At 45.4% G+C, this 70,318-nt stretch overlaps 2 protein-coding genes across 3 annotated transcripts in view; one reads left to right on the forward strand and one right to left on the reverse strand.

Moving 5' to 3' along the window:
* Positions 1 to 945: 945 nt before the first annotated feature.
* On the forward strand, positions 946 to 60,399 carry CMTR1 (cap methyltransferase 1). Of its 2 annotated transcripts, none has more exons than XM_008568435.1 (24): positions 946 to 1,213; positions 3,231 to 3,368; positions 14,282 to 14,433; positions 15,963 to 16,121; positions 18,913 to 19,005; positions 20,626 to 20,697; positions 21,882 to 21,976; positions 22,093 to 22,165; positions 33,996 to 34,194; positions 35,178 to 35,296; positions 37,337 to 37,433; positions 37,756 to 37,888; positions 38,639 to 38,818; positions 49,991 to 50,047; positions 50,786 to 50,843; positions 51,329 to 51,397; positions 52,349 to 52,480; positions 53,387 to 53,509; positions 54,147 to 54,238; positions 54,978 to 55,046; positions 56,368 to 56,415; positions 57,310 to 57,422; positions 58,026 to 58,134; positions 58,919 to 60,399. In XM_008568435.1, exons 2-24 carry the CDS (start codon positions 3,236 to 3,238, stop codon positions 59,049 to 59,051), a joined length of 2,508 nt encoding a protein of 835 aa, XP_008566657.1. In that variant the 5' UTR covers positions 946 to 1,213; positions 3,231 to 3,235; the 3' UTR covers positions 59,052 to 60,399. The 2 variants fall into 2 exon arrangements, with proteins under 2 accessions (XP_008566657.1, XP_008566656.1); XM_008568434.1 differs by having other exon boundaries at positions 1,139 to 1,213; positions 57,934 to 58,134.
* Positions 60,400 to 61,788: 1,389 nt separating this feature from the next.
* Positions 61,789 to 70,318, reverse strand: part of CCDC167 (coiled-coil domain containing 167) — a 15,733-nt gene continuing 7,203 nt past the window's right edge. The window contains exons 2-4 of the mRNA XM_008568437.1: positions 63,934 to 64,028; positions 63,642 to 63,694; positions 61,789 to 62,162 (exon numbers count right to left, since the gene is read on the reverse strand). Coding sequence (XP_008566659.1) covers positions 62,059 to 62,162; positions 63,642 to 63,694; positions 63,934 to 64,028 — 252 coding nt within the window. The 3' untranslated portion in view covers positions 61,789 to 62,058. The remainder of the gene's footprint in view (positions 62,163 to 63,641; positions 63,695 to 63,933; positions 64,029 to 70,318) is intronic.

The raw sequence follows: 70,318 nt of genomic DNA on the forward strand, positions 1-70,318 counted from the left end.
CTGAGAGAAGAGCAGGATGGGGAGAAATAAGGGAGCAGTAGTACAAGGCACAACTGCAGGAGTCAGACTGAAGGGTTTTGTAGGCCATCTTAAGGATATTGGCTTTATCCTAAGAGCAGTGGGAAGTCATTGATGGGTTTTAATCATTGATGCATTGGGACAGGATCAGATTTAATTTTTCGAAAAAAATAATTTTGGTTTTCTGAAGAATGTATTAGAAGGATCATGACTGGACACAGGTACGATGATTTGGAGATTACTGGAGAAATCCTGCTAAGAGAGGGTGAGTGCAAGAGCTGTGGCAATGGGAATGGAGATAAATGGACAGATTTGAGACGGGAGGTAAACTCAACTAAGTGTATTGGAGGCTCTGGGAACTGAGGAAGAGGGAGACTCCTCAGATTTCTGGTTGGAACAACAGGATGGATGGTAATGCCATTCACTGGGAAAAATGCAGGTTATGGGAGAATATAAAATGAGATTTGAATTTATGGGATTGAGGTGACTAGCGAGGATATCCAACAGGTTCTTGGCCATATTGGTCTGAAAATTGGAAGAGGGGTTTGGGATGGAGAGCCATCTGTGTCCATATGGTAAAACGCTACACGCTACATTCCTTTTTTCCTCTCGCCCTTCGTTCAACATCTGTCGAAGGTGTCCGATATGCTGGATGTTGTAGATAACAGCTGTGAACAAAAATACTGGGTTCTTGCCCTCAACCAGTCGGTAGTCTAGCTCTGAGTTCGTTCTTAATCTGTAAAACCAAGATGATAAAGAGACTGAGAGGCGGTAACGCGAAGGAAACTTGGACTAGTTTGTCTTTCCCCCGAGCTGGAAGAGAAACTCCTTGTTACTTCTGCTTTTGCGTGTTTTCCCAGTCGGCTCTTCCGCGCAGGCGCCCTGGGCCTCTCGGGGTGGGGGTGAGGGTGCAATAGGGAGGGCCAGAACCTGAGGGGCCTTTCCCGGGGCGAGGACTCGGCCGGGTGGGGGAGGGGGCGGGCGGCTGCCCCGTGACGTCATTAAGCTGCGCGGCCCGCAGGGCGGGACCTGAGCGCGACGGCGCGGCCGGCGGACCGAGGCGGGCTTGTGGGGAAACGAAAGTGAGGGAGGAGGCGGTGGCTCTGGCAGCGGCGGGGCCCGGCCCGGCAGCGGCAGAGACAGCGTCCTGACCCCCCTCTCTTTGCTCTCTGGCAGCTCGCCCTTTCCCCTCAGCGTGAGTGCCGACGCGCGGCCCGGGGGGAGCGAGCGGGCGGGCGGGCGGGCTCAGCATCCTTGTCCCCTCCACCGCTGCCTCGGCCCCACACCCGCTATCGTGACTCTCCCCGCCTCTTTTCCCTCCTATCCACCACCCCTGCCCCCCGCCGGCTTCCTGGATCCGGAGCTGTAGCTGACATACGTCTTTGCGCACACGTTCACACATTCACGTTGTCTTCAAATGAAGACTGGCCCGGGGAGATGGGAGGTCATCTCTTCCCTCTGTGAATAGGGGTGGCAGTGCGAAACTGAGGCGCAGGAAAAGAAGACTGTAGAAGGGTTTGAACCCCTTCCGTGGGGAAGCAGCAGGTAGAACCAGGCCCCCTGCCTTCCACTTAGAAGTTCCCCGCCACGGCACATTCTCTGGCATGTGTAGGTCATTTGAGCTGGGCACTGGTTAGCCGTGCGGCCATTCCCTTTTCGGGCCTCAGTCTTTTCCAGTGGAAGATGAGAGGGTTGAATTAGAAGATTTGGAAGACCCAAATCTAAGGTGATGTGCTCTGAGGAGGGCGTCAGCATCTCTTTCACAGTATTTCCTCTCCTTTTCTTGGACCCATCCCAATACAGGCTACATTGAGTTTCCAGTGCTTCCAATCTCTCCCAGAGTCGCTTAAGAATCAGAGGAGCCTTTTTCCGTTTGCTATGGCTAGAAACAGGCCCCGTGGTGGGCTTTCGTATAGGCCTTTTGGGGGTGGGGTGGGGGTGGATTTAAGACTGTTTTAAAGTGAAATGTGGCTCAGCCTGGTCTTGCTTTGTTTGCTCAATGTCTCCTGTTCTTCCTACTTCCCCAGGATAGCCCCTGCTTGTGCCTAGTAAGAGGCTGCTTCCTTAGGAAGGATGTGATTGTCCATTGGGTTGACTGGCTCATCTTTGAGCTGGCTAGAAGTGAAACTTGTGATCCAGAATTTTGTGAGGTTGGGGGGGATCAGTGGCACCTTTGTATTTCATTGCTTTCTTACTGTGGCTGCTGTGACCCATGCCGTAAGCCTGCTTTTGTGCTCCTGCACCTCCCCTTCCCCAAGGATTGCAGCCCAGCTGGTCACCCACCCTGTTTGCACTTCTTTTGAATTCTCTCTCTTTTCTGAGTTCTCTGCGGCCAATCAGTTGTGTGTAAACCACACTGTATTTATTATTTCTCTTCCTTGCTCATTAGTGTAATCATTCGTTAAGATTTCAAGATCTCGTAATCACTTCATTCCATCCCATGTTTTTCTCATGCTTACCTCTCATGTACCTACCCCTGGGCATGGATGATGGTGACATGGTGCCTGCCTGTTGCCATTCTTTTTTGTGGAGGTGGGTTCCTGTTCTTAAAATTATTATGTGCCTTAGTCCTATGATATAGCTGCCTCCAGTCCCAATAACTTTCCCACTTTTCTGTTTCCTCAGTCCTATGCCAGCCACTGCTTCCATTTCTTGCTCTGGTTAAAAACTTGCCTAATTCTTTTATATTTTCAAACATCATGAAGTAAACCAAAAACCAGTGTTTGAATTGTATTATGTAACCTCTTAATTGTTCTGGTAAAATAATAATAGTGAATGAACAATCATTCTGGGATGGTCCCTTCATCTTGGAAATATTGCTTGATATTTACTTATTTATTACATTTTATAATTCTTTTCCAGTGTACATTGTCATGCATGGCCAGTGTTGCATCAAAAGTATAGAATGACAAATACCCAAGGCTTTTTGTTTCCCCCTGTGGCTTGCAGAGTTGATCCATGACTTTTTTGTATCTGACACCAACAGGTCTAGCACCAAATTTTCCAGTAAAACTAACAGCTATTATTGAAAACCAGAGCTTGGGTAGCATCCTTTCTCAGATTCTGAGGAAGAGGCTATTCAAGTGCTGGCTCTGGAAAACGTTTGGAGTTACCAAATCCCATCCCACTGATGATTTATACTTCGGAATCCCTGGTCTGATACCAGTGGCTCTGACCCAAGGGCAGCTGACTGTCTGGATTTATGGTTGCAGTAACAATGAGGAGGAGAACTGACCCAGAATTTACTGCCCCCATCAAGAAACAGAAAAAAAGAGTTGCAGAGCTTGGCCTGAACCTCAGCTCCACGTCCGACGATGAACCTCCCTCCTCTGTCAATCATACAGCAAAAGGTATGCTTGCCTGTGTGGTCTAAGGCCACTGGCCATCTGGTTATTTGAATCCCTGGTGCTTGAATTGAACAAGTTTTACATAGAGATGTTGGCCATAGACTCTCTTCCCTCTGCTGTTTTAAGAGTGGGGAAACTTATTTTAAATAAAAAATTGGAATTTTTCCAGAAGTGCCTTAGTTCTCTTCCTAGTTTTTCAGTAGGTGGCACTCTTTTGCTGCCTTAAACCAGTTAGAAGTAGTGAGCATTAAGTGCTGTGTGTTCTTAATAGCTATTAATGTTCCTGGGGCTCTTTCCTAGGGGAAGGGCTCTTTGCTGCAGCAATTGGGCCTAATCTCTTCAGGTTTTTGCATGCTGTTTTCTCAATTCCTTCAGCAATTGTGGTCAGAAACACCACATTGTGGTGTATCATTATGTTCATTGTTTACATTAAGCTCAAAGGATTTCACTGATCTGATTGAAACTGGCATTTTGTTTTTGCCTGTTTTTTTAGGATTATGGACATTCACAGTTTCTTCAGATGCTTTCTTAGTGTCTAGGATCTTGCCTTAAATACCAAGCAATTAGAAGTAGCTCCATTTGCATTTACCATGACTTGCCAGCTGTATTATTTTCCTAGGGCTTCTGTAACAAATTACCACAAACCATGTGGTGTAAAACAGCAGAAATTTATTTTCTCACAGTTCTGGAGGCTAGATGTTCAAAATCAAAGTGTCAGCAGGGCCATGCTCCCTCTAAAGGCTCTTGGGAAGACCTTTTTTACCTCTTTTAGTTTCTGGTGGTTGCCAGCAGTCCTTGGTTTTCCTTGGTTTGTGGGAGCATAACTCCAGTCTCTGCTTCCACCTTCCCTTTGTGTATCTGTGTCCAGATTTCCCTCTTCTTATAAGGACATCAGTCATTGGACTAGGGTCCACAGTAATCTAGTATTACCTCATCTTAATTTGATTACATCTGCAAATACCTTGTTTCCAGATAAGGTCATATTCACAGGCTCTGGGTGGACATGATTTTTTGGAGGGACGTTATATTCAACCTAGTATACCAGCAGTCTTGCATTTGGGATCCTCTGTTGGATCACTGGTAACTGGAATGAAATTTGGTAACAAACTGGTGACTGAAAGGGTGTGAAGCATCCTTTGAAGGTGGTAGGAAATACAGTTTACTCACAAGTGGTAGGCTAATTGAAGGGCAGTTACTCATCAGATGTTACCGAGAAGCTAGTCCAGGGAGAAGCTTGACAGGTGGTACAGCTAATGGAGCATTTGGTGCGGCTGTGGTCTGGGCGGGATAAGATACTCTCTTATGACCTTGTGTGTGGAGGTATGTGTGCCTTTAAAGTCAAGGAGGCTTCCAGTGTAGGTGAGAAAGGCTGTTATGTAATTGGGGTTTCTAAGTGGGAAGGCAAAAACATATTGGGGCATTTGTTCTAGGGACTGTTAAGGAAAGGGAATTTTGCTTCTCACCTGGGATTTGAGCAGTTTGGTGAAGGTACAAGTCTCCTTGGGTAGGGCTCTAGGATATTGGCAGAGATGGCCTACAAGGGAAAAAGGTGGGGGGAGTGTCTAGGGAATAAGTGATGCTCAGGTGATGGAGGTATCTGCTTCTGAGTGGATCTTCGAGGACATTGTTCTCAAGTAACATCTCTTTGAAGTAAGGAGAGGACAACTCCCAGGTAAAAGAAGGTAAGTCTGGCGGGCCAGTGGTGCAATGGATAACACGTTTGACTACGGATCAGAAGATTCTAAAAGAAGGTAAGTGTATAAAGTTGAGGATCCTTTAAGGAAACCAGTCTGATTTAAATTTCAAGCTTTTAAAAATGTGACTATGAATTGATATTACTTCCTTGCTCCCACCCCCAAAACATATAAACACAATCCCTTTAATTTTACCAAATAGCTTTAACCTTTTCTGGAAGTAGCACTATATGACTCAGTTGGGATTGACTGTTGCTGTTGTGTGCACAGAATGGAAATTCAGAGGTAAGCTGGTCCCTTGTAAGTGTCTGGCAATAGGCCAGTTGGTCCCTTTCATTTGCAGAAAATGAGGCGGGAGGCAGAGGCAACTCAACATTGTGAGATTTCCCCAGGTTAACTTATTTTAGGAAGGGGCAGCTGCACACTGACACAAAAACTGAGGGCTAGAGTCTGCATCAACAAAACTTTTCTCTGTGCACCGACCCCCCACTCCCCCAGCCCCCATGCCTGGAATAGAGTAAACGCTCAGTAAATGTTTACTGGATAGAACTGATAAAAGGCAACAATAATATCTTTTCCAAGAAGCTTAAGATGCTTTACATCTTTCATTTTGCCAATCCCTCCTCCAGTCTGCAGAAGATCATTTCATTGAGTACTTAGCATTTATATCATCTGTGTTCTGTATCTGCTCCTCTTAGGTGTCCCCTGGACAGTGTGTTCTGGTAGTTTGCAGTCTCAACAGAAACTACACATCCCCTGATGTATATGCAGCTTTCCTATTAAAGTCATTACATTACAGGAGGGGTGTTTCCATTTGTTCCAACCACTTCTACCTGAATAGACTGTTCAAAGAGATGATTGAAAAATGCTCTTTGGGGAGAACAATTAGAAAAAGTATTAACTGTTTCTGTCTGTTAGGGCCTTGTGTTTTCTTCCTCTGGTAGAGCAATGCAGTGACTGATTAATAGATCTCTTTAGTTTAATCAGTTTGTTTATTTTACATTATTCACAAGGTAGCTACACTGCCAGGTCAGAGACTGACATGTGGCCAGAGTAAAGAAGAAAAGGGATGTTGTCATGGCCACTGTTGTATCATGTGTTCTTCTGAGGAGTTTGAAGGCAGTTTCTTTCTTTCTTTTTTTTTTTTTTTAAAGATGACCGGTAAGGGGATCTTAACCCTTGACTTGGTGTTGTCAGCACCACGCTCACCCAGTGAGTAAACCGGCCATCCCTATATGGGATCCGAACCCGTGGCCTTGGTGTTATCAGCACCACACTTCCCGAGTGAGCCACAGGCCGGCCCTGAAGGAGTTTCAAGTGTAAATAAACTCTTGGAAATTTGCTGTCAAATAACAGTCTTTTGAAGGAGAGGCAGATGAGGCAATTTTGTTCTTTTTGGTTGTTTCTAACAGGGAAACTGATCTAGAGCCCAAGAAAATTTCCTTTTCTCAGCCGTGCATCTAGTGTAGGCTCCTGGTCCTCCTGCATCTCGTTGCTTTGGAAGTTGCCAGGCTCCTTTACCAGCACCACATTAAAAGCACCTTCCCCTCCACCAGGTTTAATTCTTTCCTAAATAGGCTATTTGCCCTGAAACACCATTGCTTTCCTGTCAGCCCAGATTCATGACCTTAATCAAAAACTTCCTTTATTGGTATCTGTTTAAATTGCTCTAATGAGTTACCATTTGTCTGGCATGAAGGAGAAATTGAGTCTTTAAATAGGAATGAGTGTATTTCACAGCAGTTGTTAGGATGTGATGTTTATTAAAATTTGTAATTCTTCTGTATTTGTGTGCTGTTCATCTTGGCTATTCATGGAACCACTCCTCCTTGTGTGTTGCCACTGTCATTTTTAATCTTGGTATGTTTGCCTTACTGCTCTGTTGCCATGTGAAAAAATTTGCCAACAGTTGGGAAACCTCTGGTTCCTCTGTAAAATTAACTTTTCTTCTTTAAAATGGCTTAATAATGATTTCTATCAGGTAGCAAGGGAATCTTAAATAAAAACCCTAAATAATGTTTTGTGCTCTCTGGTAGGTTTTACAAGGGAGGCTCCCGAGGAGGTAAATGGAAGTGCCACACAACTTTGACAAGTTCTTAATACAACTAATGATTTTAATAGACTGACCTTATTACTTCTGTTAATTTATATCCTCATTACAAAATTGTCTGCTCAATGTTTGTTAAATTCTTATCAGTCTTGGGAAGCTAAATCTCCTCCTTAGTTCCTGCTGTAGCCACGATGATTGTCTCCTTTTCATCTGAAAATAATGGCTCCAAAGGCCCAGGGGTAAGAGTAAGTAGTGGCTATGGCAGTCTGTGGACATCAGAACTAATCTGGGGAACTGTGTCTTAAATCATGTCAAGCTGAGAATTGGCTTCATATACCACATGAGTAAAAGAGTGAAAGGAGACTTATTTGCCTATCCAGCACACTTCTTGATCTCCTCACAAGGAATTGCTTAGTAGGGTGATATTTTAGCTCCCATTAACCTCTCTCAGAACCCAGAAAGGATACCTTGGGAGGAGGAATGAGTGGAAAGACCTTTGTGCCAGAGTAACCACTGATTTGCTTAGTGAGCCTTCCACCTAAATTTGGTTCTCCCTGTCATTTTTGCCCAAAGTTGTTATGAAGAAAAAAGGAAACAAAAGATCTCTCTCTCAGATCCAAGGGTGGAGGAAACTCTGTATGCCCAGAATGTATGAATACCATTCCACTGCTTGTTGTTGGGTCCTTAAGCGAATCTAATGGCCTGGCAACTCATTAGAGCCGGAGCAAGGGCATACCCTTCTTTGAGAGGGATACCAGGTTTTTTAACCTTTTCATAGGTAGACCTATGAATGTCCAGATAGATAGCTGGAATACTGATTTAACATTGTAGTTTCTGATTAGTCAGGACCCTTCCCAGAAGGACCATTAGGGCTGTGCTCAGGGAGCTGCCCACATTCCTGGTACCACCTCTTTCTGTATTAAGCAGTACAGGTTGAAGGTGGGGAAGCAACTGAGTAAAGAGAATCTGTACTTTTGGAAGTGCAGTTCTTTAGCATGTGGGCACTGTGTTGCAGAGCACATCTCTCTCTTCTGCGTGGGAGATCATAGATGAGAGGCCCAGGGATAGTCTTGAGCCACTCAGGAGGCCTTTCCCCTCAGATCTACTGCTCTCTGAAGATTTCTCTGGAAAGGAACCAACCTCTTCCCACAGCTTAGGAAGGTAATTTATTTCTTTATAGCTTTATTTTTTAATCCTGATTTTCAAACTAATATATTCTTATTTCTCACAAGTGCAGAAAATGCAGAAAAGTGCACAACAGAAAATAAATATCACCTCATCTCTGTTTCCATGGTTACTCATTGTTAGTGTTCTGGGTCTTTCCTTCTGAATGGCACACTCTGGCACTCTGACGTGTGCTGCATTGGTCCATGTAAGCAGGTCAGCTCCTTATTAAGAGAATTGGATAGCCACCTTAAGGGAAAGGGGCAAATTTTGTGTTTTTCATACAGGGGCTTTCTCAACCAAAATTCCCCTTGCTTTCTGGTTAGGAACCAGAATTTTGGTTTTTAGTTTATTCTAATTTTTTCATGAGTTCACCTGCCTTGTCTTTCATTTACAAAATGTTATATTCTTAAAAAGACGCACATTTATCTGTTAGATTTTTAAGCTCTCTGAGGGTTGTTACTTTTGCATAGTACCCTGTCGTATATGGCATGGTCCTTTTATATAGAATAGGTCCTAAACCAAATAGTTGTCTGATCTGTTAGACAATATCAGCGTTCTGAATTCTGACACATGTCCTATTTCACCCTACTGAGGGTAGGGTGGTGGGGAGCTAAATCATAGCCCAAGGAGAGTTCAGTTCTCTGTTAGGATAAAGGTATTCCATCCTTATCTTTAAACTTTTCAAGTCTGAACACCTTGCACGAGTTGTACGAAGTGTTCTAAGAAAAAATACTGTATCTTAAGGAGTCATATACTCATTGGGTCCTCAGGAAAGGTGACACCTGGCTGACATATCTTTAAATTCACTACAGTAAGCAATTAACTAATTTCTATTAAATGGAAAGCCTCAGTCCAGGTGTTGGGGATACAAAGTTGACTGTGACATAACTTGTTCTCTAGGAGTGACCTTGTCCAGTGGGGACAACATGTGACAAATGATAACTCGCTGTAAGCAGTGTGATCAGTGCTGTGCAGAGAGCATGAATACTGGTGCTCCTGGAGGACAGTAGAAAGGACAGTTAGGCCTGGGGTGCTGGGGAATACTATGTTCTTTTCGAATGTCAACCCATAGCACGTTTGTGTTGTACTAGGGAAATGGATGGATCAGTGCAGATAGGCTTTAGAATTGTGATGTAGTCTTCAAGTTATGAATACCTGAGCAGTGACCACCTCGGGTCTATAAAAAATTGTTTTACAAGGCTGTTCTCTGTGTCTTTCCTCAACACCTCCCAGAAGCAGCCACTCTTTGCAACATCTTTTCTCAGCAACTTCTCTTCTTCCTCAAAGAAGTTGTGTCATATTGCTAAGTAAGTTTTTTCATATTTATTTTATTTCACATTTATTTATTTTAAATTGTAATAGATAATATAGTCACATGGTTTTAAGTCAAAAAATATAAAAAGATAGCCAGTGAAAGCTCTCATGATATAAAAATGTAAATCAAGTTAATTTCCACTTTTTCTGAGTAATCATTTTGGTATTCTGTCTCAACCTGCATGTGTGGGATAATCAGTTTTATTGGTTGTCTTATATATTTTTCCTTCCAAAAGCTCTTTATGCAATTATAAGAAATAAAAATTTGTAACCATTTTTTTACTCTTTAGTACACAAGAGTTTGGATGCCATGCTCATTCTTTTGACTGTGTGTCTTGGTGATCTATTTCAATATATAGAGGACAGGTTCTCAGGCTTTCTTGGTTTTTGGCACCCTTGGTGTTCCCATGACTTTTTTTTTTTACCGTGTCCCTGGGCCAAAAGAAATACCTAACAGTTTCGTTTATTAAGTATTTATTTAGGACTAAATAACAAGCATTTGTATCCTGACTAATAAACATTTGGAAAAAATATATACATTGAAAAAAAGTTTTCATTTTATCCTTAAATAACCATATTTACTTATTAATGAGATTTGTTCACTGTTGACACTGTACAACTTCTCAAGTCTTGGAATCAGATTGGACACCAACACCTCCGTTTCCTGTTGTGCATTCCTCCTGGTTCATGATTTATACTATTTTCAGCAGGAATATACAGAAATTAACCAAATTTTTGAGATACAGCATATTTCCAAATTTGGGTGGGTTTGCCTGAGAAACTCCCTGAATAAAATTACAGTGGTTTGAAGTAGTTTTCAAGTTAATGGATTTATATATTTACATAAGAAAGGAAAGAGCCAATGACAGTAAATATCCAGACCGAGGATCATCCCACTTTGAATAGGGGACAGGTAGCCTACCACTTCTGGCAGCTGCTCAGGTGAATCTTATTCGGAGTTCTTTGACAACATGATTGTTGACAATGAAGATGATGGCTTAGGTCCTGAAGATTGCCAGCTCCCTCCTAGAGTGTTTAGCTCCTCTTCCCTCTTGTTTTTTCCCCAGTTTTCTCCCTGCGAGCCAGCTGTTCTCTTGGGCTACACTGTGGACCCACTCTGTCATAGGCTTGAAGGACTGTGAAAGCAAAGAACAAGGAGATTGTATTAGTCCATTTCTGTTGCTTATAAAAAAATACCTGGAACTGGGTGATTTTTAAAAATTTTATTTTTTTCAGTTTCAGAGGCTAGGAAGTCAAAGTCCAGGGAACACATCTGGTGAGAGTCTTCTTGGTGGTGGTTTTACAGCAATGCAGAGGTCTCACATGACAGAAAATGGCAGAGCAGGGAGAGAGAGGGACTATCACGTGTTCTCCTTTTTAAAACCCTCATAACCACACCCACGATCACCATTAAGTCATAACTTAATCACTTCTTCAATGCCCCACCTTTCAATTCCCATAATAGGATTTCCTACCCTCAACAGTTACAGTGAGAAGTAAGCTCTGATATATGGTCTTCGGGGGACATAATTCAGTTAGTCCACAACATTCTGCCCCTGGCCTCTAAAGTTCATGTCCTTCTCACAGGTAAATACATTCATTCCATCCTTAAAGTCTTAACCTGTTTCAACTCAAAGTCCAAAGTTCAAGGTCCCATCTGTGAAATCAAAACAAGTTATCTACTTTTAAGATACAATGACGGGATAAACATAGGGTGCATATTCCCATTCAAAAAGATAGAAATAGGCCAAAAGAAAGGGGTAACAGGTCCTAAGCAGGTCTGAAACCTAGCAGGGCAGGTGTTAAATCTTAGAGCTGGCAGATCACACACCTTGACTCCGTATTCGATGTCCTCTGCATGCTGGTGCAGGGGTTGGGTCCCCAGGTCCTCAGGCAGCTCTGCTTCTATGGCTTTTCTGATCTCAGATGATGCTTTAGCTATTGCAGGCTGGCATTACATGCTGGTAGCTCTACAATTCTGGGTTTCCATGGCAGTCTTGCTCTCATGGCTCCACTAGGCATGGCACTGATGGGGTTTCTCTACTGCAACTCCAACCCCGTGTTTCCATTCAGCATTGCTCTAGCGAAGGCTCTGTGTAGTGACTCCACCCTGTGACAGATCTCTTCCTGGGTCCCCAGGCTTTTCCATACATCCTTTGAAATCAGGGTGAAGGCTTCACAGCTCTGGCATTCTGTGTGCCTGCAAACTTAACGCCATGTAGATGCCACCAAGACTTCCAGCTTGTATTTTCCAAAGCTGCAAGTCCAGCCACACCTGGGACCAATTTAGCCACAGCTGGAGCAGCCAAAGCAGCTGGAAGCAGTTTCTTGAGGTGGCTCTGGGCAACAAGCCTGAGGGGAGGGCACCTCGTGCCTGTTCTCTGAGACCATTCTGTCTCCCTAGGCCTCTGGGCCTGTAATGAAAGATGCAGCCTTGAAGATCTTTGAAATGCCTTCAAGGCCTTTCTCTCATTCTCTACCACATGGCCAGGCTGCTGCAAATTTTCCAAATCTTTATGCTCTACTTCTGTTTCTTCTGTACTAATTTCTTTAGCAAATGGTGGCTGGGCTACACCCTTGCTTTCATGGCCAGGATGAAAGTTTTCAAACTTTTTGCTCTCTGCTTTCTTTTGAATTATAAATTCTGGCTTTACGTCATGCCTTTTTTGCCATAACTCAGCATAGACTGTTGCAAGTAGCCATGCAACTTCCTGAATGCTTTGCTGCTTAGAAATTTCTTCCACCAAATACCCTGGGTCAGCACCTCGAAGTTCCACATTCCATAAAACTTTTGGGCATGAACAGAATACAGCCAAGTTCCTTGCAAGTTCAAAGCAAGGGTGATCTTTGCTCTAGTTTTCATTAAATATCTTCTTGTTTACATCTGAGATCTTCTCAGAAAGGCCTTTACTGTCCATATTTCTATCAGCATTCTGCTCACCACCATTGTGATTTTCGTGTCTTCTAAATTCCCACCAGAAGGCTGGCCTGTGGCTCACTTGGGAGAGTGCGGTGCTGATAACACCAAGGCCAAGGGTTTGGATCCCTATATAGGGATGGCCGGTTAGCTCACTTGGGAGAGTGTGGTGCTGACAACACCAAGGCAAGAGTTAAGATCTGGGGCTGGCCCGTGGCTCACTCGGGAGAGTGCGGTGCTGATCACACCAAGGCCAAGGGTTTGGATCCCTATATAGGGATGGCCGGTTAGCTCACTTGGGAGAGTGTGGTGCTGACAACACCAAGGCAAGAGTTAAGATCTGGGGCTGGCCCGTGGCTCACTCGGGAGAGTGCGGTGCTGATAGCACCAAGGCCACGGGTTCGGATCCTATATAGGGATGGCCGGTTTGCTCACTGGCTGAGCGTGGTGCTGACAACATCAAGTCAAGGGTTAAGATCCCCTTACCGGTCATCTTTTAAAAAAAAAAATAAAAAATCCACCAGCAGCTAAGCTTTTTCTAGCCTGCTGCTTCAGATTCTCCCAGCCTCTCAACACCCAGTTCCAAAACCACTTCTATATTTTCAAGTATGTGTTATAAGCAACACCCCACTTCTCTAGTACCAATTTTCTTTATTAATCCATTTCTGTTGCTTATATCAAAATACCTGAAACTGGGTGATTTAAGAAAACAAAATTTGTTGTTTACAGTTTTGGAGGCTGGGAAGTCCAAAAGCCAGGGAACATATCTGGTAAGGATCTTCTTGGTGGTGGCTTTACAGCAATGCAGAGGCCTCACATGGCAGAAAATGGCAGAGCAGAGAAAGAGAGACTGTCATGTGTTCTCCCCTTTTTTTAATTAAAAAATTTTTTTATTAGCATATTCATTGTTACAAATCATACTTATTCTTTATGCCCCTTATTCACCTCTCCCCTTCCCCCTCCCTCCTTCCCCTTTCTCTTCCCATGTGCTCTCCTTTTTAAGGCCCTCAGAACCATGTCCATGACCACCATTAAACCATCAACTTAATCACCTCTTCAAGGCCCCACCTTTCAATTACCATAATAGGATTTCCTACCCTCAACAGTTACAGTGGGAATTAAGCTTCTAATATATGAACTTTGGGGTACATAATTCGATCAGTCCACAGCAGAGATTAAGCAATCAGAAACTGTTGGTCTAATGATGGAATTATTGAAAATGTAACCAGGCATCAGTGCTTAGAAATTGATGTTCAATTGTTCAATTAATAAACAGCAGCAACAAATAACAATCATATCTTCAGTAAATACACTTTATATTTGGCAATTTACTTTCAAACAAATTATTTCACTTAATCTTTGAACAACCCTGTGAGGTAGGTATTATCTCCCAGTTTTGTAGTGGAGGAAATTGAAAGGTTGGGGAAGGAAAACTGTTACTTTTGAGCTCCCATTGTGTCAAGTTCATTAGAAACTTTTTATGAATTGCCCAAGATTACGTAGCTAGTGAGTGGTAAAGAATAGATTTGAGGTTGGCCAGTTGGCTCAGGTATACAGTTAGCACAGCCTTATAACACCAAGCTCATGAGTTTGGATCCTCATACTGGCCAACCTCCAGAACAAACAAAAAAGAATAGATTTGACCCTGGATCATTTAATGAACTTTACGTGTACAATGCATAAACTGAACACTAGTTGAATAAATGAAACTTGGACTTCTAGAAGCTATTTTGTGCCAGTGTTTCATCTAAACATTTTCCTTTTTCTTTTCCAGCATCTGCCACAAGCCTCAGTGGGTCAGACAGTGAGAATGAAGGGAAGCAACGCAGCTCTGACTCATTTGATGATGTGTTCAAAGCAGACTCCCTTGTGGAGGGAACTTCTTCTCGCTACTCCATGTATAATAGCTTCTCCCAGAAGCTTATGGTATGTCAGCACTTGGGTTGGGTTTCTAAAGCTCCACCGGCAGAGTGAGAGAAGGACAATTTGTATGGTATGAAAAGGAGAAAAGTTAGGGCATGGGTTTTTACTCTGCTTTTCAGTTACTGAAGTTTAGTAGAGAAAGTGTGGCCCCCTTCTTGATGGAAATATCTATCATATTTGAATCATCTATGGGAAATGACTGCTTAGGCCTGTTTTTCCTGTTCTGTCTAGAACTGGATCACCTTTTAGTATCCTTAGTAATGAGTTCTTATTATTAGCACATGTGAATATACTTCCCTAAACATGGATGTGTGTCAGTGGCTAAAGAGGCTTCATGCTGTGTTTTTCTGCTCTAGTGAGTGATCTCAAAAGAAATGACTAAAATCCTCTTCATTCCCAGGTGCCTAAAATAAATAGAAGAAGTGTGGTCTTTTCTTTCTAACAGAAGGCCAAATTCTCTTTCCCAGCTTTCAGATCCCATTGATACATCACAAGAAGGAAGGTGAATAGGAAGACCCGCTCACTTTCCTCATCAGACTTTAGTGTGTGTGTGCAAAGGTTAGGGAAAGCCAAGTTTGCCTTTCATCTAGTTTCAGGAGTGTCATAGTTGATGCCTCCATTTTCTTTTGGGTTTATTTAAGAATGAGAACTGCCACTGCTGAAGTCATAGGTCAGGATTCTAGTTTGGAGGCCACAAGCTTTGGGGAAGTGGAAGATGGGGAGGCTTGTGACTCAGTTAGCTTCTTTGACTTGGGGGAAGGATATGTGGCTACTGTAGGAATTCCATCCAGCTCTTGAGCTGGTAATGCCCCTTTCAAAGGGAATATAAAGCCTCCAGGAGGAATTAGACCTTCTTAGAATTGGAATTCTTTTATTAGGCAAGGGTCTGTGGGATTTGGGTCGCTGATCTGTAGGGTATGCACCTAGGCCCACTAACTCTAGATTTTAGTGTGAGCTTATAGATGGTTGACATTTTAAAAAGTGTTTCTGTCCCAGGATCTAATAGTACCTTCTGCACCACAGTTTTACATGAAGTGAGTTTTCAGGTAATGTCTTGATTAAGTGGGCTCCTACAAACCCTTGTTGTCCTTGCCTAGTAAGGCTATCTGATAGGCTGAGGGTAAGGTAGAAGTTACTGCTTGAAGCGATTCCATTTTAAATTATGTTTTCTTTATCAACTCTACTCTAGATCTACTTCTCACTTAATCAGACAAATTAGCTGGAAGGGTAAGTTGTGCAAATGTCCCGTCAGGTTCATTAAGTATTCTTGGTGTTTTTAATTACAGCTATGAGGTCCCTTCTCATTTATCCAACTTCTGGTTGCCCTAGACTTTCACCTTCCAGAATAGACAGGGCCCACAGTATGCTGCAGTTTTTTTATTTATACTTCTTTTCTTCATTAGGCTAGAAGGCAAACTTTAGGCCTTACGCAGATCTATATTTCTCAAGATCTGGCACAATGTCTGTGATGTGATAGTGGCTAAATGAATGTCTCTTGGACTGAATTGTGTTCCATTACTTCTCTTTTTCAGGCCAAGATGGGCTTCAGGGAAGGTGAAGGATTGGGTAAATACAGCCAGGGTCGGAAGGACATTGTTGAAGCCTCTAGTCAGAAAGGTCGAAGAGGCTTGGGCCTGACGTTGCAGGGCTTTGACCAGGAGCTGAACGTGGATTGGCGAGATGAGCCAGAGGTAACTGGTGTGGGGACGAGGAGACAGGAAAGCTCCTTTTGTTTTTGGATGCATGACTTTAAGAAGCTATCTATCTTTACAAACTAGAAATCTCCAAAGGCAGTATGAACAGGGTGATTAGTGGAGGATGGAATTAATTTCTTACATGAAAGGTACTGAGGATGTCCAGAATGGAAGACAGAAGACTTGGGGAGATATCATAAGATGTTTTGTTTCCTGTTGCTTTATAGAACTGCCTAAGACCAGTGGGTAGAAGATGCTGGAAGGCAGAATTTGGCTGCATAAAGAACTTTAATAAATAGATACAGCTCTCTACAGGTGGACTAAGATACCTCACGAGGAAGTGGGCTCCCTCTGCTAAAAGGAATCAAGTGGGCCAAATGAGCAGCCACTCTCCCATTGTGGGAGTGACTGACTTAGCTGCCCTCTAAGGTCCTTGTACCTGCACAGGTTTATGCCATCTGGCTTCTAAACAGGTGCTTGTTTATGCCATATAGCTTTTTTACTGTGCATTTAGTCCACTTATCTACTTGTGTACCAGTTTGTTTTAACCCTGAAGAACAAAAAAGTCTCTTACTGTCCCTTTTCATGGCATAGATAATGTTGAGATGTAGTTTTTATTCATTTATGTTCCACAAAGGATTTGAAGTAAGTATATAATAAAAGCACCTAAAAATAATGATGTTCCCATTACAGAGTTGGAACTAGAGTAAATAGAACACAAATGTCTAGCTTTCTAAATAGTTGCTGTAGTTGAGCTCCAGATGTGGCTCCGAACTCTGAAAAATTGGTTTTATTTGTCTCCCTCATGTTCTAGTTCAGGAAATAACTCCCATGAATCTGAGCATGATAAAAGCCTAATGAGGCTTCAGAGTAAGATTATGACAAGCCAGGAGGTAATGGGTTCTGGGAGTGGTCTTGCTGTGTTGCCTTATAGTTGTGAGGAGATGAGACCAGCAGAATAGCAGACAAGGCAATATAGAATAGGGTAAATACTTGTAATTGGTTGCTAGATGTAGATTTTATCCTCAGAAATACCTGGTGCTTTCCATGTCCTCATTTTCGTGAATCAAGAGTCCCCATCCTTTCAGTGGGGTAGAGTTAGAACTAATTTTGCTAAATTCAAAATCTGGAATCTGCCCATAAAATCTGTTTTTAATGGAGACAGGCTATTGAAATTCCTTTTGGGGGTGAGGCTGTCCCAGTTACTATTTACCATAATTCAGTTTTTCTCCTGCAAAAGATGCACTATAAGTAAGAGTTTGTAAGCAAGAGTTTGGCTCAACTATCAGTTGGTAGCCACTTTTTTAAAGCAGATGAGTCTGGGTGGCCTGAGGTGAATATTCAGACCTGTGTCACCATTGAGAAAAATGCTTAGTGGCTACTGTAGCCCAGAAATGTGCAAGGTCTGAACTTTCTGACAAAGTTCACTCTGTAGGTAGTCTTAATATTCAGACTTCCGTGGGGAGATTGAGTCTGATTTTTCTCTCCACATGAGCATCCAAAGTGTATATGGGCTAGAGTTTATAATTTACAACCATTTATGCTTAACAGTGATGGATTTGACCAGGAGAAGCCATGATTTGCTGCCAGATTTATGGACAAAATGCTTCAGTATTTTTTCTTTTCAACTTTTTCTCTGTCGATGGTGGTTGGGATGCCCTTAAGACCTTGCATTGTGACACCATTTTATGCCTTTCGGACCATGTAATATTACCTTTAATCATGTTGATTCAATTTGCAATGGTGAATCTCTTCTCCACACTTGCTGGGGAGGCAGTGTGTGAAGCTGCCATGCAGGTTAACCACCTGTTTCTGTTTTGTAATTCACATGTCTCTAGCCCAGTGGTACTTAGCCCTAGCTGCACAGTAGAATCATCTGGGGACTTTAAAAAATGTTCTCACGCCCAGTCCCCACCTCAGATCAATACAATCATGTACTCTGGAGGTGGAAGCCAGGCCTCATCAGTATGTTTTAAAAGCACTGCAGATAATTCTAATGTATACCCAGGGTGAAAACCACTGGTTTTTTGGGCCGGCCCGTGCTCACTCGGGAGAGTGCGGTGCTGATAACACCAAGGCCCCGGGTTCGGATCCCACACAGGGATGGCTGGTTCGCTCACTGGCTGAGCGTGGTGCTGACAACACCAAGTCAAGGGTTAAGATCCCCTTACCGGTCATCTTATAAAAAAAAAAAACACCGGTTTTAGCCTGTAGGGAAAGTAATTGAAAAATTAAGATGAAGAGTACCCATTAGAGATGCCAATTTCTGCTCTGTCTTGGAATGAATGGGTGAGGAGTCTTGTTTACCAATTTCTGGGTTATTTTGTGAATAACACTTTGAAGGAATCAGGAGGTGAGACTCATTGCCTGATTTAATTACCTTATCATAGACTTCTCTTGTATGTGATAACTGCCTGTTTACTTCTCTGTGTCCCCACTGCTCTGTATGTAAACTCCTTGGGTCAAGGACCATGCCTTATTTAATTGCATTCTAAGCACTTAACACATAGTAGGTACTTATCAAATAACATGGAGACAAATGAAAGGAATCTGAAGGTTTGGGAGGTTTCTAAGTATTCTAACCAGAATTGGAGCTTGCCTTCAGAAGTTCAACTTTAGAATTCTGGCACTAACTGCTCATGTCTGAGCACTGCATTTGGCCTCAGCAGCCTGGACCCTTCTCAGTCTGTCTGAGTCCTTCCTGATTGTTTTTGAGAAGACCTAGTGAGTTGGGACTAGCCCCGAGGGTCTGTCTTACCTGATTTACTTGCCTCTCTTTTGTTTGTAGCCCAGTGCCTGCGAACAAGTGTCATGGTTCCCAGAATGTACCACCGAAATACCTGACACTCAGGAAATGAGCGATTGGATGGTTGTGGGAAAGGTAGGATTTCAAAATGTACCGACTTCTTGGCTGTCTTCTGACTTTTCTCCTCCTCAAATCCAGTATGTATGTATTTTTGCAGTTTAAGAAAAATGTGGTTCTGACCATGCTGACAGGAATAAAACTGTGCCAAGAGGGTGTGTCCTGGACTTTACAAATATGCCCCTGGGATATGTGGCAGACAGGTTTTTTCCCCCTCCTAGTCATTTAACTTGCAACGTAGACAAAATGTAAAACCTCTTTTCCTCATGGATGCTTTTTGGAGTGGCTTATTGTATATCTATGTATATTCTGGTCACTGCAAGGCACTGTTCCAGGTAGGTGAAAGGCACTGTCCTTGTCCTCAGTGATGAGGGAATTGTTACATCTCCTTCTAGAAAACTGTAGGAATAAAGTTGATGCCTACCAAATCAGTATGGTCTAGAAAGCAGTCCCAAGACCCTTTCAGGGGGTGCACAAAGCCAAAACTTTTTATAATGATATTGAAAACTTAATTACCCTTTCCACTCTCATTCTCTTGCAAATGTCCAGTAGAGTTTTCCAGAGCCTATGACAGGTAATATTACAACTAATTGAATGCAAGAGCAGAAAGGAGAATCTAACCTTTTTCTATTAGGCCAGACATCGAAGAGATTTGCAAAAATGGAAAACAGTACCCACTCTCCTCACTAAACTTTTTTTTGGAAATAGTTATTTTTTTTTTTGTCTTTTTGTCTTTTTTTCGTGACCGGCAACGGATCGCAACCCTCAGTGTCGCACCCGTACCGGACCGGGACCGGCAACGGGATCGCAACCCTCGGTGTTGCCCCCGCTCCTCGCTCAGCCAGTGAGCCGCCGGTCTGCACATGGGATCCGAACCCTCGGCGGGAGCGCCGCCGCGCTTCCCAAGTGGCGCACTGTAGCAGTGCGCCACCGGGCCGGCCCGGAAATAGTTATTTTTCATTAAAAATATGTTATCTATGTTAATATAACATTGTTTTTTAAAAAACTGAATTAAGAAATATTTTAAAATCTTTTCAGTTTTAATTTCTGATAATAAACATTGATATCTATCTATCCCACATAAACAAAAACTCGTTGGGGTCTGATTTTTGAGAGTACAACCTCAGACTACAAAGTTTGAGTATCATTGGTTTTAGAGGTAGCCTCTCTCAGGGGGTTGGACTTGACATTCCCATGAGAGCACTTTGAGCCCTTGTTTTCTATAATGCTACCAAGTCAGTGCCTGGTATCATGCATTTGTACTCATCACAGAGTGAGAGGCTTCCTGGTGGAAACAGGCTTATGTCATTTGGGGCATTCCCCATCCTTCTGCCTCCATGCTCTAGGGCAAACAGTTTGAATATCTCCTTCCTGTTTGCTTTTCCCAGCCTCAGCATTCATAAGTCTTGTATCCATATGGTGTTCTACTCAGAGCTCCCAGGAGGCTGCTTCATCTTGCAGCCATCTGGAGTGTAGCAAGAGGGATTTAAGATTTTCTCTTTCCTACCCCTCAGGGATTGATGTTTCTTGGCAGGGACTCGAGCCCCTTCTTGCTCTACTCACTTGGAACCCTAATTTCTCCATCCCCTAAAATGTAGTCACATGTGGTCATTATTTATTGTTTTCTTCTCCCTGTAGAAAAAGATGATTATTGAAGATGAAACAGAGTTTTGTGGGGAAGAGCTGCTTCACAGTGTATTGCAGTGTAAGGTAAGTCCTTGTGGCTAGATCCAGACTTGAAAACCTTATGTGAGGTGATATGCTAGGCTTTTCCAGTTCTCCTTTTAAGTCAGTTGTGGGAGGGCTGAAGTTAAGATTTTTCCTGGAGATTGGATGTGTGACTTGGCATCCTTTTCCCTGGTAACTGTCCTGCCTTGTAGTGTTGTGATATCCCTGTGGTCAGCAGCCAGGAAAGGATTCACTTATCCTCAGTGGATTGGTTCTTTGCAATCTTGAGGGGACCTGGTATAGTGAAAGGTTTGGAATCATTCTTTAGCATCTGATAGACCTGGATTCAAATCCTGGTTCTACAACTTCTTTTGCTGTGTGGCTTTGGACCAGTTGCTTTAGCTTCTCTGAGTTTGAGTTCTTTCATCTGTCAAATGGGGAGAAAATACTCACTTTTCAGGGTTGTTGTGAGAGTTAAATGAAATAGTGGGTGCAAAGCACCGGGGTGAATGGTAGCCTCCTCTTGACAACATTTTTTGGCCTGATTGCAAATCAGGAAGCACATTTCCTGGAGCAGAATGCACTCCAGGAGGAAATGGGTTAGAGAAGAATGAGGGCCTCAGACTAGCCTCACAGAGGTTTTTTGTCAGGCATAGGGTTTGGAATATCCATAAGGTGACTGGAACTCAGGTGAAATGAAGATTTTTTCTTTTTTTTCCCAGAGGGGAAATTGGAGAGGAGAGTTTGAGGGTAGAAGAGATCTCAACTGTATGGTAGTTGCCATCAGAAAACCCTGGGGTTGGTTCATTTCGTAAGCAAGCCACAGTCAAGTGAGCCTTAATAATTTCAGAACTTTGATTCCTTGGAAAGCTGCTGCTGGCATGGAGTGGAGAAACAGATTTGCTCTGAGGGTTAGCAATGCCCAGAGGTGGCTGTGTGTGTAGCAACTGGTTTTTTTTTTTTTTTTTTTTTTGTAAACTACTTGCCATGTGCCAGGAACTTGCTTATATTTTATATTTTGCCATTTTACAGGTGAGGTTGTTGAGGGTCAGAGTGATGGAGAAATTTGTCTAGAGTCACATGACTAATCATTTCAGAGCTGAGATACAGCAGGAGCCTAGCTCCTCAGAGGGCTGAGTCAGGCACCACAAGCTCTTAAGACCCCTGTTCCATCCCAGAGGGGCTGGGATGATGCTTACCTTAAGATTCTGATTCTCTCTTGGCAGAGTGTGTTTGATGTCTTGGATGGGGAGGAGATGCGGCGAGCTCGAACCCGGGCCAATCCCTATGAGATGATCCGAGGAGTCTTCTTCCTAAACAGGTTTGCTGACATTTTCTTCCCCTCCCCTGACATGCATCTCTCCACCTTTTCTTTCGAGCCTCAGGTTTGCATACATCTGGTACTGAGTCACGCTTTTTTGTCTCGCTTTGTTGCAGGGCAGCAATGAAGATGGCTAACATGGATTTTGTGTTTGATCGCATGTTCACAAATCCACGGGACTCTTATGGGGTGAGAACAAGATCCTGCTTCTGAATTCATGGTGCTAAGTGGGCTTAAGCTTCAGTGGCTCAGAAAGTGCCATTTGTTCAATGCTAGGAGAGTATTCCTACTGTGTGATAGAGATATATTTTGCTTTGAGCTCCTGAGATAGGGTCCCACAGTGCTTCTATGGTCCCAGGAGTGCCCCAATAAGCAGTTGTCTCCAGGGCTGCAGGCCCAAAGCCCCAGCCCCCAACTCTGCAGATCCTCTTGCTCACTCGAAGTAGAGTTGGGCAACAGTGGAGAAGGGACATTCTTGGGCAAAATGAGCAGCTTTGGCATCTGTAGGCCTAGGGAACAGGGAGGTGAGGCCATGAGTTAGGGCCTGGATTACCCTCCTGCATTCATTAAACATATATTTATCCAGCTCCTGCTTTGTGCCAGGCATTGGATGTATCATTTTGAATGAGGTAGATGTGATCTGTGTCCCCATGACACTTATGTCTGGACATTCTAGTGGATTTTAGAGCTGGTAAGGGTGCAGGGCTATGATGTTTATAAAGCTTCTCTTGTTCATTGGAATTTGGAGGCCACTTGCCACCAGGAAGGTTTAGCCTTCCTCCTTCACATTGTGGATGAGGTAGAGTAGGGTCAGTGAGAAGGGTGAACACAGTCTTTACAGCTTATTTTCCAAATTGAAACTTGTGACATTGTCTGATTTGGGTGCTATTTCTGGTATGAGAGGGGAGTACTTTGGAGATATGGTTTGAATGTTGAATGAAATGTGGACATTTCAGTGGGCATTTTCACTGGTCTATTTAAAATTACTTTCATGCTTGAAAATCTAGTCTGTGTTGTTGGGGTGTGGTGGGGAGAGATGCAGCCCTCATGAAGCAGATGGCATCATTTAAGTTCATACCTTCTTTAGGCCTCAGCTGCCTCATTCTGAAATAAACCCTTACTAACCTGCCAGAGGACTGGGGTAGAACCAAAACACTCTTAAGATCTGTGATTTCAGACTGTGCCACTTTTCTTCTCTGCCTCTCTGAACAAGCTTTGTGTGGGATCATAGTTATGAAGCTCTGGCCCTTCTCAAGAAGTGGTAGAGCAAAATGATTTTCTACTTTGGTGCATCTCATTTCTCTGAACACAGACCCTCCATATAGATAGAGAAATAAAAAAGGAAATTTCATTCTGGAATTCCTTTTAGGGTTTCAAAGCATTTTTACCCAGTCCTAGAAAGTTAGTTTTCTTTGACAGTGACAGGGCCAAGAGCCAGCTATCCCCAAACCTGTTTCTGCTTCACTCATCCTTATTCCTCTAAACCCCCTGATTATCCACCAGCTAAAGAAACTTATTTTCCATGTTCTTTAATGTTTCAGCTCCACCTACATGTTTCCTCCGAGATTGTAAAACTGGCATGTAGACCCTCCAACCTTTGCCCATTTTTCTCTCTCAGGTCTCCCTCCCAATTTTCCAGTACCAGCAGGCAGCACAAAAGAGCTCTTGGAATTAGCATATTGAGAAAATTAGGTTGATATAATGTTGATTTAATTTTCTGAGCTCCAAATGATTTCCTTTAAACCCCTGCCTGGCAGAGGAGTTCTGTCAAGTTGATGGGAAGTCACAGCATCTTTTTGAATATAAACGCCTCCAGCAGCTGGTATCTGGTTATTGTCTTTTGCTGTCATGAAAATGAAGTAGGCACCAGGGTGGTACCATTCAGGTCGAGGATGGAGATGTCATTTACATAGGAAAAGGCAGCCATGTTCGTAATGCTTTAGGCAGCTTCTTGGCCTGAACTGATTGTTAGTAGCCATGGAGAATTGCCCTTTCAGAGATGTTTCTCTACATTCCTCTATAAAAAGTGATTTCTCTCGAGCACCTAATGTTTTAAATCTTTTTTCATCTCTGTTTTCCCCTAAGGACCAGAGTGACAGCCAAGCCCAGCAGGCTTGGTGTGGTTTTCAGGCAAACAGAGACACTAGAGCAGTTCCCAGCAGAGGAAGGAGTGGCTGAAAGCCCACCACACACCCAGGTTTGCCAGGGTCTTAGTGGTTCTTGGAACAGGCAAATTATAAACTAAGAGCAGGAGAACTTGAAGCTTTGACTATAGAGAGGTTGGGAGGTGGGAAGGGGAGGAAGAGACTCTGAGATTTTTAAATAGATCTCTGGTGCTGCAGGTTGTGGTAAAAGGAAGAAAAGGGACTAGGTGAGGAAAAGAAAGAAATTGTCAACAACAATTGGAAGAGACAAGGGAAGGAAGGGAATTTAGATCCTTGGGGTATAAGGAAGCATATTATAAACTATTACATTACATGAGGGATTTATGTGCCTGGGGGTGATGTTGAGGTAGAAAACATTGTCTATGAAGCATAACAGAGACAAAAAGTGAATTTAGATCTTTATATTTCAATCCTATCTGGAGGAAATGAGACAGCATTACAGTGTCCACTGAGAGTAGAGTACTTTACTCAGTATAGGAAAGGGAAAAAATGGAAAAGGACAAGAGTTTTGATTCCAAGGAAGTTGATCTAGTTGAATATAATATCATCTTACATTGTTTAATACTTTACAGTTTATAAAGATCTTTGACATAAACTACTTTAATTAATCCTACAATAGCCTTGAGAAATATCTACATTAGTCCCAATTTAAAGTTGAGGAAGCTTGAGCTGAATGACTTAAATTGTGTGCTTGCCCTTGACTGCACAGCCAGTAAGCGGTAGAGCTGAGAACCCCAACTGTCCTTTCCACGAAATGACCTCCTGGTCATGGCCTGTGCTAGAAATCACAGAATGAGATTGAAAGAAAGGGAGCTGAGGTGCCGGGTACTGTTCAAGCATTATTAGAGAAAGAAAATCTGCTGGGTTATGCTCAAAGTAGCAGGCAGCCCAGGGCTGCCCTGGAAATGGGACAGCACCAGGTGTGGGGGTGGTAGAGCTTATAGAGTGTGCCAAGGGCTGGCTGATACCATCAAGGAGGGTCATTATGCTAATATGGATCGGGATGGAGAACTGCATCCTGGCGGAAGCAAAAGGGGTTTCTTTTTAAGTCAGGAGGCTTCTCATAAAGGGAAGAGGGGAGGGAAGGGGAGGAGGTGGGCGGTGCCATTTTGAACTTGGGCTTGTCTAAAGTGGCACTGGTTGTTACAGATCTATTATTCCTGCCTTTTAAGTGTAGGAAAAAGGGCAGAGGTCTCATTTTTCTGAAGCTACTGCCTGCTGGAGATGGACAAAGATATGGAAAAAATAAAAGATTTAGGTGGTGGGGTATTGGTTTCGTGTGGGGAGGCTGTATTCCTCCGGGGAAGGGTCGCTGATTCTGAGGGGCTGATATCCTCCTTTCAGTGACAATTTGGTGACCTTTTGATTGGTGAAAGCCTGCATACTTTCCTGCAAGAAATTAGAGAAACACCAAAAGAGACAGGGGCCAAAAACTAGGATGAGGCACACACAGCTAGGGGTCCTAGTAGGGGCATAAGCCTGGGTATCCAAGGGTTTAGTGAAATGGTTTCAGTTGTTTTGGATCACCCTGGACTCATTTATGTAATAACAGCATTCCTCCCCCAAGAAGAGGCACGTGCCTTCCTTCTCGGCAGCAAGGTAGTAAAGGGCCTGATGGTTCTGTAAAACGACTGTCGCAAGTGAGGTGACCTGTCAGTGGGGGGAGGAGATGCTATCTATGCTTAGTTCTTCTGAGAGTTTTTGATAGAATTGAGAGGCAGTAGCAGGGCCCACTATGCCAGTTCCAGTTGCAGGAAGGATCCCTGCCCCAATTAAAAAGGTACAATTAGTGCCCTACAGGAGCAGGGGGCACTTCCTAAGAGTGGGTGCCAAAGTTAGTCCCAGTCCTGTCTCCATCTCTCCATCTGTCTGGAGGGTGATGTCAGGGATGAGCCAAAAGAATATGCAAGAAATTGTGTTGGGGGGCAGGCAATAGGATAATGTAGTTTTACAAAGGAAATATATTCCAGTTTTAGGGCATGGATGAGGAGGGGGTAAGTGAGTGGTAGCGTTTGGTGTTAGTGAGGCAGAGTTTGGACAGGCCCCGTGTAACGCTGACAGTCCCCACTGAGGTGAGATTAGAAGAAAGTGAAGAGACATTTGTGGAAATGTTATGGGCTGCATAGACAGGGAGGAGGGTGACCACAAAAAGTTTCTCATGAAGTGGGAGAGAGATGAGTCGCTTGGGGACCAGTCTGATTCGCTGACGACTGCATCATCTCTGCGGACCTGGAATCTCCATGTTCCAGGTAAGGGGGGCATTGAGATAGGAGGAAAAACATGAGAAGGATGAGAAGGGTTAGGGAGCCAAAAGAATTTAAAGGGGACATTGCCACAACGAAATTGCTAAGAAGCATCCTACTGACAGGAGGTAAAGAAATGCCAGGAGAGGGCCAGCCCGTGGCTCACTCGGTAGAGTGCGGTGCTGATAACACCAAGGCCCCGAGTTCGGATCCCACATAGGGATGGCCGGTTCGCTCACTGGGTGAGCGTGGTGCTGACAACACCAAGTCAAGGGTTAAGATCCCCTTACCGGTCATCTTTAAAAAAAAAAAAAAAAGAAATGCCAGGAGAGATCTTCCTATAATGTTACACTGCTCTGGGGCAGCTGCTGCCAATCCTGTAGCAAGTACTAGAACAGATAGTATAATAGTAGCTCTTGTGTGAGGGATGTGAAGTGGGCTTGCAAGAGTGAGAGAATAATCACTGGGGGAAAGATCATCCTTCTTCTGGGATTGGGGGAAGAGCGGAGGTCCTGGAGATTTTCTGTGGGTCTTAAAATGGACGAAGTGTGAGGAGATGTTGGGTTGGGGGTTGGCTTGGTGTTAGCAGATTTCTGGGTAAAGTCTCAGGGGCTATTTTTGCCAAGGATAAGTGATACCAAGGAGGCCTTTCCTAGTACTTTTACTGCCATGGGGGTGGCGAGAAGTACTGCATAAGGCCCTTCCCCACATGGAGAGAGAGGCTTTGGGATTCGGGTTTTAATATACACTTGCTGTCCCTTGCTCAGTTTAAAGTCTGAGAGGGTGGTGGGGAAAGGATGAGGTAATAGAAGGTTGGCCTGTTCCCGAAGAAGATTCCTAATGAGTGAAAGAGTAGGGAGATACTAGCCTAAAGGCAATGAGCTGGAAAGGAGAGGTGTGAAAGTGAAGGACCTACCATATGTAAGTTCGAGAGGGCTGAGGCCTGTGGGCTTGCAGGGGGCAACCTGTAGGTGAGTGAGTGACTGGTGGGTAGGCCAAAATGAAGGATGATTTCTGAGGTGAGAGCATGTATTACTGCTGTAGCATCCTCTGAAGTGCAGGGAAAAGCCTCAAACCAACCTGAAAAGGTATCTACTAAGGCTAGAAGATAGCATGTCCTTTTGTGGGGAGAGTAATATAAGGGCTGAAGAAGGTGTAGTAGGAGTTCATAGCCTATATGAACTGAATTATGGAAATCTAAAAGGACTTGCTTAGCTTGTGTAGTAGGGAGAACATAGCAACCAGAGACAGTATACCAGTTGTCCTTTCTCTGTGCTCCCAAACATTGGAGGTGTTGTATTTCTTGGGGTGTGTATTGGGGTGAGGGTGTGGCAACCATGAGAAGGGCCTGAGCAGGAGAGGAAGAGTGGGAGCCTGGTGATTGAGCAGCCTGTTTTGCGGTTAAATCCGCCAGTTTGTTTCCCTGGGCTATGGGGTCGTTGGAGGTTTGGTGTCCTCTGCAGTGTTTAACCCCAACCTCCTTTGGGAGTTGTGCAGCCTCAATAGCTTGTGTTAGATTTACTATGGCATAACCTGCCAGGGGTTGGGCGTGGAGGTAGCGCTCCTATCTATAAACCGTGTAATGGGATGCGGGGAGATATGTGGAAAGGGATTGAGAAAGAGGTCTGAAGCTTCCATGCAATTGTATTCTAAGGGTCATGAGTGTTTGGGGATGAGAGTGGCTGGATTTTAAGGGAGGGCAAGGTTTAAAGGAGAACTGGGAGTTTTCAATGAAAGTAAAGTGAGTAAGTTGTAGGTGGGAAAGGGAGAGAATTGACTTGGCCTTATGGCTGAGAAGGTCTTAACTGTTGTTTAAAAGTTATTTTAGAGCTTTGTTATGTTAAAAGGGTGGCTGCCGCCAAGGCCCATAAACAAGGGCCCATTCTCAAACTGTGGTGTCAGTTGTTTAGAGAGAGAGACAACTGGGGAGAAAATATCTCCTGCCTTTTGTCCCAGAACCCCGACTGCCAATCTTTGGGTTTTGGTGACGTATAGGATAAAAGGATGAGATAGGTTTGAGAGAAATAGAGCTGGGGCTGTGAAGAGAGTGGCTTTTAGTTGCTGGAAGGGAGAATGAATGGGTTTTGTGGGATCTAAAGGAATGGCAGGATCCCTTTGGCTGCTCTGTAAAGTGGTTTTGCTAGCACACCAAAGTTAGGAATCCATAGGCGAAGGTACCCTGCAAGCCCCAAGAAAGAAAGGATTTCACCCTTTGTGGTAGGAGCAGGGAGTTCAGAAATTAGGCTCTTGAACTGAAGGAAAGGAAATTTGGGCGTTGCTGGGGACTCTGAATATCCCCTGGAGGCCAGGAAATTAAGGAGAGCAACAGTGTGGGCCTGTGAATCCTCATAGGAGGGGCTACAAAGGAGGAGGTCATTTACATATTGTATTAAAGTCCTAGAGGTTGGGGGAAGTTCAGGTAAGTCTTGAGCTAAGGCCTGGACAGAAAGTGGGGGCTGTCCTGAAAGCCCTTAGGTAGTACTGTCCCAGTAAGTTGTTAGAATAGTATGTGTCAGGATCAGTCCTGTACTAAATGGTGTGAGCCATTAGGCTTTATAACTGGAAGGATGGGTGTATTAAAAGGTGAGTGGGTAGGCCATGAGAGATGAGAAGAAAGGAGTTTGTGTACAGTGGGTTTTAAGCCTATTAGGGGTTTGTTAGTGATGGGGTACTGTGGGACATCAGGGAACAAAGAGGGGTTCAGCAGTTTAACAAGTATAGGGGAATGGTGCGAAGCAATGCAGGGAGAAGAAGCGTCCCATACTAGGGATTGACATTGTCTGAGAGGGAGGGGAAGGTGGAAGCCCCAGCGGCCAGGTCTGGGTGTGGCCTGTAACAGGAGTATTGTAGCTGGAGTTAAAGTGTTTAGGGTAAGAGTAGCTTTGAATTTGAAAAGAATGTCCTGTCCCAGTAAGGGGCTGGGCATTGAGGCATTATTAAGAATTTGTGTGTGAATTGGGTGGTGATGTAGGGTGTAGGAAAGGGTTAGAGTGATCCGTGGGCAGTATTCTGATCCCATGACCCCTACTATTGTGATAGAGGATGGGGTTGTTTGTCCTGCATACTTAGGGAGGGTAAAGTAAATGGCCCCTGTATCAATGACAAAAGAGATTGGCTTAACTGCTACAAGGCAAGTTACTCTGGGCCAATGGCCGTGAAGCCAAAGGCTGTAGGTTGGGGACTGGGCCACTCCCTCTCTGGCAAGTGGCACAGTCAATCCCCCAGTGACCTGGCCATTTGCAGTGAGGACAGGTTACGACAGGCCCATGCTGAGTGGCTCGGTTGACTGCATTTGAAGCAGTTCTTGGGTGGCTTGCCCCTTGAGACATCCAGCTTTGGAGTATGTGAGCCTTGTATGGCATTAGCCAGGAGCTGGTATTTGGCCTGATCTCTTTTATAGTTTTTTGAATATCAGGGGCTGATTGGGTAATGAAGTGAGAGTGTAACAGGGCCATGCCCACAGGGGAGTTTGGATCTATACATGTGTATTCATGTAACGCCTCAGAGAGGCAGGATAGGAACTCACTGGGATTTTCAGTGGGTCTCTGTGTGATTTCTCTAAGCTTGTCATAATTGACTGACTTATGAGTAGCCTTTTGGAGGCCATAAATCAATTGTGTGATCATGTTATCCTGGAGATCCTGATCCCTGTGGCCAGCCTGGTAGTTCCAATTTGGGTCTGTGCAAGGAACAGCAACGACTCCCACAGGCCGCCTATTATTTTGAGCATGTACCTGAGCTGCCATCCAGACCTGCTCCCTGTACATGGACTTGGACAATTCCTTCCATCCCAGCCACTTCACAGAAGGGTTATAAAAAGCCGGAGCTGAGGCAGGGTTGTTACGTGATGGAAGGGGGAGGAGATGGGCTGAGGACAAGCATCTGGAAGAGAGAGAAATGTGGAGGGCTGATGGATCAGAAGATTGATCCAAGTCTGGAAGGAGAGGTTGAGCATGAGCTAGGAGAATTTGAGACAGGACAGTTTTGACAGAGAGAAGAACACATTCAGAGATAGGAAAAAGCCTGAACAAGGAATCTACAGTTTTTGCCATTTTGGTGAGTGTCTAAATCAAGTGCCATCTTGTGGCCGCTGGGATCCATTGTAATGAGGTGTTCGAGTTTTAATGTCTCCCTGGAGGCTGAGAAATTGGCCAGGAGACGGCCCAAGGACATAGAGCATGGAGGTTTAGGTTGTGAGGATCCCATTTAGAGGGTGAGAAAGGGCAGTCAGTCCTGGTAGAAGAAACGTGCTAACAAAGAGCATCCTCTCTGTTGCCCACCTTCTTTTCGAGAGAAAAAAAAGCCCACCAACCAGCTAATGAAGCATCCTTCAGTAGCTGGGGGGCACAAGAAGGGTTCCCTCGGCCAGGCGCCTGGGCTTTTGTAGAGACCTGAGTTGTAGAGAGAGTAGTTGGGGGAACTATAGAAGTAGGCAGGACAGACCCACTGACTCACCCTGAATTGAGGCTCGTGTTGGATGTGTTGGTCTGAAACAGCAAAAGTAGAGAGTCCCGAGTGGACCCTGTTCTGGCAGGTCCAGGAAGGGCAGCTGAGGGCCAATCACCCCAAGAGAGAGGGGATCGTCCACAACGTTTGCCAAAACCCTTCCCGGGTTTCGGCACCATAGCGAAAGAAAGTGAGCCGAGATGCCAGGTATCGTTCAAGTTTTATTAAAGAAGGAAAATCTGCTTGGCTGGGCTTAGAGTGGCAGGCAGCCCAGGGCTGCCCTGGAAAGGGGACAGCAACAGGTGTGGGGGTGGTGGAGCTTATAGAGTGTGCCAAGGGCTGGCTGATACCATCAAGGAGGGTCATTATGCTAATGTGGATCGGGGTGGAGAACTGCATCCTGGCAGAAGCAAAAGGGGTTTCTTTTTAAGTCAGGAGGCTTCTCGTAAAGGGAAGGGGCGAGGGGAGGGGAGGAGGTGGGTGGCGCCATTTTGTACTTGGGCTTGTCTAAAGTGGCGCTGGTTATGTTGCAGATCTATTAGAGAACATATATATATGCCCTCTTTTTGTTTTTTTTTTTAAAGATGACTGTAAAGGGTATGTTAACCCTTGCCTTGGTGTTGTCAGCACCACACTCACCCAGTGAGCCAACCGGTCATCCCTATGTGGGATCTAAACCTGTGGCCTTGGTGTTATCAGCATCACACTCTCCTGAGTGAGCCACGGGCCGGCCCCTATATGCCCTCTTTTTTTTTTTTTTTTTTTGTCTTTTTTCCGTGTCCGGCAATGGATCGCAACCCTCAGTGTCGCCCCCTTACCGGACCGGGACCGGCAACGGGACCGCAGCCCTTGGTGTTGCTCCCGCGCCTCGCTCAGCCAGTGAGCAGGAACCGGTCTGTATGTGGGATCCGAACCCTCGGCAGGAGCGCCGCTGCACTTCCCGAGCGGCGCACTATAGCAGTGCGCCACCGGGCCGTCCCCATATATGCCCTCTTTTTGAAGGTGAGATGCTCTCATTGATCATTCCCCTTCCTTCCCCCAGTCTTGCTTTGGACCAGTGGTTCACCCAGAGAGGCTGGAGCCTGGGGCTGAGGCATGGCCAGTGGTGAGGAACATTGTTTTCCCTCTTTGCAGTGTGTGCAGAGCTTAAACTCGGGACCCCTGCCTCTTCACCACTGTGCTGACTGGAAAGTGCTATATAATGTTCTTGGTAAATGCCAGTAGGTCTTTTTTGTGTGCAAATGCATATAATCTGAAAATATGAGTAATTGATGGCTCAGGAACAAAGAATGATGGGGTGGGGTAGTGGGGAGTGGGGGAAAGAATTGCTGTGTCCCAGCATGCCTGGGGCAGGATTGTCATAGGATGATGAAATTTATTTTTAGCTAAAGTCACTTTCTCCAGAGACTTTTTCCTGTTTTTTATTTAGAAAAATTTTTTTTTAAAGATGACCGGTAAGAGGATCTTAACCCTTGACTTGGTGTTGTCAGCACCACGCTCTCCCAAGTGAGCTGACTGGCCATCCCTATATAGGGATCCGAACCTGTGGCCTTGGTGTTATCAGCACCACACTCTCCCAAGTGAGCTACAGGCTGGCCCTCATTTTCCTGTTTTGATAAAGCCAGATAGTTATCATCAAAACCCTTGTTACCTAGAAGTGATTGGGTTATGAACATTAGTGTGTCTATTTCTTTCTTATGACTACCAAATTCAAGGGTTCAGATCCCCTTAACTGTCCAGCTGCCAAAAAAACCAAACAAAACTTCTTTCTTATAACTATTTCCTCTAAAGCTTTTTGATCTTTATCTAGCAGTTACAGAACTGGACAAGCACTCAGCAATGCCAAACCTGTAAAGAGGGATGATTGAGGTTCCTAAGCTCCTTCCTGCTGAATGTTATCATGATCCCAGGGTAACCGTAGTCCTCTGTAGTCACCCACTCATAGAACTCAACCTCTTGTCACCAGTGCAGATGATCCATCCTCTCTGCTATGGAGGGTTGGTAGAATTCACCATCTAGGGCTCAGGTGTGGGTTAAAACATCTCTAGCATTTGCATAAAAGAGAAGTGTAAACACACAGTATGGACTAGTGCTGGGTTCAGCGTAAACTTAAAAGATAAAGCTATTTGAGGGGCCAAAAATGTAATCAAATCAAAATTCAAATGATTATTGTAGTTTAGTCAATCCTGATGTGGGTGGGTGCTCTGAGGGTTGCCTGGAAGCTGCTGTTGCTGCACACCAGTGTCTCTTTCCCTCCCTGCCTTATCAGCTCCCAACTGTGCACCACCCCAGGCCCCCCTGGCTAGCAGCAGGCAAAGGCAGAAGAAGGAAGGGAGTGCAAAAAGTAATGAGACCAAATGCAATACAGTATCTTCGATTGGATCCTGGGACAGAGAAAAAGGACACTAGTGACTGACTAAAGCCTGGAGTTTAGTTAATGATAATGTACCAATGTTGGTTTCTTAGTTTTGATAAACATACCATGGTTGTATAAAGGTATTAACAAAATTGGAAAGTGGTGAAAGGTACAGGAAATTTTTCTGTAAATCTAAAATTATTCCAAAATAAAAAGTTAATTGGAAAAGGGAAAAAAAAGGGAGAACCAAGGAGGAAGGGGGAAAGGAAGGAAGAGGCTGTGATCTGGAAAAGCAGGTCCTTGGGGCTTGGAGGGGACGATGTTAGAGTCCCCACACATTGGTGAGATAGGAAGACCTGAATCTAGTGGTCAGGGCGGCTGGATTCTAATTTAGCTTTGTTGCAGACTGATTGTGAACAAGTTACTTTGTGTATGGTACCTCTTTTTCCCTATCTGTAATGTGGAGCACACAGCATCTATTGTGCTTAGTAGGACTCTTGAAAGGTGGGATATAGTGACAAAAGGACTCTGAGAAAAAAATGCACACTCCGATACTCATGAAGATGTTTTTATTAGGAGTCTGGGTGGGCCTGGTGGTATGAAAGGCATTTGGGGTGTTTTGAGGGTAGGTGGGCAACTCCAGAGGGTACTGATTATAGAAAATACATTTCCTGGGTGTTGTGACCCTGGCGGTAGCTCTGGATTACACTTGCTGAAAGGCTCTACCCCCCAACCCCCCTGTTGTTCTTCCTGTTCTCATTGAGCCATCTTGTTTCCCTTCCTCCCTTGCCCACCTCTTGCCTTTGCAGAAGCCACTGGTGAAGGACCGGGAAGCTGAGCTTCTTTACTTCGCTGATGTCTGCGCAGGCCCAGGCGGCTTCTCAGAATATGTGCTGTGGAAGAAGAAGTGGCATGCGAAGGGCTTTGGAATGACTCTGAAGGGCCCTAATGACTTCAAGCTGGAGGACTTCTATTCGGCCTCCAGTGAACTCTTTGAACCCTACTACGGTAGGGATGCTGAGGAGGGTACTGGGATGTATGAGGGACAGCCCCTCTCTGGAGACTTAAGGTTGGAAAAAGTTGTTATCCGTGTGCCACATTTTTTTTTTTAGTCTGGGGTTCACAGTCCATGTCAGAGTGTTGGATTCCTCTGGACTTTTTTTACCCTGGCCCTGCAGAATACAGGTTAAACACTCCACTAGGCAAACTTATCAAAGCCATATTAATTTCTCCTTTCAGAAGCACTCTTCTCTTGTAGTGACAGGAGGTAATGAAACTGCCTGATCTCTGGCTGAGAACTGGCAGGGTTATTAACAATACAAACCCCACACCCATCTCCCCATGGGCGCAGGTGTGAAATGCACTGGGTAGCAGACAGCCCAGCAACCCCACAGAAATCCCTGCTCTATCTTGTTGTCGTGATTTGGCAGCAAATCCTAAGTCCTTTCTTAACAGTCCTTCTTAGAAAATTGATGTTGGTTCTTAGATGTAGGTGCTTTAAATACAACTTGGGGGGCCGGCCCAGTGGCGCACTGCTACAGTGCGCCGCTTGAGAGCGTGGTGGCGCTCCCGCCGAGGGTTCAGATCCCACATACAGACCGGTTCCCGCTCACTGGCTGAGCAAGGTGCGGGTGCGACACGGAGGGTTGCGATCCCGTTGCCGGTCCCGGTCCGGTATGGGTGCAACACTGAGGGTTGCAATCCGTTGCCGGACACGAAAAAAGACAAAAAGGAAAAAAAAAATACAACTTGGGTCTTGAAGAGAAAGGCCCTCTGTTTCGGTTGATGATTTGGTTGATCAACTCCTTTTGGACTCTGGTTTATTATAGCAGGGCCCTGTTCTTCCTCCTGGTCCATCACTGTAAGGCAGCCTTGCAAGATGGGCCCTAGTTCTTACTCAGTGCCTATGTTTGCTGTCCCAGAGAGCTCGTGTCCCAGCTCCTGGGATGTACAGGGCAGAAGAGCTCACTGCGAATCTTGTGTCCTGCCAGGTGAGGGTGGGATTGATGGAGATGGAGATATCACCCGCCCGGAGAACATCACTGCTTTTCGGAATTTTGTCCTGGATAACACAGATCGCAAGGGTGTCCACTTTCTGATGGCTGATGGGGTAGGTGACCTCTCTATAGAGTGATGCATTAGAGATTTGTTATTTTAGAGGTTTTAGAATTGTTTTTGTTTTGTTTGGGTCTTAGCTGCTTCTGAAGATGGTAGCTCACTACTCAAGATAGTAGGGATGTGCATTTTTTTTTTTGTACATATTTTCTATGATAATTTTGAAAGTCTGTGGTGTTATAGACACCTTTGCTTGGAGCAAGGTGGAACTTCTTAGCTTACTCTGTCAAAGGGCCTTGGTTGGTTGTGAGACAGGGTGAGGCAAGGACCGTGACTGAAATCAACTAAGCAAAACCGAATGGGAAGAACATTTCTGTCATTTGTCACCTTGGTGTTGTTCCTAGTAGAAGCTCTCTGTATGTGGCCACGCCCAAGCCTATCGTAGGCTGACAGATGGCCTCATAACCAAAGGCAACAGCTCAGGGGCATCCACGGGAGTCTCTGCCAATGGCTGGGCTAAAGTGAACATTCAAGGGGCCTTGTCTGTGGGTAGCTACTTGAGACACAAAGGGGAGCCCACTGCAGCTTTGTCCAACAGAAGTTCCCACTCACTAATCTGACACTTCAGGTAGTCGTTTCTGGAGTGAGCCACCACTCACTCTGGAGGAAGGATAGTCAATGTGGCAATTGCACCAGGGTCATATGGCTAGAGTTGAGAAAAGCATCTGGAGCTCTTTGGGTGGCCTCTCAAGCAGTAGCTGTGTGGAAAGTGAAGGTGGGCAGGATGTCAGCATGGGATCTGAAGATGACCTCCTTCATCAAAGCATTGTGCACAGCAGGGAATGACAGATAGACAGGCTTGGGCTGTCTGAGAGGGAGGGGCTGCTCAGGCTGAGCAAATGTTGGGGTCTGATTGTGCTTGTGAGGTAGCCATTGCAGTATGGCAGCTAGAGTTGCAAACTCAAGGATTGTCTTTCTGCTTTGACAATGTACAGGGGTGGCCTGGTCTTTTTTTTTTTTAATTGACTATAATCAGGCATGCATTTGAGAAGCATCTGTAAGTCTGGAAGACATTGTTGAACATTTATGATTCTGAGTCATCTAGCTTTTACTTTTGTAGAACTGAGTCTGGGAGACCTGGCCTGGAGCCAGCTTAATGGAGGTCAGCCTTTTTTTTTTTTTTTTTAATTGTAAAAAACAAATAACATAAAATTTATCATTTTGATGATGTTTTAGTGTACAGTTCAGTATTGTTAAGTATATTCACACTGTTGTGCAACAGATTTCCAGAATGTTTTCATTTTGCAAAGTTGAAACTCTGTACCCATTGAACAACTCCCCCTTTTCCCTTCCCCTTCAACCCCTGGCCTTCTTTACTTTTATGTAAGCTTGGCTCTCTGCTCCCTGTTGGAATCTCACAAGGAGGGAGACCACTAGGAACAGCAGCACACATTCTTTGAGCAAACACCCTGGCCAGAGTCTGCCAGCTGGAGGGAAGAGCTCCATGGTCTTAGAATAGGAAAGAGAGTATTGTGAGTAAATTATTGGTCAACAGGGAGAGAGATTACTGTGATACTGAGTTGTGCTAACTTTTCTGCTGTCACCAGACTGCGACCTGTTCAATGGTCGGTGCAGTGGCTTAGTGAGCCTAAGCAGAGTGTTCCCAGTGCACTTACTCCCTGGACCTTTTTGGGATTCACCAGGGCATTCTGTTTCCTATCTTATGGTTGACCTGTGACTAGCTGATATTTTACCTCTATTTTGCCTTACTCTTCCCTAGATTCCCACATGAGTTTAAAATTTTTCTGGACCATCTTCTTGGGAAAGCAGACTTGGTTCCATCCGCTGGGAGAGATGGAGCAGGAAAGTGGCACTGGTCCACTAATTAGGCCTGGGTCTTAGTGCTCACTCCATCCGTAACGAGCCTTACAAACTTGCCAAAATAATTTAAATGCTGAGCTGTATCTTTATCAGTCAAATGGAGATCAAAGAAAACACTTCAAGAACTCTTGGTAAAGATGAAGTAGGGGTATTATTCTCAGTCCTTATTTTATCATTTCTCTTTCCCACCCCAATCCTTGTGCTCTTATTTCAGGGTTTCTCAGTAGAGGGACAGGAGAACCTGCAGGAGATCCTCAGCAAGCAGCTGCTGCTGTGTCAGTTCCTCATGGCGCTGTCCATTGTCCGGACAGGTGACACTTTCTCAGCTGTCTCCTCACCCCAGTACCCACTAGAGGCCCTGTTGGACAAAAGCATGTACAGGGGTTGGCTGGGAAGTTACAAAAACCTGCTTGTATTAGGTGATGGGTGGCTAAATGAGGAATTTAGGGAAGAAAGGGCTATAAAATCCCAAAGTCCCCCCTGAAGCTGATTTTCCCCCTTAAATTGTCTCTCACTGTTAATGGACCCAGGTGCTGTTCCTTAAGATTTTGTTTTATTTACTCCCTGAGACTACCTTACCCACCTCCTGGAATAGACCCACTGACTGCTGTTGGTGTTCTCTCTCAAATACAGGAGGCCACTTCATCTGTAAAACCTTTGACCTGTTCACACCATTCAGTGTGGGGCTCATCTACCTGCTATACTGCTGCTTTGAACGAGTGTGTCTCTTTAAGCCTATTACCAGCCGTCCTGCCAACTCAGAGAGGTGAGGTCTTCCTTTGTATTTTAGCCAGACTAGTTAGCTAAATGTCAGAATAGCAAATCCTGGTGCATGTCTCTGGTATGACCTACATTAAAAACCTTAACTTTAAAGAAGTGATTAGAGCCAATAGGAATCAGGATTTTTGGATCTTAATTGGTCTTGTGATGTGCCAGTTCAGCCTCTGCCTCCTCCTCCACAGGCCTCATTTTTCACACTTATGTGGGGGATTCTCGACTTGGCCTGGGAGAAAGTGACCAATAATAGGCATACTTGCGGAACATGGGCTGGGAAGGGGCAAGGGGTCTGCCATTCAGAGGCATGGGCTGGGAAGGGGCAAGGGGTCTGCCATTCAGAGGAATCCCAGGTGGGACGCAGTGCCCACACACAAGGTGGGAGAATACACAACCAATCAGAATTGCCAGGTGGCTAGTTAAAAACACAGGTTTCTGGGCCCTGTCCTTGGAGAGTTTGATTCATCAGGTCTAATTTAATAGACTCCCCAGGCAATGCAGTCTGTCTCGTATAGGGCAGTTGGGAACCACCTTTATAGAGAGTAGAAATTCAGCCTAACATAAAAGGGAAGGATTCAAGGTGAACTTTTGTGCCACAGAGAGACTGAGCTATTCTTTGTGCATACTTAAGGTTGAACAGGAAAACTGTTTAGCTTTGTGACTCTGCAAGGGAGTGGGGGAAAAGGAATGTGTGGGGAGGGAAGCCCTTGTGCAGTAGAATGACAGGGTATCCTCCTGCCAGGTATGTGGTGTGCAAGGGCATGAAGGTGGGCATAGATGACGTTCGGGATTACCTCTTCTCAGTGAATATTAAACTTAACCAGCTGCGGAACACCGATTCTGACATCAACCTTGTGGTCCCCTTGGAGGTGATCAAGGGAGATCATGAATTTACTGACTACATGATACGGTCCAATGAGAGGTAAGCCAACCGGCTGTTTATTGTTGGCACTATTGGGGTTTTAAGACCAGAAAATGAAGGATTCAGTGACTGTCTCTTGATATCACTTTCTCAACCCTGTAAATGGTAACTGGGTTTGGTCTGCTGTTTCTTGGGCCCCCTGGGACTTTGGTTACCTTGGGGACCCTCGTACTCCCATGCCCTATCCCAAGGGCAGCAGGTGGGTGCCTGGCTGATATAGGTCTGCCCACCAGAGCCTGAGTGTGATTGTGAAGCCTGACAGAGAGGAGCCCGTGTCCTTGGAGGCAAGGGTAATTTCCCTTTGATTGCTGCTGTTTGTAAAAGATCGTCATGGCTGTTGCCTTGTGAAGCCCCCTGTTTGGAGGCAGGAGGAGGATAGAAAGCAAGTGTACAACATGCTTTGGAAGTGCCAAAACTTTTGCCAGTTAATGAGTTCACCAGATAGGTGACCTGAATGCTATTTTTTTTTTTAAACCTTTAATTGTTTCCCCCATCCCTGTTAGTGATAATAGTTTAGAGTTTTGACAGTTGGCCCAATTCTCTCATTGAGCAGGGCTTAGAAAAAAGTTTTTGGAGGTAGGTTGAAGGGTTGTATAGTAGCAATGAATCAGTAGAAAGAGCTCTCTAAGGAGGCCTAACAGGTGTTGAAAAGGCCATACTAAGGGTCCAATCCCAAGTCACCCAGTGAAGTTTGGAGGTATAGGTGGCCCTGGAGAATCAGAAGGGGAGGAAGTCTTTATCCTACTCTTTCCTATTTTTCCAGCATCACCTGGTATTTTAACTTTCCACAATACTGTGACATACGCTCTCTCATTTTGATAGCAATGCTAGGCACCAAAGTGGAGCAGACATTAAATTTCAGCATGTTATAGATGAGGAAAAAGGCCCAGGGACCCGCCTAGAATCAGTGTAGCTAGGGCTGTGTAACACTTCTGAGCTACATAACACTTCTTTTTGCTGAACCATGCTTCCATTTGCTGCAAGTGTGCATGGATGCATGGCAGAACTGGATTTCCTTTCAATGCTTCCAGCAGCATGGACAATTGAAGCAACTCGAAAACCAACCACTTTTCTTTCCTTTTTTAAAAAATTGAGGTGTAATCCCATAAGTAAAATGCAGATCTTAAGCATACACTTCAGTTTTGATGAATGCATATATTCATGTAGCCTATATCCCTGTTAAGATAGAAAACATTTCCATTATCTCAGGAAATTTCTTTGTGCCCAGAATTTCTTTATTTCTTTCAAAGTAACCATTCCTCTGATTTTTATCACCACAGGTTTTACCTGTTCTAGAACTTTGTATAAATGAATTATGCAGTATGTTCTTTTGTGTCTGGGTTTTTTCTCTCACCATGTGTTTTTGAGATTCATTCATATTGTGTTTGTTCCTTTTTATTGCTGAGTAGTATTCCGATGTGTGGATATACCATAATGCTGTTGATGGCTACTTGAGATATTTCCAGGTTGGGGCCATATAAGTAAAGCTGCTACAAAATTCTTGTACAAGGCTTTTGGTGGACAAATGTTTTCATTTCTCTTGAATAAATACCCAAGGGTAGAAATTATGGTTCATAGGGTAGATGTATGTTTAACTATTCAGAAATGCCATGTAGTTTTCTGAAGTAGTTTAAGTTCTGATTGCTCTACATACTTGTCAGCATTTGGTATTGTCAGTCATTTTTCATTTCAGCCATTCTAGTGGGGTACACCCCACTAGTGTTTATATCATTGTGGTTTTAATTTGTATTTCTGTGATGGCTAGTGATGTTGAACCCTTTTTTATGTGCTAATTGGCTGTTTGTATATCATCTTTTATGAAGTGTCTCTTTAAGTCTTGACCATTTTAAAGAATTGATTTGTTTTTCCATTAAATTGTAGCAATTATTTGTATTTTCTGAATACAAGTCCTGTGTCAGAGATATGTGTTGTGAATACTTCTCCCCAGTCTGACCAGCTTGACTTGCCTATTCTTGCCTATTCATTTTCTTTCTTTCTTTTTTTCTTCTTTTTGTTCCTTTTTTGGCCAGTCGGCAATAGCAATTTAATTTATTTATTTTTTTCCTTTTTGTCTTTTTTACTGACCGGTAACGGGATCACAACCCTCGGTGTCGCGCCCGTACCGGGGACCGGCAACGGGATCGCAACCCTTGGTGTTGCGCCCGCACCGCGCTCAGCCAGTGAGCGGGAACCAGTCTCCACATGGGATCCGAACCCTCACGGGAGCGCCACCGCACTCCCAAGCGGCGCACTCTCCAGTGCGCCACCAGGCCGGCCCGCCATTTAATTTTTTAAAACTTTTTCCCTCTATTCATTTTCTTAATGGTGTCTTTTGATAAGCAGATGTTAAATTTTTTAAATTATTTTTTATTGTAGAAAAATATACATAACATAAAATTTACCATTTTAACCATTTAAAAATATACCATTCAGTGGCATTAAGTATATTCACATTGTTGCCCAACCATCATCACCACTGTACGTTTCCAGAACTTTTTCATCATCTCAGAAAAACTCTGTGCCCGTTAAACAGTAACTCCTCATTTTCCTCTTCCCCTACCCCCTGGTGACCTCTATTACACTTTCTGTGTGAGTTTGCCTGTTCTAGGTATCTCATATAATAAAATCACACAATATTTATCCTTTTGTATCTGAATTATTTTACTTAGCATAATGTTTTCAAGGTTCATCACGTTGTAGCATGTATTAGAATTTTATTCATTTTTAAGTTTTAAAAATATTTCACTGTGTGTATATAGCACATTTTGTTCATGAATCTGTTGATGGACATTTGGGTTGTATCCACCTTTTAGTTATTGTGAATAATAGTTGTAGAGGGTTAGAAATCTTGATTCTTATTTGATTATTAGGTAGGGTTTTTAGGTAATGCATGTACTGGACAAAAGTCCTCAGCTAGGAGGCAATGGCCTACAACTAGGAGCAAAAGCCCATCTAATCAATTCTAATCAAGTATATGTTGATTCTCAGTTGATTTTTAGCATAGGGTTTTTAGGTAATGCATGTATGGGACAAAAGTCCTTAGCTAGGAGGCAAGAGCCTACAGATAAGGGGCAAGAGCCCATCTAATCAATTCTAATCACTGTTTAGGTAAGGGATTGTATAACACTGTTAATATAATGGGTTCATTGGAAGATTTTGTAAGAAGGAAACTTACACAGGACTAAGGCCTTTAATGTGAACAAGAGAACTGAAGCAGAACAGGGATTATTCTGAGGGTAATAACCTTTAATACAGCAAAACTTGAATGATGGGAAAATATGTGAGTTAAGATTTCCAAGGACATTCTGCTAGATTAGTTAGTACATGGGGGTCGTTCCACATTTGCTTTAAGCTGTTTCTTTAAGTTTCCTAAGAAGTCAGGCACTTTAATGATTATCTTGTTTCTTTGGCACGTCACATAGTTTAGAATTATGACTCTTTTGGGGCCGGCCCGGTGGCGCACTGCTACAGTGTGCCGCTTGAGAGTGCGGCGGCGCTCCTGCCGAGGGTTCGGATCCCACATACAGACCGGTTCCCGCTCACTGGCTGAGCGAGGTGTGGGCGCAACACCAAGGGTTGCGATCCCGTTGCCGGTCCCGGTCCAGTGCGGGCGCAACACTGAGGGTTGCGATCCATTGCCGGACACGAAAAAAGACAAAAAGGAAAAAAAAAAAAAGAATTATGACTCTTTTGATGGTATATTGTTTAAACTATTTTGAACCATGCATGCTTGGATATAAATTGTTACATAGCCAGTTTTTTTATGTTCTTACTATGATTAACTATTTGTTTTTTTTTCTGTAACTTCCTTGTCTTTACAATAAAAACTGAGGCAAAAATTGAGTCAGGGCTGTACCTTGCTTCTCCTTCCTAAAAGGAGTCATCTTGATGCAGTCCCTTCGGGCTTCTCATTGCATTGGTATTTGCTTTGAATAATCACTCTTGTGTCTCCATTACACAGTGATAGATGTAACAAATAGTACTGTGCCTTGGTGTGGGAGTATCAGTTTGAGTTCCTGCTTTTAATTCTTTTTTTTTTTTTTTCCTTTTTGTCTTTTTTCGTGTCCGGCAACGGACCGCAACCCTCACTGTCGCGCCCGTACCGGACCGGGACCGGCAACGGGATCGCAACCCTCGGTGCTGCGCCCGCCCCTCGCTCAGTCAGTGAGCGGGAACCGGTCTGTATGTGGGATCCGAACCCTCGGTGGGAGCGCTGCTGCGCTCCCAAGCGGCGCACTGTAGCAGTGCGCCACTGGGCCGGCCCCCTGCTTTTAATTCTTTTGAAATATACCTTGAAGTGGAATTGCTGGATTACATGGTGCTTATTTTTTAGAGGAACCACCGTGCTCTTTTCTACAGCAGCTGCACCATTTTACATTCCCATCAGCAGTGTGTGAGATTCCAATTTCTCCGCATCCTCACTAACACTTGTTATTTTCCATTTTTTTGATAATAGCCATTCTAATGTGTGTGAAGTGTTATCTCATTGTAGTTTTGATTTGTATTTTCCTAATGGCTACTTTTCATGTGCTTATGGGCCATTTGTATATCTCTTTGGAGAAATGTCTATTCACATCTTTTGTCCATTTTTTGGCTAGGTTTTTTTTGTTGAGCTGTCCAGTTTACCTATGTCTTCTCTTATTGCCTGTGCCTTTGGTGTCAATCTAGGAAGTCATTGCTAGCTCTAATGCTCTATGTTTTCTTCTAAGAGTTTTATATTTTTTTAGGTCTTACATTTAGTTCTTTGATCCATTTTGAGTTAATTTTTGTATATAGTGTTAAGTAAATGTTCAACTTCATTCTTTTTGCATGTGGATATCCAGTTTTCCCAGCACCATTTTTTTGAAATGTTTGTCCTTTCCTCATTGAATGGTCTTGGCACCTTTGCCAAAAATTATTTGACCATATATGTGAGTTTATTAATGAGCTCTCTATTACATTGGTTTATATGTCTGTCTATGTCAGTACCACATTGTTTTGATTACTGTAGCTTTGTAGTAAGTTTTGAAATCAGGAAGTGTATCTTCTAACTTTGCTTGTTATTTTCAAGATTCTTGGCTATTTGGGGTCCATTAAGATTCTACATGTATTTTAGTGTAGGTTTTTCTGTTGCTCCCAAAACTGCCATTTGAATTTTGATAGGGACTGCATTTAATATGTAGGTTACTTTGGGTAGTATTGTCATCATGACAATGACAAGTATTCCAATCCATGAATACATGGTGTTTCCTTTTATTTATGTCTTTAATTTCTTTCAACAGTGTTTTGTAGTTTTTAGTGTACAAGTCTTTTACATCCTTGATTTAATTTATTTCTAAGTATTTTATTCTTTTTGATGCTGTTGTAAATTCAATTGTTTTCTTAATTTCCTTTTGGGATTATTCATTGTTAGGATACAGAAAAATGTGACTGATTTTCATGTGTTGATGTTCTATCTTGCAAGTTGCCTAAATTCATTTATTACTTATAACAATTTTTGGGGGGTGAACTCTTTTGGTTTTTCTACATATAATAAGATCATATTATCTGCAAAGTGTGATAGTTTTGCTTTTCTTTCCAAATTCCTTTCAAGTTTTAAATTTTAATGATGAATTCCAGTTTACCAATTTTTTTATTTTTTTATTTTTTATTTTTTTAAAAGATGACCAGTAAGGGGATCTTAACCCTTGACTTGGTGTTGTCAGCACCACACTCACCCAATGAGCTAACCGGCCATCCCTATATGGGATCCGAACCCGGGGCCTTGGTGTTATCAGCACCGCACTCTCCTGAGTGAGCCACGGGCCGGCCCCAATTTTTTCTTTTGGTTAGTGATTTTTGTTTTCTATCTAAAAATTCGTTACCTGTACACTAAAGTCATAGTTTTAGTTTTTATATTTAGGTCTATGATATACCTGAAATTAATTTTTAAGTGTGGCATGACACAGGGATCAAGGTTCTTTTTTTACTTACAGATATCTAGTTGTTCCACTGCCATTTGTTGAAAATACTTGTCCAATTTAATTTCTTTGGCACTGTTGGAAACGATTTGACTGTGTATGTGTGGTCTATTCCAGGGCTTTCTGCTCTGTTCCATTAACCTGTTTGTCCTTTTTCCAGTACCATACTGTCTTGATGACTGTACTTAGACAAAAGAAGTCTTGAGGTCAGGTAGTGTATGTTCTTCTTTCTCAAGATTGTTTTTGCTAGTCTAGGTTTTTTTGCATTTCCATATAAATTTTAGAATCAGCTTGTCAGATTCTACAGAAAGCCTGCTGGAGTTTTGATGGAGATCACACTGAATTTACAGATCAATTTAGGGAGAATTGACATCTTAACAATATTCAATCCTCCCATCCATGAACAAGAAACATCTATTCCTTTATTTAGATTGTCTTTACTGTCGCTCAGCAATGTTTTATAGTTTTCAGAGTAGAGGCCTTATGTGTCCTTTCTTAAATTTATCCCTAAGAATTTTATGGGGTTGGATGCTATTGTAAATGGTATTTTTGAAATTTTATTTTCCATTTGCTGATTGCTAGTATATGGAAATACAATTGATATTTGTATATTGAATGTATCCTGTGAGAATATCTAATTTATTTATTAGGGCTAGTAGATTTTGATAGGTTCTTTAAGATTTTTTACATACAAAATCATGCCTTGTACACATAAAGATAGTTTTATTCTTTCCTTACCAATTTGTATGCCTTTTATTTCTTTTTCTTGCCTTATTGCTCTGGTTCCTCCAGGACAGTGTTCAAATGGTGAGAGCAGACATTTTTTCCTTGTTCCTCATTTTAAGTGGAAAGTGTTTAACCATTAAGTATGATAAGTATAAGCTCTATGTTTTTTTGTAGATGTCTTTTCTCAGGTTGACAAAGTTTTCTTCTCTTCGTAGTTTGCTGAGAATTTTTGATCATGAATGGATGTTTAATTTTGTCAAATACTTTTTCTGTATTCATAGAAATTACCATATTATTTTTCTTCTTTATTCCAGTAATGTAGTGAATTATGTTGAGTGATTTTTTTGAATGGTAAAGAAATCTTGCATTTTTGGGATAAACTCCAGTTGGTCATGATATACAAATATTGCCACTTTTATATATTGGTATATTTGATTTACTAATATTTTATTAAGGATTTTAGTGTCTATATTCATGAGGGATATTAATCTTTAATTCTGTATTCTTTTGAAATCTTAGTCTGGTTTAGTTATCAGGGTTATGCTGGTCTCATAAAATGACTTGGGAACAGTTTCCTCTTGAATTTTATGAAATTTATGTAAGATTTAGTAGTTTTTATTTTTTTTAAATTTTTTATAGAATTTACCACTAGAGCCATTTGAGCCTGCAAGTTGCTTTATGGGAAGTTTTAAAATTCAGTTTCTTAACAGAAATTGAATATAGGTCTCTGTATATAGATTTTCTGTTTTTTTGTTGTGGGTTTTCATTGAATTTGTGTCTTTCAATTAATTGTTCATTTCATCTAAGGTGTTTAATTTATTGGCATAAAGTTATTCATAAAGTCACCTTATCCTTTAGTGTCTGTAGGATCTCTAATAATATTCTTTCTATCATTTTTTATATTGGTATTATGTTTTCTCTCTTTTATTCTTAACCAATTTTACTAGGAGTTTATCAGTTTTATTGATCTTGTAAAGAACTAACTTCTTACCTGGTTGATTTTCTTTATTGTCTGTTTTCTTTTTATGAATTTCCACTCTTATTTTACTTCCTTTCTTTTACTTCCTTTGGGCTTAATATACTCTTCTTCTTTAAGTTTCTTTGATTTTAGATCTTTCTTCTTTTCATTTATGTATGTATATAATTTTTTTTAATGCTATAAATTTCCCTTTGAGGACTGCTTTAGCTGAATCTCCTACATTTTGATATGTCTTTTCGTTATCCTGTGGATCAAATATTTATTTTTTATTTATTTATTTTTTTCTTTTTGTTTTTGCGTGACCAGTAAGGGGATCGCAACCCTTGGCTTGGTGTCGCCCACACCACGCTCAGCCAGTGAGTGCACCGGCCATCCCTATATAGGATCCGAACCTGCGGCGGGAGCGCTGCTGCGCTCCCAGTGCCGCACTCACCCGAGTGAGCCACAGGGTCGGCCCCAAATATTTAAACTTTTCCTTGTGATTGGTTCTTTGATTCATTGATTATGTATATGTGTGGTGTTTAATATCCAGATAATTTGGGATTTTTACAATATCTATTAGATTTAGTCCCATTGTACTCAGAGAATGTACTCTATATGATTTCGATTCTTTCAAATTTATTGAGGCTATTTTATGGCCTATCATGTGCTCTATCCTGGTGAACATTGCAACTGCTGTTGCTTGGTGTAGTTGTCTATAATTAATTTGGTCAAATTAGTTCATAGTGTTTTTCAAATCTTCTATATCTTAACTGATATTTTAACTGCTTATTCTGTCAATTGCAAAGAGAGTTAAAGTCTTTAACTATGATTATTGATTTGTCTATTTCTTCCTTTATTTTTGCCAGTTTTTACTTTATATATTTGGGATCTTTGCTATTAGGCATATGCACACTTAAGATTGTTTTGTCTTCCTGATGAATAGAACTTTTATCATTATGAAATATCTTTTTTTTTTTTTTGTCTTTTTCCGTGTCCGGCAACGGATTGCAACCCTCAGTGTTGCCCCCGCACCGGACCGGGACCGGCAACGGGATCACAACCCCCGGTGTTGCCCCCGTGCCTTGCTCAGCCAGCGAGCGGGAACCGGTCTGTATGTGGGATCCGAACCCTCGGGCGGGAGCGCTGCCGCGCTTCCCAAGCGGCGCACAATCCAGTGCGCCACCGGGCCGGCCGAAATATCTTATCTCTAGTAATATTCTACTTTGTTTGATATTAATATAGCCACATCAGCTTTCTTTAGCTTAGTGTTTGCATAGTCTGTCATTTTTTGTCCTTTTGTTTTCAACCTGTCTTTTCTTTATGGTTAAATGTGTTTCTAGTAAACAACATATGGTTGGGTCTTACCTTGTTGCTCAATCTGACCTGGATAAAAGTCTCTGCCTTTTAATTGGGATGGTTAGTACATGTACATTCAGTGTAATTATTAATATGTTTGAGTGTGATCCCTTGTCTTGGTTGTTGATTTCTGTTTATCCAGTCTGCTCTTTATTCCTCTGTTCCTTTCTTCCCTCCTTTTTTGGGAGGCTAATTAAATATTTTTTAGTACTTCTTTTTATCTCCTTGGGTTTTTTTTTTTTTTTTTTTTTTTTGTCTTTTTCTGTGTCCAGCAACGGATCGCAACCCTCAGTGTCGCCCCCGCACCGGACCGGGACCGGCAACGGGAACGCAGCCCTCGGTTGCCCCCGCGCCTTGCTCATCCAGTGAGTGGGAACCGGTCCGTATGTGGGATCCGAACCCTCAGCGGGAGCGCCGCCGCGCTTCCCAAGCGGCGCACTATAGCAGTGCGCCACCAGGCCGGCCCTCTCCTTGGGTTTTTTTTAATGGCTTTTACATTATATTTTAGTTGTTGCTCTAGAGATTATAATATTTATCTTTAATTCATCATATTATCCCTTCCAAAAATATTCTGCTTCATGAACAATGTCAGAACTTTACAACAGTATACATGCAGTTACTGTTCTTCTGCCTCTGTGTTCTTGTTTTTATATAAACCCTACTTTATATTGTTAGGATTTTTACTTTAAACAGTCTGTAGTCTTTTAAGGAGACTTAAAGATACACACACATACATATATTTATATATAATTTTTTCTTAAAAATGGTCCTTGATATTTACTGGCATATTTACCCTTCCTAGTATTCTTCATTCCCCCCTGTAAAACCAGGTTTCTGTTTGGCATCATTTCTCTTCAAGCCTAAAGAATTTTGTTTTGCCTATTTTTGTCATGCAAGTCTTCTGGAGATGATTCCTTCAGCTTTTGTCTGTTTAAAAATGTATTTCCCTTTCATTTTTGAAGGATATTTTTACTGGATATGGAATTTGGGGTTGACAGGTTTTTTTTTTTCTAGGACTTTAAAGATATTTTCCATGGTTCTCTGTCTCCCTTCTTTTTGGTGAGAAGTCAGCCATTATTCTTATCATTGTTTCTGTGTGTCATGTGTCTTTTTCCTTTGGCTGCTTTTAAGGTTTTTGTCTTTATCTTTTATTTCAGCAGATTGACCTTGATATATGCATATGTAATTTTCTTTGAATTTATCCTGCTTGGGGTTCACTGACCTTGGACTGGGGGATTGATTTTATTCAGAAATTTGGGAAATTTCTTGGCCATTATCTTGTCAATATTTTTGTCCTATTCTTTTCTCTGCTGCTGAGACTCCAATTATATTTATGATAAACAGCTTGTTATTGTCCCACAGACCTTAAATGTTCTGTTACGTTTTTTTTACCTCTTTATGTTTCAGTTTGGGTTTCTGTTGACTTGTGTGTCCTCTAGTTCACTGATTCTTTTCTCTACTATGCTAATAAGCCCATCAAAATAATTATTCATCTCTAATGTAATATTTTTTATTTCTGGAATTTTTCTTTGCCTTTTTAAAATACAGTGTATGTGTCTTTGCTTAAATTCTCCATTTTTTAATATATGTTGTCCACCTTTTCCACTAGATCATTTAACATGTTTATCACAGTTATTTTTAAGACTTTATTGGAGAATGTCAACATTTGGGTCATCTCTGGGTCTTGTTCTATTGGGCAGTGTTTCCTCTTATCAGTGGGTCACATTTTCTTGCTTCATTGCATGCCTCATAATTTTTTATTAAATGTCAGACATTGTATGTAAAAGAACAGTGGAGACTAATGTAGAAGAGCAGCTGTTAATTTAGATGGGTTGAGTCATTGTAGATGGATTGAGTCTGTAGTTGAACTGGGTCTGGGCTTTACTGTTGCTTTATTTAGAATCAGTTCACCACTACTTTCAAATTACTTAAGGGTGGCATCAGAATCTTCCTTATAGCCAAACCTGGGAGCTTAGCGTCTGGAGGGTTTGAATCAGTTCTTCTGCTTTACCCTCAGCCTTCAGTAGCCCCATGTAACTGCAACTCGGGGGTGGGGGGTGGTTCTCTCAACTCTCCAGCCCCTCCCCCAAGTATAGATGGCCACTGCTCCAGCTAACCTCTATCTGGATGTCATTTGGCTGTCGTTTTTAGTAATCCTTCTGAGATTAAATCATTTTTTTTTTCTCCTAGCCACTGTAGTCTGCAGATCAAAGCTCTGGCCAAAATCCGTGCCTTTGTTCAAGATGCGTGAGTGTTGCCCACTATTCAGAATTTACATATTTCAAGGGAGGATCTTCCTTTGCTCCTGCCCCCGAGCTTTTTGTTTTTTTCATTTCAGCAAACATTTAAAAACACCTCTTTTATTTCATACTCTGCTGTGGTCTCTGAAAGATGCCAGGGAAGCATATGGCATAAACTCTGTCCTCAAAGACTTTATGTCATCTTTGAGCAGAGAAGAGTAATGCAGGAAAAGGATACAGGAAAAGTTATTAACAGTACATCAGAGGGAATAGGTTGGCACAGCACATATGGATTACATAATGTTCAGGGGACACAGAGTAGAGTGATCAAGAGAGGACGGTAGGACTGGTCAGGGAAATCCTCTGGTTAGGTGAACATAAGCTAGTTCAGCTTTGTGGGTTATAGTGACATCCACTGGGAGGGGCTTAATGTGGCCTGTGTCAGCAGAGGAGGAGCCAGACGTGCTGATGGGTGATCAGAAGAGAGGTGTGTAGAGGACCCTGGCAGTCAGGTGGTCAGGAGGGTAGTCTCCTCCCTTCCTGTTGTGGTGGGAAGGGGAGGTAATCCCATACATCTCAGCTCCTGTCTTCAAGAGGAGAGAGTATTGTTAGCACCCTCGGCCAGTGGCAGCATGGCCTCCATATGTGCACTCACATGTTCATTCATGGGGTTCTGAGGGGTGCACAGGGGCACACTCCTGTGCCTCTTGGAGGTTTGAATCACTTGTTGGCTTCGTTTTCCCAGGACCCTGAGTGAGCCTCGGCAGGCAGAGATCCGGAAAGAGTGCCTTCGACTGTGGGAGGTGAGCATCTTCTCCAGCCCATTGTTGCTCCAGGACCTGGAAGCTGTAGAGAGGAATGGGATTGGCTCCTAACTGTGTCACTTTAGGGTCTCCTCTATCTGAAAATGTCTGGTAACCTTACAGCATCCCAGAGCTGGATGTCTCAGGATTGTTGCGAGTTACCTCCTTGGCCTTTTCACTACTAGTTTGGCCCTACAGCTGGGTCAGAAAGGACAGTGGTGGTGGGTGGACAGGCTTTATTTTGCTGTTGGTGACCCTCTGTGGCAACACTGACCACAAAGCACTCCAGAAAAAGGGAAGTGGCCTTTGGGGTGTGCTACCACAGGTTCTGAAAGGGAGCAGTGACTCTATCCCCCTCTTTCCATCCTCCTTTGTTATGTGCCATTTCTCTTCCTCAGTCTGAACCTATCCCCTCACCTACATACACACACAGCCTCGGTCAAAAGGGCATTTGAAAATCAAAGCTCTTTCCTGTCTCATTTCAGATCCCAGACCAGGCTCGAGTTGCTCCCTCTTCCTCAGATCCAAAATCTAAGTTCTTTGAGCTTATCCAGGTGAGTCTGGTATCTGTGGGGGAAATAAAAAGTTGGAGGCCTAACTCTAGATGTGGAAGGTATCACTGAGGCACTGGAGATGCGTGGCCTCCAGAGGGCTTGTGTAGGCATCCCCCAGAGCTCTGAGTGACAGGGTGGAGGCCATTGCTGGTGTGAACATTTGGTATAGGGCGTTGAGTTCCCCAAGAGCACATCAGGCCAACTGAAGGTTCTCGCCCTGAGATGTTCTTGTGTTTAGCCCTAAAGAGTGGTGCTGGCTGTCATGCCCTGGCAAGTTGAGGGTCCTGTAGGATTTTCCTGCAGAGAAGACATGGAATGTGGGATGATCTTAGGCAGGGGAGCTAGGCAGAGGCCAAGGGAGCTGCCAGAGAGCCCACATCAGGGCCGGCCTTACCCCAGGATCCCTGTCTTGTTCCTGGTGAGCTAGTCCTTGGAGTTCTTCTTCCCTGTTTTTTTCTACCACCTTTTTTTTCTCCAGCCTTTCCCTGGGCCATTGTGCTGGTTTTGTAGGGTCGGTGACTAGAGACTGAGGTTCAAGATGGCTTCAAAAGAAAAGCATGTGTACATTTTTCTGAATGGGGTGGAGAGATCACTTAACTGCTCTCAAACCAACTGTTGGAGAATCCTTGCCTTCAGTTTTATTGAAGGGGCGGCTTTTATATTCTGGTGACATTTCCTTATAGCTCTGGTAAATTGATCTGTACTCAGGGACTTGGTGTTCCTTTCTCAGCCTCTCCTAATAGGTCCTAAAGGAACGCTCCAAGCAGCTGGAAATAGATCCCATTTAGTGCATGGTTAGGTAGGGAAGAGGGTGCAGGGGAGCATGTTTCAGAGAGCAAGTTCTTCCTGTCCCTTGCCTCTCCCAGCCTGCCCTCACCCCCATCAGGCACCCTTACTGAGTGCCTGTCCTTCTCCCAACCCAGCAGTGTTTTCTCTGACCTGTGACTGCAGGGCACTGAGATTGACATCTTCAGCTACAAGCCCACACTGCTCACCTCCAAAACCTTGGAGAAGATCCGCCCTGTGTTCGACTACCGCTGCATGGTATCTGGCAGCGAGCAGAAGTTCCTCATTGGCCTGGGGGTAAGTCTGCTGCTGGCTTCCTAGCCAGGTTGGGATAGCACAATTGTCCCTGTCTGTGGGAATCTGGATAGCTGCCTGTCACATTCAGTGCATGTTCTCTTGGCACCAAGGAGCTGGGGCTTTGACCCTAGTGAAGGTATTTCTTGAAACTTCATTCCCTTTCTTCCTCTGAGTTTGCCAAGTGTCATTCATTCATTCTTTCATTTATTCATGTATTTGTTTCTTCAACTCTGTGCATTGCTAAAGGGAGCACTTCTGCTTTTCTTGTGATGCGGAGCTTCCCAGGCTGGTAACATAGTCAGGGTAACCTGGCTGAATCCCATGCAGCTGTTTTTTTGCAACACTACCACCACCCCATGCCATCCCCTGTCTTGCAAAGACACCCCCTGTCCTTACCCTGGGGCCCTTGGAGTCTAAAATGAGGTGAGGGAAAACCTTGGCAAGTTCTGTTTCTTAGTTGGGTAGTCATTGCTTTTTCTTTCAACTCTGATTTGTCTTTTTATGTAATTTGATTTCTTCTCTTTAATTACTTTTTTGTGTCCTCTTACACTTTGTTATCCTTTTATTTTCTCTCTCCTCTTCTGCTCTCTGGATCCTTCACCAAACCCACTCCAGAAATAAACCAAGCTGGATCTTTCTCAAGGGCCACTAATCATGGACCTAGGTCTTTTGAATGGTTCCCTCTGAAGGGGACTGAGCCAGATCTTTTCTTCTCTTCTGCTGAGGCAGTGGAAAATACCATTGTCATTATCACTGAAATAAAATAAACATAATCTCTCCTAGACATTTTCTTCTGAAATTTCCCGCCCTATCAGCTTGTAGCTGCCAACTAAAAGCCCTTTCGAGAACTGACCCTTTCATCCCTCAGTCTCCTTGACTGCCTGACCCAGCACTTTCTGCCCACAGAAGTCCCAGATCTACACATGGGATGGCCGCCAATCAGACCGCTGGGTCAAGCTGGACCTGAAGACAGAGCTACCCCGGGACACTCTGCTCTCTGTGGAAATTGTACATGAGCTGAAAGGGGAGGTCAGAGATGGTTCTGCTCACTCAGCCCTATAGCTAGGGGACTAGGGAAGCACTAAGCCTGGCCCTTTGCCCTGAGTTAACTTGGTTACATTATGTGGTGGTTGACAGGGCCCAGGGTTGGGGAAAGGTTTTGTGATTATTCCTTCTCCTAGAGCAGTTGCTCTAAGACATGGTAGATTCAGGTAGGAAGGAACACAGTCTCCATACGTGTCAGAGGAGATCTGTATCATCTCTGTGCATCAAGGACCCTGATGGGCCTGCTGGGTATTTTTTAGAAGCTGATTTAGTATTTGACCAGGGATCCCTTGATAAAGAAGAGACTTGTTATTTCTCAGGAACTTTGAGAATTACACATACATGGATGACATTCAGAAGTCACTGGAAACAGCTGGCAAAGGGTGGGAAGCCAGGCCCTGGCTGGAGCACCATGGCAGCTGCTTCCCTGGATTTGAGGTTCAAGTGGGCTCATCGATCTTCTTCTGCTCAGAAGCCTGGGCCAGTCTGGTGCTGAGAATCAGTTGGGGGGAGGCAAGAGAACTATCCTATGTTTAGAGCCCTACCCTTCCCCCAGCTGTAGGTAGAGTTGGGGGCCAGTATGCCGTGGTGGGCACGGTGGCCAGTGTACTTGTCCTTCTAGGGGAAGGCCCAGCGGAAGATTAGTGCAATCCACATCCTCGATGTCCTCGTGCTGAATGGCAGCGATGTTCGGGAGCAGCACTTTAACCAGAGGTCTGACCTGGGCCCCTGGGTAGGGTGGGTGGGGGTAGGCCAAGGCAGCTCTGTGGTCAGCAGCCTCCTGAGGCTTGGCCCCTCACCCAGGCCTTCTCTGCTTATGGACAGCCTGAGAGTTTCCCTCTCTCATCCACTGTCTGGTCCCAAAGGCGGGGTGAGAAATAGGTGTTGGCACTTCAGAGTTTGCTAGGGCTTGTGCCCTGGTTGTCATAGATACCAACACACTCCATTTTGCCACAGCTGCTCAGATTGAGGTGATATTAGTGTTAAAGTTAAGCAAGAAGGTGACCTGTGGGAAGAGGGAGGTTTCCTCTGAAGAAATGTCCTGTGCTTGGGTGGTCCCATTTAAGTTGGTTCATCTGAATGGGTGCACCATGGTGTCTGTGGTTTGGGGTGACAGGGCAGGTGCATACAGTGAAGATGATACATGAAGTACTAAGCACAGCTGAAGGCATACTTTAGGAAAACCAAACAAGACATACAAGGATACTTTTAAAAGTTTGTGGAAAAAATAGAATAAGATACAATATGAATCTTTCCATGAACTTTGTGAAGACGCCTCTTAGTGAAATTAGAGGTCAGAATCCAGAGAGGAGGAGGGCATGAATAAAGACAACACTGGAGGAGGGCAGGGTGGGCTCCCTGGGGGACATGGGTCCTGTGAAAAAACATTGGGGACAGGGGTGTGCTGGTGAAGGCACCCTTGCTTGCTTCTGAGAGACTGTTTGGATTGTAGAATTCAGCTTGCTGAGAAATTTGTGAAAGCTGTTTCCAAGCCCAGTCGGCCTGATATGAATCCCATCAGGTGAGCATGTGGTCTCTCCCTTTCCCCGGTGCTGCTTTCTGGCCACTGCTGCTTCTCCAATCCTGTGAGGCATGGGAGGGCTTAGGGGAGGAGACCAGGCAAGGCTGGTGTTCAAGATAAGACTGCCTTTGATGAGTGATTTGTTTTGGGCTGCTAGGTAGGTGGCTCCTTTGCCCCACAGTATCTCCCCGTCCTGCCTGATACAGTGGGTGGACCTGTACAGGTAGAGACTCATTCCTAGGGGTTAAGGTGTCCTCATTTAAGATGCACATGCTTCTGAGAGTGCTAACATACCTCATGAATCACCCATTCACACTGGGGTATCATTAGCATATCACCTGGCCTTTTCTTTTTTTTTTTTTTTTAGGTAATAAAGGGTGCTGAGGGAACGAGAGTTTTGAACATGAAAAAGAGAAGGATGATTTGAGGGATTGGGACCCTCAGTGCTTGGGGAGAAGGCCAGGGTTTGTTGTCACGTGAGGTAGTGTGAAAGCTTCAGGCCCTGAAGGGGAGAGCAGGAAGAGAACAGAGTCAGGGAGAAGACAGATGGAGAACAGACTTTTCCAGGGTAGGCTGAGGTCTGAGGTTATTACAAGGGCACTGTTTAGCCTTGCTCTGGGGCTTCCTATGGCTGGAAATTGAGGTGTCTATTTATACTGTATTCAAGTTATTTTTATTGTTATCTTTAATGTAAATTTTAGTTAAAATTAAATCTAGTATTGAGAATGACACTTCATAAATGTTATGTTAAAGTCTAAAAAGCAGTTTCTATCTGCACTTTAAAATGTCCTGTCTGCCAGGTCCTGAAAGGTAGCTTCTAGGGACCCTGCATCCATTGTTTGTGGTCTGGTGGCTGGGTCTCTGGGGGCCTTACCCAGTAGCAGTTACAAAGGCATGTTCAGGGCCTTCCAGAGGTGGAGGGCTGGGCGTCCCGATTACGGGTTCTCCACCGTTTATGGGTACTAGGATTGTTAGGGTTATTTAGAAGTAACTGTGCTATAGGAAGGCCTAAAACCCATAGCATCCTGGCCCTTGGTTTCCTAGCCTCTGGTGACAGTGAAGATGACTTGGGGGTAGGAATGCTGGCAGAGACATCTTTGCGTGCCAGACCTTTCTTCCTCTTTCTTCCTGCTGTCTATCTATACCCACAGTTGTTGGTGGAGCTGCTTGGCAGCTCTGTAGCCTAGAGCGTTTGTGTGTAGGACAGCAGTGGACAGGCTGGGTGGTTGCAGGGAGGGCATGAAGCAGAGGTCAAGGACAGGTGCAGCCTCCTGTTGCCCCCCAGGAAGCCTTTGTCCTCTCTCCATCCCTCTACCCGCAGGGTGAAGGAAGTGTACAGATTGGAGGAGATGGAGAAGATTTTTGTCAGGTGAGTGACTCAACCAGCATAGCTCAGGATTTGAAGGGAGTTGGGGTTGGGGGAATGGCCGTGTCCAGGATTCATTCTCTACTTGTATTTTTTTGTAGAGATAAGTTGGTTGGGAGAGGTGGTGAGTTGGCCACAGTGGCTGCCTCTACACCGCCCTCCCCCCACTTGCCTCGGTGTGGCTCCACTGCAGCCAAGGGCCTCCTGGCTGAGAGCTGATTCAGCATCCTGTCAGGAGGAGAGGAGGGCGGGTGTGTGTCAGGCAGAAATACAGGCTCATTGATGCTGTAATAGTTACGATTGTCCCTGTGAGGGGCAGAGCAGCAAGCTGCTTGAAACACTATAAATCCTAGCTCCCAGTGCTGAGCCAGAGATTGAGCCTGGAGGGGGAGAGGGGGCATAAATGCTTCTTTGTATTCTTAGGGTTGTGCAGGGTGCTCTCAGATCTGAGTCTCATTCCGGGTCTCAGTTCTCTTCTGGAGGTGGTTACTGTTAACTCTTTAGTGGCCACAGTGATGCCATGGACAGTAGACTGAAGACCCAGTGGCATTCATGGTCTCAGATCTCTACCTTACTGGTGTCACCCTGAAACTCCCCAAACAGCAGTTACACAGCAGGGTCATCTGTCACTCCCGTCTCCATTGCTTGGTTGGGAGATCAGAGTCTGAGTTCTAAATCCAGCACTGCCACTAACTCACTTGCCGTGTGGCTTGAAACAACTCACTTAAATCTCTGTCCCTCAGTTTCTTCTTATGTCAAGCCAGGATAAAATACTGTAGTTGGTGTGATTTTGATATTAGCCAGAGACTAACGTTAGGGCTTTCTTTCTCTCTCCCCACACCCCCCACATGCACACACATTTTCACTCCTCTGTGCACAACTACATGGGGAAATCAGGTTAGAAATGAAGATCATCAAAGGCTCTGGTGGAACCCCGAAGCTCAGCTACACGGGGCGGGACGACCGGCACTTTGTACCCACAGGCCTCTACATCGTCAGGACAGTGAATGGTGGGTGATGAGTGACTGTTTGCTGCCCCCCCTCCCCCAGCCAGGGTGATTGGCCCAGACCCTGCCTGAGCCAGTGCCCAGGGCTCCCTACTAAGGTGGGTAGCAGCCAGACTGGCATTTCTGTGTTCCTCGAGCCTCTTTTCTTTAGTGGGCACTGGGTGTTGGGTTTGGGGATGGGGCAAGAGGACCTTAACTTGTATAGACACTCATGGTGTTCTTGTGGCAGGAAAAGGGCCTTCTCAGTAGGCAGCAGCAGATCCAGAAAGTCAAGCTTGGCAACTGTCCATTTGTATGTCTTGTAGAATCCCTTTTCTTCAGTGCTCTCTGGCTTACAGAGACCTATGTCCTCTGTCAGAATCCTAGAGATGTTAGCTGGTTGGCAGGACTGGGGTGTGGTCATTGAGAATTACCTTAGTTGTCCTCCTGGAGCCCCTTTGGGCTGGTGATGAAGGCTGCCTCCTCACGGGCTGTTACCCATCTGCTGTTGTGGGGAGCTGGGAATGGTGAACAGGAGCTGAGGAAGGCACACCCCGATGTCGGCCGGATCCATCAGCCATGGGTACTGTGTTCTTTCTGGGCTTCCTCCCCTCTTCCTCCTGTCAGAGCCGTGGACTATGGGATTCAGCAAAAGCTTCAAGAAGAAATTCTTCCACAACAAGAAAACCAAGATCTCCACTTTCGACCTCCCTGCAGACTCCATTGCCCCATTTCAGTAAGTAGCCCTCCTCTAAGCCTGCCCTCCTCAGCAGCCCCAAATACTCCTGCCAGGATGCCAGCCAGCTTTCCTGGGCACACCTGGCTCATGAGACTGATAGGCTGAGTTCTGTTCCTACTGGGAACACCCTCCTCGCCACAAAGGTGGGGATGGTGACCTCTGTTGGTGTGGCTGGGCCTGGGTAGTAAGCTTGGTGAGAGGAGAAAGATGCCTGGACCTGCTGTGATGGTTGGGGGATCTGGGTATGAAGGGCCCCAACCAGGCCCAGGGCATCTGCCCCATGGAGCAGCAACTGCTTGCATGATGTTCCAACACTGGCCTTGTGGTGGGAACATGCTGAAGGCCTGCAACCCTGACCCTTGGGACTCAAGGTCCCAGCTGTCCCTCGTTGGGACTCAGCATCCTTTTGCCAGATTGTCAGAGGTTTTGACAACAGCCCTTATGTGCCTGTAATTAGCCACTGACACTTGTTTCTTTCACCACACTAATACTGTTGTATTAGAGAAGTACAGACAGATAAACCAGGAATCTCAGTAATTATAGGAATCCAGTTGGATGCAATTAGCAGCAGCAGCCGTTTGGGAAAAGTTGGTTCTGGGAGGCATCGAGTTGCTGGGGCCAACTGGGTATCTTTTGGCTGCCAAAAGAAGACTCCTACCACTCTTAAGAACACCCATCCCCATCTCATTGTTGCCAGTGGTGGGGTGGTGGTGTTGATCTTTTTGTCCTGCGTCACCTGGATGCAGCCCTGTGATCTCTTTCCCTTTGCCCTTCTTCCCAGCATCTGCTACTATGGCCGGCTCTTCTGGGAGTGGGGGGATGGCATCCGTGTGCACGACTCCCAGAAGCCCCAGGACCCAGAAAAGCTGTCCAAGGAAGATGTCCTCTCCTTCATCCAGATGCACAGTGCCTGAGGGCCTTGGGACACCCCACCCCTGCTGAAAGCCCTGTCATTCCGAGACAGGACACTCTGTCCCTGGGGCCCACAGTTTCTTCTCCCTCTTAGAAAGAGACTGGGGAGCACTGCAGCGTGGCCATCAGGGGTGAGTGGCCTCCTCTCCATGTCCTGAAGAGCTCAGTCAGGGGCCTTCAGAGGACACTCCTTCTGGGTCACCTTCTGCCTGGGAACTGTTTCCCCTGCCAGGACTCAGCTTGAAGGAAGCTGCTCCTGTGGCAGGTTTGAGGTCAGTGCCCAGGGCACATGGGGCTGGTGGAGGACATGTCAAAGTGGCAGGGCCTTGGGCTCTGTTGTTCTCTCCTGTATCCAATAGACTCACTTTTCTGAGTTCCATGCACTGCCCCTGAGGGTGGCCGTGCCCCTGCTTTGCCCAGCTTTTTATTGGGCCAACTCTGAGTGGGTGGAGGCCCACTGTCGTGAGCTGGCCAGGAGCAGCTGCTGTACAAATCAAGGCTTAGTTTCTTTGAACTTGCTTGGTTTTGATGCTCAGTTGGAGAAGAGTTTGTCTCTTCCCCACACCCATCGTGGCCTTCCCTGGAGTTCTTCCCAGCCTGGAATTCTGACAGTCCCGCAGGCCAGGAAGGAGTGTGGGCCCCACTCCCTGACAGCACATAGGGACCCAGGTAGTGCTGTTTTTGGCACTGGGTTTGACTGCCACCCGGGGTTGTAGAGCATCCCTGGGCCTCATCCCCATTTGATTCAAATATTGGGCAGCTCAAGAAGCAGCCTTGAAGACCTGCCTTTTTCTCTCCCCCACCAGTAACTAATAAGGGTACCCCCAGGGGTTTGGGTAGCACCGGCCCTCTGGAGGTCATGTACCACCATCTGCCGTAGCCACCCTGGGGTCTTGGCAGAATTCTGAGCTAGAGGTAGCTTCTTGCTATCCTTTCCCTTCCTTTGTTTTTCTTCCCCAGTAGGAGGTAGTCTGCTTTTGTTTGTCCATATGTGGTCACTCCATTTCCTCTACCTTGATGGAGGTGGATAAGGAGAATGGAAAGCTGGGCAGTAGCTTTGGGTGGGGGAGGGCACCTGTGGTTGTTTTTAATGGGAAATACCTCTCAGAAATGTTTATGCGGGCTCCATAGGGTCTCATCCCAGTGCCAGACTGGTTTCCATGGAGATGGGGCACTGAGGCTCCCGTGAGGTTGGAATTGACTCCACCATGGGGGTCCTTCAGCCAGCATCCAGTCCCTGCTCCCAGGCTAGCAGCAGCACTGCTGAGATGCTGTATTTCCACCCAATTCTGGGTATGTCAGTGTGTCTTGCAGAATCTTGGATCATTAAAGATAAACATATTTTTAATGCCTGTGTGGCCCTGTGCTGGGGCTGCTGCCGTTTGTCCTCAGTGCTTTGTGGTCTGGGACTGGCTTGGATGAAACAGCTTAGGTCAGAGGTGAAGGGGAGGAAGATCTACTGAAAGAGGAGAGAAAAGAGGGTTTGTTTAATTCGAGTCTGTCCAGACTCCTAGGCCCCGGCAGGGCTCCCGGGGCTGCTGCTTGCTGCGAGAGAGGGAGCACAAAGAATATAAGTAATGCGGCCCTGTTACAAGCAGGGCCAGGAGAATGAATGAACCTACAGCCCCAGGAGGGTGGGGAGGCACCTCCCCCACTTACATAAATCACACAGCTCACTCCATGGTGGCACTGTGACAATCCAGGATCAGTCTGTATGACTAAAATAACAGGCGTCAGACCAATTAGTGACACGACTTGGGGGAGAAAGGAGGGAGAGATGGTTTTGCTGCCTCTGGCCAGCCACCATCTGAGGAGGCCAGGGCAGCTTCTGCCCGCACTGAGGGCTACGCTTAGCAGTAGGAACTTGCAGATTGCTGACTCTGCACCTCAGGCTGGTTTCTCCACCAGTTCATCACACTGGTGCTGGTTTTCCCCTAAAGCCTGCCTGCACCTTGTTGGCCTCCTCCATTGTGGCCCTGAGGATCCTGCCTTGATGTTTCACAGCCTTTGCTCCCTGGGCAACTTCTTTCCTTGTTTTTACTTATTTTAATTGGTTTCATCTCAGCCATCTTTTGTCACTCTTCTCTGTTGCTGCTGCCTCCCACCCTCCTCCCCTCCTGGCCCCCATGCTGAGTAGACTTGGGGGGTATGCTCAGGGGTGGTGGGTGACAGATGTGTTTGCTGCTCCTGCCTCCAGCTCCCCCTCCAATCATTCCCACCCCTACCACTTCTCACTGCAAAGCCCACCTGATTTACTGGCTACTGTCACCACAAGTCTGTCTGTCATTACCATGGCTGTTGCTGCCCACTCACAGGCCTCACCAGCCCTGTGTGCCTCTCGAAGATGAATGAACTCTACACTCCCCTGGAACCTCCATATGACTTTTAAGTCCCCAAGTCGCCCTTTGCTGCACAGGCTGCATTTTTTTCTTCCATAATTACAGGACATGGCATTGACTAGAGGGCACTGACTGTTTGGTGGGGGGATGGACAGGTGGAACAGTGTCTGCTTCTCAGACCCAGCACTGTCTGAGCCTTGGAAGTGGCTCCCAGCACAGTTTTGGCTTGGAAAGTGCTTCCCACTGTCTCATTTCCTACCTAAGCTGGGGGCTTGCCTTCACAGCTCCCGCTTCTCCTTCCCTTCTGAATTCTAAGCCAAGAGCTTTCCCTTGAACACCTCTTCTTCCTTGGTTCCAGAGTGCTGCCCCTGCCATCCCCAGCTGCAGTCATACCATGACGTTTACTCAGTAGACAGCAGTAGCCTGGTGTTCTTTATTGCCTCTCCCTTGGGCTGAGGGAGGAGCCAGCACCATGTCTTCTGGAGACTCAGGTCCCACAGCAGTCCACGAAGGCAGGAGGGGCTGGGCCAACAGGAGGCCATGCTTGAACGCCTGGGCGGGGGCAGAGAAATGTCCCCAGCACCTTGGTCCTCTTGAGGCTTGAAGGGCCTACTTGGTCTTGACCAAGGAGTGACGGGAAGCTTGTGCTGGCTGTGGAGAAATCTCAAGCTCACATTGTCCAGTAGGTGTAGACGAGGGTCAGGAGGATGAAGATGGCCACAGAGAGCAGCATGTTCTTGCGATTCTCTTGCCGAAGCAACTTTAGCTCCTTCTCTAGGAGGAAAAAGTGTGGTGGGGATGGGACAGATAGTTTAGACCCATCTACTGTTCTTGTCTGCCACTATTTCTCCCTCTCCCTGACCCACAAATGGGTACAGACACCACGGAGGGTGGAGGTGTCCCTTTCCTTGCCTGTAAAAATGACCCTGTCCTCCTTGATCTGCCCATATCCTCACAAACTTCTGGCTGTATATCCCAGCCTGATAAGTCCCAGTGCTGCTCAATCATTTCTTTTTAAATGTAGATGAAGTTGAGGATGAAGTATGTATGTGAGGGGTCACCAAAAAAGCCACAACTGAAAGCTAAGCTAATAAGTGATGTGACTAGATGAGTCCTCTTTCCTGCCTCAGGGTGTGCTCTATGATGCTCATCCTTCCACTTATCTCATGCGGCCAACTAGAAGTTACGAGGGCAGCTGGGACCTCTTTAGGCCTCACAGCGGAGTTGGTGCCAGGTGGGAGGACACATGTTTCCTGAGTCCCTGCCCTCTGCCAGGTACCCACCTACAAAGGAACTAGGAATGCTAAGAGGAACCAGTTTTTGCCCATTAGGCAGTTGGTCTTAATTCCAGAGGAAGTCAGTCCTGCTATTCTATAGCCACACTTGTCCTAATCATTCCCTCCATGTGACATGCATGTGGTTGGTCCTCTGTGAGGGACTGCTGAGTGGTGATGTTGCAATTGTGTGTGAAAATCGTTACACTTGAGGGGAAACTGATGTCTCACTTGTTCTTGAGCAAGGGGAAAAGAGACACCTACAGACCCAGCTCTGGGCAGGCCAGACTGAGGCCTGGGTCCAGGGTACTCCCGGCCCCACCATGTTTAGTTCCAAGTAGGGAGGGTATGTGTGTGTGCTGCCGCTACAGTGCTGATTCACACTGGTTCTTCTGGAAGGTTCCCTGCCATCAGGACTGTTCTGGGGCTGATTATTGGTCGGGCCTGCCCCCACAGGGGAAAAAAGAATAGACAAGTCTGAGGAGCCTCCTGTAGTTTTTCTCCCTGGCCTCTGGGGACAGGTAGTGCCCACCAGCCACCCTACAGCTCCTCACCCTGCCTGGATTCTACCTGGCTCTGCCCCCGGTACCCAGAAGGGGGCAGTATTGCTCCACCCACAGGAGCCCTTCCAGGTCCAGGAAGGTTTGTCCTCCTTCATCCCCACATCCCCACTTCTGTGGCAGGGTCCCCCTGTGAGGGAGTGGAGGGATGGGTTGTGGGGAGGACAGGCCTCCAAAGTCTGGGCGGACGTGAGAGTCTCTTCTGGACCTGCAGCTACACCCCTTAATCCAGGGAGCAGACAGACCCACGGACCGTCTTTCCACTCTCAGAACAAAGGAACAAACCTGCTCTCCCAGCTGCCTGGCCTACAGCAGGTTTCTGACACCTCCTGCTACCTGTCAGGCTCCCTGGACTGTGTGATCCCTCCCAACCCTGGGGACTGAAGGTTGGGGCTGGTAACGGAAGAGAACTTTCTTACCATAGTTGGAGGCTTTGCTCATTAGGCTGTTTTTCTCCTTCTCCAGAGACTTCCTATAAGGGAGGGAAGGAGTTTTATAGCTACAGCCCTTTTCTGTTTTCCTACCTGAGGGGTGGCTAACACACCAGAGCAGGTTGGACAAGGTGAACAAGGGCTAAGGGCTGAGGTTGGTCTCGAGTGGGTGGGTGGTAGAGGGATCCAGACGCTCCTGACTCGGGCCTAGTTCACTTTGGGAACCCAGGACAGTTACAAGGGGCAGGGGAAGGGTGGGGTGGCTGGGTGGGAGCATTACCTGGCCTCTGGGCTCAGCTCTGTCCTGTGGAGCCTGGAATTCACGGCTTCCAGGTCTCTCCGACACTGGGACAACTTCTCCTCTAGCCCATCGATCTGAAATATACAGCAGACAGACATGGGCTGTAGAGCCTTTAACTTTCAAAACATTGGGGGTGGAGGGAGCCCCTAGGAGTCTTCTTGAACAGGTTCCTCTCCAACACCCTACCCCAGGCCATTTTAATTCTTGCTGGGCAGGGCACTCAGGCAGCCTTCTCTGGAGCTTCTTTATTTTGCTGTCCTTTACATCCATGAGGGTTCAGCTCTGAGCTGCACAAGGCAGCAGCCTGAACCCCACTGGAAATGGCCATGGGTGCCACTCAGGGTCTCACAGCTGTCCTGACCCTCTGGGCTAACACGAGTTGGGGGCAGAGAGGAGCAGCTCCTCCGTCAGCTCTGTCCCCAGTGTAACACCCAAGTTGGGCTCACAACAGGAGCAACCAGAGCCCTGAAGGTGGCAGGGCCTGCCCCACAGTTGTATCCTAGAATGCAGTGAGATGCTGTGAGAAGGCTCAGTGGCTTGCAAAGCACTGCACACATGTGAGAGCAGGAGATTAGACATCTAGGGGCCAAACAGCAGAGGTGTTTTTCTTATTGATACATTTCACCTTAATAACCTAGGAATATACATTTTTCTGTGAGAACCAATAAAAATTACTGAGTGAAAAAAGCACAGCTCAAAAACACTTCTGTTTCTTTCTGACTTGGTTCTTATGCAAAAACATTGCCTATCATCAAGGTGGCTATAATTTGTATGGCAAAATAGCTAGGCTCCTGAAAGGTTGGTTGCCAAAGGAATGTTTTTCCACTTGTATATAGTTTCAGAGATGTGTTCTTGGGGAATATTTGAGTTGTGGGAAAATGCTTTATAAAAGCCTAGACTGGGTTGTCCAAGCCTGGGTCCTGGTGTCGTGCATTTGGCATTGAAAGTTTAATCTCCCTGTCCATCCATCTCTTAGTCTCCAGGTGTCTAATTGACCATCTCTCTGGCCTAGGCCTGCTCTGGAGCCCTGCTGACAGGAGCCTAGATTTTGGTGGATGGGAGGGTTTGAAGGGCTCTGTGTCCCTAAAGCAGCTGATTGAATAACACCTTAGAGCCCCATGATGCTTGATTTTCTATCTCTGACTACACTCATCTACATCCCTGAGAGGGATAGCAAATATAACCTCTACTTCACAAATGGTAGAATGGGGCCCCCCCAAATGGAATGGCCTGAGGAGTCAGAGTGGGACACCCCTCTCCTTATTGGTTCCAGCCAGTTCTCTGACCATTCCTTTATGGAGTTGCCCCCTGCAGGGGCAGTAATCAATGACTGCAAGTAAGAGTTCCTGCCTCCCAGGCAGGCATTCTGAAGCTAGGTGTCAGGAGAGTAGCATTCAAAGTCTCTGAGCCTTCTGGCCCTCTCCCTGGCCAGCACCCATCTCAGCCACTTCTGGGTCAGCCACTTTTCTGCTTCCTGAGGCCTGTCTCAAATGATACACCATCACCCCATTCTATGCAGCCCGAGCTACTGCCAACACCAGCTCTGTAAGCAGGGCCCTGTGGGAAGGAGCAACTGCAGAGATTTGAGTTAATTGCCTGGTTAATTGTGTCATTTCTCTAATGGGCACCCAAAGGGAGCGCTGTCCTGGGAAACAGCCCCAGCCAGGAGATGGGGCTGTCCCTGGGGTGGCCAGTGGCCTTCCTGGAACCTGCACAGCAGGGAAATGAACACAGGGGAGACAGGCTCAGGGAAGTGCAGCAGCAGCCTGATGCCAGAGCTTCAGGCTACTGTGCAGTCTGCCCTTCACAGCAACACTCCCCAGCACACACACGGCCCAGCACCTCAGGACCCTGAGACTTCCTGCTTCCATCCCAGGTGTAGAAACCACAATCAGGGTACCAAATCCCACACTGGGCCCCAACTAAAGCTTAATTCTTGATGCTCTGCCTCCTCCACAAGGCCTTCCCTGCTGCCCTTGACTGGAGGGGCACCACCCTCCCCCTGGCAGGTCAGCCCTCCTCTCACGAGGCTGAGCATATTCTATGCTCTTCCCCAACTCTTATCTTACCTCTAGATGGCGCAAAATGGTGGCACACAGGTCGTCTAGTCCACAGATTGGTCCATTCCCCTCTGGTGCCCATGACCTGCCCGGTCCCTGAGGATGCCTGAGTTTTCACCTCCTGTCCTAGAAGGCACAGTGGCCATCTTTTTCTTCTTTGTGCCCATCAAAAGGCCTGGTCTGCTGCAGTCTTTGTCTTTTCAGCCAGAAAAGTGGGGTTGAGCATGGGTGGGACCAAGGGGCTGGGGACAGATGGTTTAGGTCTCATAGCAACTGGAGTCTGAAACCCTCCCCTTGTGCCCACAGAAGCTGGAAGACAGAAGCAGCAGCAACTATACATGCACATAAATTATGCACTTTGCAGATTATCCAATGCAAGTCTCACTCCTAGGTTAGATTTCTCCCTGCTGCCGCTTGGGCCAGGCCCTGGTTTGCATGTCATTCTGGGGAGGGAGCAGGTTGGGGATTTCCATCCGTAAACACCTCTAGAAGACTACCAGTTGCCCAAACAAGTGGTAATTGCCCCAGAACAAGGCCAGGAACTTTGCTTAGGATTTTAAGCTAAGCAAAATCTTAAAATTGAGGTTGGCAAACCACAAGTGGCCAAGCCAATGTGTCATCACGCTCTAGGCAGGGCCTGTGGAGCTGGCAGTTGGGGGCCTTTATCTGAACAAGCCCGATTTATCTGCAGTTCCACCGAATATCCCTACTTTCATTTGCCACCTTTTAATGAGGCTTAAACAGATGAACACAAATCAACGTTTCAGGGACTCAAGTTCTAACCTCTTTCTATGAATATTTATGTCCTGCTGACAGCTCTCTCTGATTCCATTCTAAATAGCAAGTTCCCTTCTTCATGACCCAGCTGCTTGAAGTGGGCTGAGTGAGGGGAGGCTGAAGCTGTTAGAAGGCTCTTCAGTAGGCCACAAACCTATCCTCTGAAGGTGACCCTGCTGGGTCCTCAGCTCTGGGCCTGGTTCAGGAAGATGGCAATCATACAACCTACAGCATTTGCTGAAGCAGAAGCCAGCTCTTGAGCAGTTGTAATGATGGGTGCAGAGACTGCAGGGGACCTGGCTGCAGAAGAGGGAGGAAGGAGGGTCAGAATGCTGCTTTTAGTTGTGATGGGGTCAGGAGTGGGGGCTACTGAGTGGAGGTGACCCAGCAAGATGGGAGAGAACCCAGAAAATGGACCTGGAAGGAAGTCTGTAGTTGGATTTTTGGTCAACACACAAGTACATGGATTATGCACTTTGCAGATTACCCAATGTAAGTCTGTAGTCCTTGGTTAGCTATCTCCCCTCCACCAGGCTGAAGGCAACAGAGGACAAGATAGCCAGAACCAGAAGAGAAGACATGGGGGTTAGGACCAGAATAAGGAGACAAATGTCAAGAAACTTCTAGAAGAGTAAGGGTCAGAGCTGGGCAAGTAGTTGAGAGCCCAAGTGCCAGGAAGCCTGAGATCATGGCTCCGTGTTAAGTGTAGCGGTAAGGAGCACGGGCTGTAAGCAGTGCCCCAGCTCTGTCACTTACGTATAACTGGGCGAGTTCCTTACTTCTGTGCCTCAGTTGACTCATGTTAAACAAAGATAATCATGTTTCTTATCTCAAAGTTGTGAGGATGATACAAAGCAGTACAGGTAAGGTGCTTAGAACAGTGCCTTACACAGTAAGAGTTCAATATGTGTTTGCTGTCATTATCATCAGAGAATGGTTTTCAATAGATATTTGGGAAATGAAAAGAAAACAAGTTAATCTGTGGCAAGAGTGAAAGTAGGTGATAGAAGTGGGGGTGTGAAATGCAGAAGAATCTCCGTTTGTTGCTGGCTGACAACGGTGAGAGGGCAGCCCCTTCGACTCAGATTTGGCCATTCCTCATGTCTCTGGAGGGGTTCAGCAGTGCGGGGCCTGCAGGGCAGGCCATCAGAACAGCGACACTTCCACAGGCCAGCCGCCCAGCTGGCTCAGGACATGCATGTAAGAACCTCATGGTCCTGCCCAGGACCAAGCTGGGTGGGCTCTGGAGCCAGGGCCAAGTTGCACAGGCTGGGCATGGTGGAACCTGAGGATGAGGACACTAGAACAATTGTCCAAGGCAGAACAGGCTCAGGTGAGGTCTGGGAACCAGGGAGTACCTGAGGAAATGTGGAACAGCAGGTGGAGCCTGGCAGCCGGAGTTGGGGTTCACCACACCCATGACGCTAGGAGCCTGGTACCTAGCTAAGCCGGGAGCAGGCATGTGAAGCTCAGAGACTAAGGCAGAAAGAGGCCCAATCAAAGGGATCAGACCAACTCCAGTGTGAAGGGAAAGTTACACTCCCAGGACTACTGCCCAACAGGTGGGATAGTGGGCCGACTGAGAGGAAGACAGTGGCGACAGGAAGATGGTGGCTAGCCCATGACTGGCTCAGGTGTTAGGACTTGCCTGGGGCTATGGTGGGCAGCACTGCTGGCTGACTGTCATGGGCAAAGTGGAAACTGCGAAGGCAGGAACCTAGATGGCACACATACAGGCACAATGTGAGGGCAGAGAGTGTGTGCCCCTGATGTACAATAACATAGTTTCCAAAGTTAGCAAATTGTGCCTTCTGGCACCTCACAGAGACTGAGGACTTGCCAGGTATGTAAACTCCTAGGCAAGAGTTCAGGGGATTGAAAGCAAGTGGGTAAGTGCACGGGATGTCCTGATGTTCTTGATCCAGAGACCAGTAGTGGCTAAAACCTGCCCATGGGGACTGCTGGGGAGTCAGTCTAGGCAGGGGAGAAGCAGAGCATGTGGGCAGAAGAAGGAGGGAAAAGGGAGGGAAAAAAGAGGTATGTAAGGTAGGTAACGGAGAAGGAGCATCCCTCAAGTAGAAGGGTGTTGAAGGTCCCAGGGGGGAGGCCCTAGAGATGGGGATCCAGCAAGTCTGTACTTTAACAAAAAGAACATGAGTCATGTTTCCACACAGGATGAGAACTGCTGCCTTTTGTTATCAGCATGGACGAGGGAGTCTAAGCCTGGTGGGTGGCTTCAAGCAGTGTGTAGAGGAGCAGGCTCAGTGAAGAGAATGTGAGCCCAGGGATCCTCCTCAGAGGTGGGATGTCTGCTGCAGAAGAATGAGAAGATCTGAAGTCAGCCTAGCAGTTGAGGTTGGCAGAAGGTGCGCTGAGGGCCTGAGAGGTGCTGGGGATGAGGCCCTAGCCAAGTAGGCCCATTGCTCCTGTTGGCAGATGCCAAGGGAAGAAAGGCCTTCTTCATTTCCAGCCATTAGGGCAGAACTTTTCCTGCGGCCTTCCCTGAGAGCCCCTCTCCCAGATGCAGCTCTGAGCACTGTCTGCTCCTTAGCCTGCCAGTTCAGCAGTCCTAAGACAGATAAGCAATATCCCCTCTGCTGCCTGACTTGGGGAATATCACCTTATTCTCAAAGCTTTAGGGAAGTCTCCCTGGGGTCCTATATGCCATAAAACCACCGTTAAGAGAAACTGTAAAATTCATCTGAAATCCCCAGGAGGCATCTTTTCAGGAATGTGAAGCCACCCGGAATCAAAGCCCCAAATGAGGCTTCAGGGGCAGGGAACCTCATGCCAGTTCACACACAGATAGCTGACCCAGCATACCGTCCAGGTCAGTCCCAAGGGGGTGCCAGCTCTGGGTCTGGCTGCTAGCAGGGGCCTCATATGGGGCTTCTATACTGCCAACAAGCACGAGACAGCACGAGCTCCATTCGCCTAGTGAGGGTGTCTGAATAGTTCTCCCACAGAGCATCTAGACAGCCTGGGAGGTGGCTCTCTGCCTGCTCCTTACCAAGCCACTGTTTAGGGCCAGACCTTCTGGGAAAGGGCAAAAGGCACCCTCAGGGCTTGGCTCTGGGCCACACATGCCAGTCTGCTTTCTGGTTTAGGAAATTATTTCCTGTCTCTCTGGCCTTGCTCTCAGGAGCTCCTGGCCAGCAAATGACAGAAGTTGCTGGGAACAGGTTTGCCTCCAGGGTCAGGAAGTGGTCCTGGGGCATGCCCTGCACCTGCCTGGCCAGGTCCTTGCTGGGCACCAAGACCTTCTAATAAAGAGTGTGGCATCAGGGTCCTTGAACCGAGCTCAGTCATGGAGTCTCACATGTCTGGATGACGTAGCATGAGTCAAAGCAGCCTCCAGAAACAAAAGTCCGTGCAAAATTAAACAACTGTACTATTGGACAGCCAACACCCCTGTAGTAAATACTACATGCCAGGCACTGTTTTAAGCTCTTTACACATATTAACTCACATGATGCTCACAATAACCCTATGAGGAAGATAGTGTTGTTAGTATATCCTCATTACAC

This window comes from Galeopterus variegatus, unplaced genomic scaffold, assembly GCF_000696425.1.
Source record: "Galeopterus variegatus unplaced genomic scaffold, G_variegatus-3.0.2 Scaffold409, whole genome shotgun sequence".
Lineage (NCBI taxonomy): Eukaryota > Metazoa > Chordata > Mammalia > Dermoptera > Cynocephalidae > Galeopterus > Galeopterus variegatus.

Excerpts from the sequence above, each read along its gene's own strand:
- CMTR1 (XM_008568434.1), top strand. The coding sequence starts at position 3,236 with ATGAGGAGGAGAACTGACCCAGAATTTACTGCCCCCATCAAGAAACAG. Across the intron at positions 19,006-20,625 it reads ATTGGATGGTTGTGGGAAAG|AAAAAGATGATTATTGAAGA; the intron begins GTAGGATTTCAA and ends TTCTCCCTGTAG. Across the intron at positions 58,135-58,918 it reads GACTCCATTGCCCCATTTCA|CATCTGCTACTATGGCCGGC; the intron begins GTAAGTAGCCCT and ends CCTTCTTCCCAG.